General features: G+C 37.7%; 4 protein-coding genes and 1 non-coding gene across 5 annotated transcripts; 4 read left to right on the top strand and 1 right to left on the bottom strand.

The window, feature by feature from the left end:
* The first annotated feature begins 57 nt into the window (after nt 1-57).
* On the top strand, nt 58-131 carry TRNAI-AAU (transfer RNA isoleucine (anticodon AAU)). The gene has a single exon. It is a non-coding gene; the product is annotated as a tRNA-Ile (tRNA).
* Nucleotides 132-19,340: 19,209 nt separating this feature from the next.
* Nucleotides 19,341-19,889, top strand: LOC111996069 (uncharacterized). The gene has a single exon (XM_024027997.1). It carries the CDS (start codon nt 19,341-19,343, stop codon nt 19,887-19,889), a length of 549 nt encoding a protein of 182 aa, XP_023883765.1.
* A 9,998-nt stretch (nt 19,890-29,887) lies between these two features.
* LOC111996082 (uncharacterized) lies at nt 29,888-39,758 on the top strand. The gene is made up of 10 exons (XM_065764192.1): nt 29,888-30,028; nt 30,133-30,341; nt 32,513-32,623; nt 32,889-32,922; nt 34,730-34,865; nt 35,076-35,412; nt 37,692-37,696; nt 37,833-37,976; nt 38,187-38,243; nt 39,594-39,758. The coding sequence occupies exons 2-10, from the start codon at nt 30,215-30,217 to the stop codon at nt 39,756-39,758; spliced, it is 1,116 nt and encodes a 371-aa protein (XP_065620264.1). The 5' UTR covers nt 29,888-30,028; nt 30,133-30,214.
* On the top strand, nt 36,788-37,431 carry LOC136063579 (zinc finger CCCH domain-containing protein 13-like). Its single transcript, XM_065764194.1, is given in 3 exon segments — nt 36,788-36,987; nt 36,990-37,027; nt 37,222-37,431. Coding segments are annotated over 3 exon segments (276 nt in total). The 5' UTR covers nt 36,788-36,815; the 3' UTR covers nt 37,288-37,431.
* Nucleotides 39,759-49,848: 10,090 nt separating the features above from the next.
* On the bottom strand, nt 49,849-69,363 carry LOC111996077 (histone-lysine N-methyltransferase ATXR2). Its single transcript, XM_065764191.1, has 14 exons — nt 69,318-69,363; nt 68,488-69,075; nt 59,282-59,367; nt 58,822-59,189; nt 57,488-57,600; nt 57,361-57,392; nt 57,030-57,181; nt 56,143-56,230; nt 53,110-53,158; nt 52,959-53,013; nt 52,656-52,725; nt 52,471-52,540; nt 51,611-51,687; nt 49,849-50,402 (listed from the first exon to the last, which is right to left on the bottom strand). Exons 1-14 carry the CDS (start codon nt 69,361-69,363, stop codon nt 50,343-50,345), a joined length of 1,854 nt encoding a protein of 617 aa, XP_065620263.1. The 3' UTR covers nt 49,849-50,342.
* Between the last annotated feature and the right edge of the window lie 2,726 nt (nt 69,364-72,089).

The raw sequence follows: 72,089 nt of genomic DNA, 5'->3' as shown, positions 1-72,089 counted from the left end.
AGAAAATTTAAAAAGAATAATAGAATTAATTACACTATTCAATATACACATGCAACTGGCCTATTAGCTCAGTTGGTTAGAGCGTCGTGCTAATAACGCGAAGGTCGCAGGTTCGATACCTGCATGGGCCAATTATAGCATTTTATTTTTTGTTAAAAGATAAATATATATATTTTTATACTACTATTTAAAAGATTTTTTCTATTTGAGATCCTCATTTTCATGGTAACCTAATAAAAATGCACCTCTAACTTTCACATAAAAAATTGCCTACAAAATAGGACCATTACTTTGTTGGTTTTCAAACTCAACTTCAATTGTATTCAACACAATTGGATAAGATAATTAACTTCCACCCGAAATTTAATTGGCCAATCACATTCTCCACTTTTTCAATTACCAAATTCAAAAATTGTTCTTTTACAACAAATTACAAAACCAAATTCAAATTTTTTAAGAGAGAAACTTATACAATTATCTCTTCTTGTTTTAGGCAAAGAATTTATACAAGAATCACTACTACTAGCTTCTAAGCACGCACTCACGCATGGTCTTAGAGGCTTTTCTATTTTTTAGGACTTAGGAGAATCCTTGATACCACTGAAAAGATTACTTTCACAAAGGGAAAATAGAATGTAAAAACAATTAATTAAAAGAGATAATTCATCTTTAACTTTCACATTAAACGTTGCCTACAAAATAGGATTACTATCTAGTTGGTTTTCAAACTCAGCTTCAATATTCAACACAATTGTATAAGATAATTAAATTTCACTTGAAATTTAATGTACCAACCATGTTCTCCACTTTTTCAATTACCAAATTCAAAATTATTTTCTTTTATAATAGATTACAAAAACCAAATTCAATTTTTTTTAAGAGAGAAATTTATACAATATCTCTTTTTCTTAGGCAAAAAACTTATACAATAATCACCACTACTAGCCTCTAAGCAAGCCCTCATGTGTGTGCTTAGAGGCTCTTATATTTTTTAGGAAAATCCTTGATATCATTGGGAAGATTTCTTCCACAATGGGAAATAGAATGTAAAATAATTAATTAAATGAGAAGAAGACTTGTGCTAATTTTATTATTTTATTTTGTTAGAAGAATCAGAATCTGGTAACTAAAAGGGAAAAATGTTTCAAAACTAAAATAAAATATTTGTGACAAATTAACAATAAATATGCAAAAGTGCATCTTAATAATGCCATAAGAAATGCGTAGCTTTGAAGAAATTTAAGACAATTCTTATTGCAAACCAAAAAACTAAACTGTAGAGCTTTTCCACCAAATAAAAGCAGCAACAACAACAACAACAACACACACACACAAAAAAAAAAAAAAAGGCTAGTGGTGCTCACTAGTCTAAATCTTTTTTTTTTCTTTTTCTTTTTTTTGAGAAGAATTAGTCTATATCTACACTGCTATTTAAGGAGCTTTCCATTTAAGCCATGGTTTAATGAAATAGGAAAATTATTATGTACTCTCAGAGTACCATAAATGCGTACTCCCTTCTCTCATATGAATGATGGGTCCTACTAATTAAATTTATGGTGGGACCCACCATTCATGTGAGAGGGGAAGTACGCATTTATGATACTTCAGGAGTACCTAATAATTTTGAGAGATGTTACGTCTACAACAATTTTACAACAAATCACAGACGGTTAGTTGTTATTGGTTCAAATTTGAAACTAACACTAAAATTACTTTTTTGCCTTAACAATAACAACCAGTAATAATCTGCCACTTAGGATTTGTTGTAAAAATATTATGAAAATGTCGTAGACATATCATCTCTCAATAATTTTTCAATCAAATAGGTGGATATAAATTGTTAACACCAATTTTGATAAGAAAGGATATCGATCACTATTCTATTCCCAAACTCTATTCAATGTATTAAATATATAAATAAATGATTTTTCAATTACTTGATAAATGGGTTATTATTTGGTCTTCTTTCTTATTGTTTGTAAGGAAAGAAATAATAAATGTTTTAAATTTTGTTGTTGAGAGAGTTCAGACAAAATTTTCATAATATAAATCAAAGCTCCTATGCATGGACGGAGCCATGGTTGGACTTAGAGCATCCTCATCAAGAATGCTAAATATTTTAGCATTTACCATTTCAAAATCCTACTTTATCAATTTTAACATACCACTTTACAATCCACCAAACATCAAACATTCTATTTTTATTAATTATATGGGTATTAATTAGAGGGGCAATTCCCCTCCCCCCCCCCCAAAATTGTTTTTTTTTTTTTAAATATTATTATATATATGGGGACTAATTTTAACAATTTTTTTTTTATAAATTTATACTTTTGCCCCCATAACAATATTATTGATTCTTTTAAGAGTATTGTTATAGTCACAAATTTTTTTACAATATTTTTATAAACTGTTAAGGTAGCAAATTATTATTGGTTCGCATTTGGGCCCACCATTTATATTGTTTCTTTAACTTACCTATAACCACTCATCACATTTGCAAACAAAATATTTTTTTTTTCTTACGCAGCAGTGCACACATAAAAAAAAAAAAAAAAAAAAAAACCCCTCTAGTGCTAAGCAATAGCAAAGTCAAAGGCCGAAGTCACCTCACACAACTAGCAACAAATCCACCCCCTCGACTCTAAGTTCTGGCTTCGTCTCTGCTCTTATGCCCAAGTAAATTGGTCCTCATCAAGTCCCCTTTACACCCATTCTTGAGTATTTCATATAGTTTATTTCTCTCCTTTCAAACATTTGCCTAGCTATAGATAAACTCAACATGGTTTTTTCTTTGCAGTTCTACTCAAGAGAAAGAAAGGAAAAAAAAAAAAACTATGTTTGGTTAACTAGAAGAAAGTCACAATGCCTAAGGATATAAGGGATCTTGATGCATTCAATATGAAAACAAAAAACACTCTTGTACTTGTATCAAAGATTATCCACTAATTCTAATGCCCCCAAAGTCAATTGTTAATTTGGAAATATCTTACTAACTATTCTAATGCCCCCTAGAGCCAATTGTTAATTTAGAAATATCTTACTAACTCTTGGGTTTCTCCCAGGGGCAAGAAGCTCCCTTGCTCTCAATTATGAGTTGCCAGTAAAGTGGAAAGTGTTATTTTTAATAGAGTCCTTAAATGGACAATAAAGAATGGTCAATTAGTTCATCTTTGGAGAGATTTTTGGTTACTAATAGGAGTGAAATGTGATAACTTTATATATGTGGCTTGTCTCAATAATAGTGTTTTTATTTGTAAGCCATATAAGCAACTCATAATTAAGAGCAAGGTAGCTTCTTGCCCCTAGGAGAAACCCATTGAAAAACACTGTTTCTTGCCCCTAATAGTAAGCCATATAACTAATTAAGATAAAGTTATCACATTCTACTCTTACTATTAGGCACTTTATATGGCTTGTCTCCATAATAGTGTTTTTATTTGTAAAGTTTTAGGATCAAGGGGCTTTGGTCTGAATCTACTATTTGTGTCTTACGTAATTCTCAAGTAGATCCCGAACTTATCTATTCAATAAATGTTTATTTATGTTTTACCTTAGGGGTGTCCACAACTTGGATCGAGTCAAGTTTATTCTCAACCTATACTTGACTCGGTCACATTGGAAGAGGTAAACGAAACTTGTCGCCAACTGATTAGGAATGGTGGCTAGACCATGCAATTCTCCAAAGGTGACAGTTGTTAAAGGGCGTTTTTTCGTTACCAACATCATATTTGTGAAACCAAGATTGAGACTTCACTTTGGACTTAGAATAAGGTCCAAAGGCTATCATTGAAATGTGGAAGGCTCATTTTTGCTCAAGGTTCAAATTACATCCAACAAAAATATGATAATAAGGCCCCAAAAATACCTCTTACAAAGATAAGCTAGCAAAAAAGATGGTCTACCACAATAAGTTCTTAAATAATAGTCCAGCAATAAACAAGAGAAATGTCCAATGGTTAGATGTCTGACAAATTAATAAATGTATTCATATCATAAAAATCATGTATTTCCCATTGTTAACACTCAATTTTGCAACTTGCATTTAACCTCATATGGAGGACAAACAAGTAATTTCACATCGTTAGATCATTATTGTCATATCATCAAAGTGATCTTGATGTCGTAACAATCAAAATGACTGGTCACAAGCCTTAATCAGACCATCAAATTCAAAGTTATCGTCAAATTAAGGTTTAATGGCCAAGATGCACTCTCACAAATTATTTCTGACTATATGTAATTATAAACAATTAATTCCAATTGATTATAAACTTATAATTATAATAAATTTTAAATTATTGATGTATCATAATTTGATTGGTTAGGATTATAGCTTATGGTAAGGTTGCGCATACTTGATTAATTAGATGGTCAAACAATACTTATTTAATGAATAATTTGTGATAATCTTTTTAATTGGAACAATTAGGTCATGAATTGGGGCTGATTAATTTTGAAATGGAAGTAATTAGGGCTTATTAATGTTAATTATAAGTTAATTTAGGGCCTATTAATGTTAATAGTGCTGAAACTATTTTCCAATAAATGACCTCTGCTCACTATTTCGCAAATGAGGTTAATTTGCTAGAAACTAGAAATCTGGGGCTTCAATTGAGCACAAGAAAATTTTGATTAAAAAAAAAAAAAAAGAGTAAGATATGATATTTTGAAGTTGGCTCTAAGGTCTATTAAAAGAGCTACGAGAAAAATTGAAGTTTTAGTCATTTTGCCTTCTCACTATTCCCACTGACCTTCAAAATTAATGCATTAGCCTTCCCTAAACTTTGAAATTGGGTTTAGGTTCTTGATTTCCTCTCATCCTATGTCAACCCTCATTGAATGTCCTTCCATTCATATTTTCTCCACAATTACTATATAAACCACCCCCTTCTCTCTTCCATTCTAGAAGCACAAAAATATCTTCTCTTCTGTCTTTCTTGAGTCTTAGTGAAGTAGAGTTAGTCCTACCATATCTTAATCTTCTTGAGACTCAAGATATTAAGAGCATGTTTGGAAAGGGGCTAACTTAAAACTCAAAATTCATAACTCAAAACTCATTACTCAAACTCATTACTCATATCTCAAAACTCTATCTCACCAAGAACCTAAAACTCTTTACTTCTTGTTTGGTTCATTACTCAAAACTGTGTTGCTCTTCTCATAAGTTCACTTTATCCCTTTTTTAGCGGAGCCCACAGCCTGCCTAATAATCAGAACGGTTACTATTGTCTCCTCTCACCCAGTGTTGTTAAAAGCGTTGAGCGCACTTAAGCGCAAAGGCCTCCTGGAGCCTAGGCGCAAAGCGCAAGCACATGCCTGATCGATGTGAAGCGCACATTTAAAAAAATAATAATAAATTAAAAAAATTATTAATGATCAATACAACAATCAAGTGATTAATTAATCATATAAATTACAATAAAACATTTTATATAATTTATATAACATTTATATAATTCTATTATGTTTTACAAAATATATGCAACCAAGATATTTGATGGCCATGATTACAAAACATGGTTGAATCAAAATAGAAGTATATAACCCAAAAGGCAAAGGCTAAAAAGTACTAGAATATTAAGTAATGTTATCTTTGCCTAACAAAATCAATGCAAATATGCAATGAAATCCCAATCTACATAATCATCATCATCCTCATCAAGCAAAGGACCATCATCATTTTCATCACAAGATTTGTAGCCCTCATCATTTTCCTCATCATCTACATCTCCATCATGGGGAGTATGTTGTGAACTAGAACTTGAACCTGTAGCTTGTCCTAATGGTCCCATTCTTGATTTGAAGTTGAATCTTTCTTCTTCAACTCCAAAAGCTCTAGCAACACTGCCCCATGTCAAAATATCATTATTAAACACAAGATCATCTTTAGCAAATTCTTCTACTCTTCCAATCAATCATTCATTGCTATCATCTACATCTTTCAAGGAGATTGGATCAATTGTGTCATGCAAATTATATCTCTGCTTCAAGGCTCTATTGTACTTAATATATACCAAATCATTCATCTGGGATTGTGCTAACCTATTTCTTTTCTTGCTACGCACCTATACAATCCATATAGCCATATATTAATATGCATAGATGATGATATCATGATAATTAAATCATGAAATAAGTTTCACAATTAAGTCCCTAACTTTTTAGTTACTCACATGTTCAAACATACTCCAGTTCCGCTCACACCCTAATGAACTACAAGTTAGGCTAAGAACTTTTACAACAAATTGCTGTAAACTTGGAGTTGAAGCTCCATAAGTAGACCACCAATCAGCTGTTAAGGAAAATAAAAAATGGCCTTAACTCTTAAGTCTTAACCCTTAACTCAAACTTTATAAGAACTAAATAATTTTTCCATTTAATAAAATGGGCAAACTAATAAGTAACAACTAACAAAAGCTAACAAAGCAAATACCTGGTGCTTTTTTTTTCTCTGCCTCTTAGCCATTTCCAACCCAAAGAGGCTCTCTTCTCTCTCATATGATGTCAACTCTTCAAGAATCTTATCTTGTTGATTAATGTTTGGAACCAACCTTTGTATGCATTTGTATAGGCCAGCCATCACCTCTTCATCTTGCTCAATTTCAGAGCGATTATCATAAAAAATTCTGGATTCAAGAAATAGCCAGCCGCATTTCAAGGCCGATGGAGTTGACAATCCCACCTTCAATCTATTATTTCAAACATTTCTTTGTATCTTTCTTCCCTTCCATTAAAAGATTTTTTAATTGCTTCTTCAGCTCGATCCATAGCCTCATAAATGTATCCCATGGCAAACCTTTTCTCCCCATCAACCAATCAAAGCACATGAACAATAGGACCTGACACTTTAAGGCTATAGACAACGGTTTTGTAGGCATTAGAACTGTTTGAGCCACCTTTTTTCCTATTAGATCCTTTGCCCACTTGCTACGGGTCCAATCCTCTGAAGTAAACATCTTTCTCAAGTTTTCTTTTTGTTTATGTATACTTGATAATGTGAAAAAGGATGTAGCAAATTGAGTTTTAGTGGGCCTAAGCAAGTTCCTTTGCCCTATAAACTGTCTCACAATGTTTATGAGACCAGTACAATTATATATATACCCAGTAAACTCAATTGCCCTTTTTATTATTCTCATGATTGTAGGAAGTTTTGCAATGTCTTCCAACATCAAATCTAAACAATGGGCAGCATATGGGGTCCAATACAAATGAGGTCTTTTTGCCTCCAATAATCATCCTAATAATGTAAAAATATAAGTATGACAATTAGTAACAATTAAGAAAAAAATAAAAATAAAATATGAATACTATTTTCTAATTTCATGAGATTAAGATATATAGTTCTATATATAACTTCTTACCTGCCATCAAAGAACTTGAGTCATTATCAATTATAACTTGTACAACTTTGTATTCTCCAATTTTCTCCACCATGCTATCAAGTAGTTGAAAAATTCTTTCTCCAGTCTTCATATATGAAGACGCATCAATAGACTCGATAAACATGATTCCCTTAGAGCAATTCACCAAAAAATTTATCAAAGATCTATGGCTTCTATCTTTCCATCCATTAGACATAATGGAACATCCAATTCTTGCCCATTCTTCTTTATGGCTCTTCATTATATCATTGGTGTGGACCACTTCCTTTTTCAATAAAGGAACTCTCACTTCATGGTAACTTGGGGGCTTCATACCAATTCCATATCGTCCAATGGATTGAATTGCAACATTGAAACTATCATAATTAATAACATTGAATGGAATTGCTTCTTCATCCATCCACCATGCTATATCAACAAGCCTTTTCTCTTAACTTTCTTGTAAGCATCATTAATTGTTGTTTGGACCCTCTTTCCACTCTTTCCCATTTGTGCTGATTTAGGAGGAGAGACAAATGCATCCATAGGACCTACATGCCTTGGTTTCTTTTTACTAGTGCCACTGCCACCTACATTTTGCACTCGTTTGCCATGAGCATCAACTTCAGCAACCTCATCCTCCTCTTCTTCATCAAAAGCCACATCATCAAATTCAACCATCAAATTTACTTGCTCTTTTTTTGTTTTTTTTTTTTTTTTTTTGTCAGCATATATTGATTAACTTCTTCCTTCACGTGTTTAGGGCACTTTTGATAGCCAACAATAGCTTCATAACCTACAACCAAGTGTTGCTTAAGTCTATAAGCCCCTCCCTTTGCAACTTTCCCACGGAATTTGCAAGTTAAATCATTTTTATTGTTTTAATTAGCTAGATACACATACTTCTATGCAATATCTTTTCTTGAATTTGAATCTCCAGTAGCCATAATGCATTAGTGCCCTATAACTAATTAGTAACATTAGTTAATAATTTAATCACTTAATAAATTTAAGAAAAATTCAATACGAGTCTAAGTGCTATGTTGACATCTATTAAAGTAACTAAAGTTACTAAACAATTAACACATATAAATAATTTCATACATTCATACATGTTTTTTTTTTTTTCATGAATGACCCAACTTAGAAATAGAGGAGCTGTGGGTTTCATTAATGAGGGGAAAAAATGGAACAGGTTTAAGCAAAAAAAGAAAAAAAGAAACAGAGGAGCTGTGTGATTGGGTCGTAGGTTTCAAAATGAGGAGAGAGAGAGAGAGAGAGAGAGAGAGAGAGAGAGAGAGAGAGAGAATGGAATAGGTTTAAGAAAAAAAAAAAAAAACAAAACAAAACAAAAGAAGAAAGAGGAGCTATGTGACTGTGTCGTGGGTTTTAGAATGAAGGGGGAAAAAAGAGAGAAAGAGGAAGAGAAGAAGATTGAGGACTGGGTTTCAAAAAGAGTAAAAAAAAGAAAGGTTTAAAAAGGAAGAATAGAGAGAGAGAGAGAGAGAGAGAGAGAGAGAGAGAGAGAGGTACCTTTGAATCTTTGAGCTTGATACCGAGAGAGCATTGTGAATGGGAGAGAGCAATGGGGTTGGGAGTGTTTGATTTGTTTGTTTGTGTTTGTTTGTGTGGTTGTGGTTAAAAGTTTAAAAATATCTAAAGAGATAGGCTTAGGTGTATGGTAACACACCACACTATCAGTTTTTATATATTAAATAATGGATTATATCAAACATATATAGATCTAATGGCTAAAAATCAAATCAGGATTAAAAAAAAAAAAATATATATATATATATATACAAAAAAGCTCAAAAAAGTGCACTTTGAGCTTAATAAAAAAGCTCAAAAAAGTGTGCTTAAAACACGTTTTTGTGAGGGAGCTTCCCTTTAGAGGGAAAAAAGGCCCAAGAGCTCTGCGCTCTACGCTTTGCGCTTAAGTGCACTTTTAACAACACTGCTCTCACCCAATATAAAAAAACTATTTTATTTGTTTCCTTATCTCCTACACACTCCAAATTCCATCTTCAACACATTCCATCAAATACCCATCTCCAGCAAAAATCCAAGATTATTGGTATGTTTTTATTTCATTCTTAGTTGTAGTGCTCTGTTGCTCTTGCTCTGTTTTTCTTGATTTTATCTTCTTTCTTTGCCCCAAAAGGAACACAGAAATTCATGAATGGGTTCCGAAACATTCTAGTCTAGTTGCTTTATTATTTTCCTCACATCTTTTTTTTTTCTTGAATTTATGACTTCATGACTACTGAAAACTGTGTTTTAATTTCGTTTGTGCAGGGTTGAGTTTGTTTAGCTTTTGGTGAGTATGCTTTGAGGTCAGGAATGTGGGTATTTGGTTTCTTCTAACTCATGCTTTAGATTGTTCTTGGGTGATCTGCCTCTGTGGTTTTGTTTGTTTTTACTATAATTGTTATCTGGTAAAGTAGTACTTTCTATTGACATGGATTACTCTGGTGAATAATTTTCATAACATTTTGCATGAATGGAGTTAGTTTGGCCGAGATGCTTGTTGCAGTGACATTCGTTCCTTTGAAATTTGAAAGGAATCTGCAGTCTTATATTCTTGCATAATCTATTTTCTTCCATCTTTCACTTTCACCATATGAAAATTTTGAGCTGCACTAAGGAGCAAATTGGTTTACTTTTACAATATTCCTTGCAAGCATATGACAATAGGAAATTCAAATACTACTCATTTTGTGCTATGTGCAGAGGCGTGGGGTGTTTGAACAAATGTCGAAAGGAAGTAATTATTACTCTAGCTGTAATGGCCATCTATGCAACATGGATCGTTGTGTGGTTAAGACATCATTGTGGCTCCAAAACTTTGGTAGAAGGTTTTATGGTTGTAGAGAATGGATGCCGATGAGTTTACATTTGTGTTTAATTACACTGTTCTTTCTATGTCATAAATTCCTTTATTTAGCTTGTATCAATATTATCATGTACGTTGCAAGATGATGACCAACATTGTAAATGGTTAAACAACAACACTTGCAAGTGTGGCGAGGAAACATCACCTATCATGATAGAAAAGTTTAGGAGACTGGAGAATGAGGTAATGCTTGCTACTGAGAGCAAGAAGGAAGCACGTGCATCGCTTAAAGAAGCACGAGAGAGGAAAAGAGTTGTGATTCGAAAGATAGAAAAATCTAAGGTTGCACAAAGGATTGTTGAAAAGAAGATAAACATGTATAAACAGGTTCTAGTTCTCTCATAGGTGTTGTTTCTTGTATTCTACTTATTTAGTACTAGGTTTGGGGATGTTAGAAGGACTCAATTGTGTTTGCATTGACAGTTTGGTATATGTAATAGGCAATATGTAACCCTTTGAGTTTGGACACATGACTCCAACAATCTATTGTAACACTTGACATTTTAATTTAATATAATGACTCTTTCATGAATATCTTTCTCCCTGTTAATTTGAGCTTGGTTAATAAAGGTATCCTAGCTATCAAATGGACATTATGGAACCACAAAACCCAGGTTATACATGCAGGCAATTTGTCCTAATCAAATAGAGAATATACCAACTTCCAAAATCTCCTATAAATGTAGGCACCAAGATACTCTTATATAGTAGAGTTCAAGCCCCCAAACAAAAGCCTAAAACTACCTACAACCTCATAGCAACAAAAATAAAACTGGATAATAGGATATTATAATTAGAGTATCAAGATTTGCAGTCAAATATACAAAAATGCTAGAAAATTCATAAGTTCCATTGTCAAACTACAAGATTAGTTCATAAGTTACAAAAGACATTGTCAACAAGGATTTGACAATGAATATATAATAATACAACATGTCTAATGAGTTCTCATCTTTCGTAATACAACCTATATATATATATATATAAATATATATAAAAGGTGGCAAGAACATATACTGCCAGGTGACTACATAGTCCCAACAGCCCAACCAAATACTCTACCATGCAAAATAGCTGCCCATAACATATTTCCTAATTCAATATTGACGATGCACATAATCATCTCACATGTGGTTGGTGATGTCATCTCTAAACTGATTCATAGCTCGCTTGGCCTAGTCAGACATCTCCCTAACATGCCTTCAGGTCATTGTATAGTTTAATGCTCTTGCAAATCCACCATCACTGTTTCGGCTAGCACCTATACCAAGATCGGCAGTTTCCCATGTATGAAACAATTTGTCAGACCAGTTGTTGATGCAGATGAAATTGTGCATAGTACAACACGCAAAAATGATATACCACTAGCGCAAAGGCTTCAAGTTCAGCATCGAGTTCAATATAGGAAAACAAGCCTTCAAGATGCCAAAGCATCGCTCAATGACCATGCACAATGAGGAGTGCTTGTAGTTATATAACTCCTTCTTCGTTGTCCGTTACCTATTGCTTGATCTGAACTCTTGAGCATGGTAGCGGGTGGATTTGTGCAGTGGAAGAAATGACATACCAATGGGGTAACTTGAATCAACCAAGTAATATGAACCTACATGTTAAATGAAATATTAGTCTACCATTTATTACATCCACAGACATCTAAATGTGTTTTACTTAGTATTTAAATTTAAAACATGTATACCTTCTGGTGACCATAGAAATCCATGTTTCGGGTCCTTAATGGCTTCCTTCAATACCCTTGAGTCACTCGCACTACCTTCCCAACTCGAATGGACATACGTAAACTGCATGTCATGATCACATGCACATATCACATTAGTGGTGATAATACTTTTTCTACTCCTATAGGCATTGGTTCTACTAGTTAGAGGCTGAGCACTAACATGAGTTCCATCAATTGCTCCAATGCATCTCTACAACATAATAGAAATTAATTATAAGCAATATCACATTACTCCAAAGCACAAACTCAAACATTTATACAATCTGTTTTCCCATTCTTGTTTTCTCTTAGAGATAAGTCATAGTGCTAATTGGCCTAGTGAGTACTTTTACTATATTACTACTACATCTAGTGCATGTAAGACAAAAAATTATGAACTAAACCATTATAACAGCAAAGAAAAATTATAGAACCTTGCAAAATAAGTGGCATTGGGTGATATCTCAAACCATGGGTGATACTTGTTCACTTGGAGATGTCGTGGGAGGCCTATGACATTCAAATCAGGCTTAATCAAGTGTTGACCATAGGAGTGGACAGCCCATAAAACCCTTCAAAACTTACAACTCACTGTCTTTGTTGAATGCTGGAACCTATCTGCAACGCGCCGTATACGGGTGTTATGTCCGATAATGTATAGGAACATGGCGACTGATTCTTGCACATCAACGCGACCATTTCCTTCCTTTAGATACTCGTGCTGTTTCAACTCATCAACCAAATGATAGAATAATCGCAAAGACATGCGGAATATCTCAAAGCACTGTTACAGATTTCCATCTCTAACCTCATCCATGTAACCACTACTAGTCAAAGTGCTTGTACACATAGGACGTTTGTCATAGTGTCGTTGTACATAAGATGCCATCTCCCCCACCAAACCATTTACATAGTCAAACTCCTCCTCACTATCATAATCTGAATCTGTATCTAACAAATCGTAACTTGTATCATACCCACAGTGGAGGGTGTCATGGTCAGGGTTGAGGCAGTCGTGCCTAGTTTCGTTGCAAAACCCATGAATCTTAGCTTCGCAGTTGAAGAATGGGTCATCAAAATCATAGCTCCCATTGAACTGCTCCTCATCTAGGTCCGAGTACTCCTCATCAAAGTCATTGTCCCCATAATGCATCTCATCATCATTGTTGAAGTAGGCATTGTCAAAGTTATAAGTCCAAAATGAGTTAGCATCATTGGGGTCGGACATTATGACCTATACGCTGCAGTGAAAGAGGATTAGTACAAATAAGGCAAAAAATATATAGTTTTATGAAATAGACAAAGCAAATTTGCTAAGCATGATAGAACAAATTTTAGAAAATGTACAAAGCGTATAAAACAACAATTATGAATGTTCAAATATTTAAGATAACATAACACGATATAAACAGAGTTCAATAAACATGACCACAAACCAAGCCAAGTCTACAACAAACATTACAGAGTAACATAATAAGTTTTCAACCATCTAGGATAACATCTAGAAATAAACCAAAAGATGGCCCAACCAACAACACGTCTTAAACCTGTTTTAATAAGTACAACCACCTCCATGAAACCACCATACAATAGAACTCACATTACATAAATGAACTAATAACAAAAAAGATGAGTTGTGATTTTGCTTTGCAACTATGTCCATCCAATTCTTCCTCCTATGCTCTAGCATCCCTATGAACACCACCCTGCTCTCTTTGAGGTGTAGAGCCATGAAAACAATGAACTAGGCATCATCATCAAGGTCCTTATGTTGATTTAGAACTTTAATAGCCTTTTCCAGTGACCATGGATCACTTATAGCAGCCGATTGGCCAAAATGTTCAAAGCTACTAGCTGCCCGCCCCTTTCTTTGGGAATACCTCTCTTTTGCAGTATAACCTTGTAAAGCCATAGTCATCTCACTCGCTCTATCTACTTTCTTGGCAACCTTCTTCCCCTTGCCACTGGAATCTTGAAGTGAATGTTTATCAGCATATTGGGTTTGGGTATGATGAACATCGTGGCAAGTTCCTCCTTCAGGGCATGTTCTTCATCACTATTTGGGATTGAGGGTGTTAGAAGAGATTTGAAGGGCCACAGTTGCAATATTAAAGGCAAATAGTTGCCTCAGTTTTTCATAGTGGGGGCAGCCCTTCTTCCATAGTGAAAGCTCGAAATTATGTGAAAACACAAGACCTTGTTTAGACCCTCCAAACAAAAGTTACGGCTTGGTTGATTTTACTTTAACTTAAACTAAGTGCAGAATAAGAGTAAATGTGAGCGAACTAACAATAAAACTAGTCTAAACCATATTCATCAAATATCAACAATAAAATGAAAGCTAAAAGAGTAGGGAAGAAGAATGCAAACACAAGATAACACCGAGACGTGTTATCGAAGAGGAAACCAAAGAACTCGGCGAAAAACCTCTTCGCCGCCCTCCAAGTGGTAAATCAATCCACTAGAGAATAAGTTTGAGTACACGAATAACAAAAAAACCCTTCAAGCCTAGTCTACCTAATATACTTGAGCCCTCCAAGCTCTTGCTACCAACGGACTTCTCGGAGTCATGTATTCTTTAGCTTTTCGAATCCTGCAATACGCTCGATTGCATTCGCCAAGCCTCTCTGGCTTCTTTTGGTAAATCCCCAAAACTTTCAAAACCCCAAAACACTCTCTATACTTTAAAAATGTGTGGGTTGTGTTTATGTATAAATCTTCTCTCAAAGTATGAAAATAGGAAAGGGAAATAGAAGAGGCTAGAATGATTTCTCACTAAGAATGAGTAGCTCTCTCTTTAAAAGATGAGTGTGTGTGTTGTAGAAAACCTATCTAGGGTTTTTCTCTCTGAATGGCCTCTCATATTTTTGAGTTTTATGGGTAATGAGGGTATATATAGTATGGGTGAAGGGTAAGAAAATCACACTTAAAAAATCCTCCAGGTAGAATGTTTCGCAAGTATTTCACGGGAAGGCCTTACTCGCGAGACATTTGCAAAATCGACAGCTTGGCATGACTCTTTAGTTTCTAGTAAGTGCTTCTCACGTGGCTCTTTCACAGGTTAGCTTCTAGCGAGACACTTACGAAATCCACTTGTTCATCCAATACATGCTCGATTCTTCACCATCTTAATACTAAACCCAATACAATAAATCCCACAAAATACAGTGAAAAAAATTTAAGCAATTACAACACTTTTTGTCATGGAATAAAGCCAACATAAAATATAATTGTAAATCACAACTTTACACATAGTAACAGTGCTTTTGGATCTCCTTGAAAAGAAGTAAAATTGCCATTAAACAACAGGCCATATGAAACAGAACTGGGATGCACATATAGATATACAAACACAAATGGGGTAAACAACATACCGCAACCACATTTGCCCACACCTCTTCAGAACCAATCACAGTTTGTGTTATCTCGTCTCTCCTTAAGCTCGTATGATTCAAAAGTTATCCCTACTTTCATTGTTTTTGCTTTAACCTATTATGCTTTTGAATCACCTTCTTAGTGAGGAAATTCTTCCTAGTTTAGGTATTAAGTTGCTTGGTAATAGATTCCCAAACAGGCATATTAAACACATCATTTTCCATATTCCCTTTGAGTTGTTCATCCAACATAATCTCAATAAAAATTTGCTCAATGTAGGGAGGCCACATTTTGTCATCCACATTCTGTGATTCATAAGCCATTTAATACAAATATTCCAGCACATAAACAAGTTAATTTATAGAACATAGGTTGTAATAATGTGGCAATGTGGGTCCTTTTAGCCTTTTGAAAGACCAAACAAAATTTTTACTTCCAAAATTATTTACAGCAGACATCCCACAACACTAGATGTTGGTTCAAACTATCAGCACAAGACCCACATCAAGCATATTTGATTTTTTACAATATACCATAACATGTATGAAATATATACTTTCGGGTTTTCCACATCAACAATTGCCGAAGTAGAAATATTTCACAAAACCCATAGATGTTTGACAAAGTACATAGGAGAGACACAATTGTTCAAGTTGATGAAATTTTTCCACAAAATTTATATCAAATGAAACAGAGCATAGTGGGTTTATAGAGGGAGAGAGAGAAAATGTGTTTACTTAGGTAGTACAAGGATCGGATTAACAAACCATTGTTGACACCAATATTGGATGGTTGTCTTAGGGTGTGCTTGTTTCTGGTTGGGATGGTTTCTTCTTTCTCTCTGTTTGTGATGGGTTAAGAGTTGCTTGTGAACATATGGAACCAGTAAGAGGTATGAGTAGTAAAAGAAAAAGCAAAATGAAGAAATAATGGTATGTTGGAAGAGGTGGGTGAGAGGAGTAATTGGAGAAGTTGGAGTAGAAAAGAGAATAGAGGAAAACAGAGGCCAAAAACGAAGCTAGAGCATTTGGAACAAAGAAAGCTTCCAACGATGCTGAGATGATGTGACAATACACTGAAGGGGGTCCCACACAATTGCACTTATTTACGGAAACTGCCACAAAACTCATTTATCAAATTTTGAAAACAGCTTCTCATGAGTTCTCGATTTTCATTCTCATGACTCAAAAATTTGAGATATGAGTTATGGAAATAAAAATTGAAAACTCAATCAAACATTATTTCAATCAATGGGTCCAATGGATTTTGAGTTATATAATTGAAAACACCCTAATCCAAACACCCTCTAAGTGAGCCTTACACTTATTCTCCTAGTTCTTTTTCTCTATTCCACCCTTAGAACCTCCACCAAAAGCCTCCTCCTTCACAGTGTGGATCTTGCATGTAAGGACAAACCCTTTCCGTAACTTGTTTTTCATTTTGCTATAATGTTAATTTAAGATTAAAGCATGCAAGTTTATTTAAATTTCTTGAATGTGTTTGAATGTTCTTGATATGCTTGAATGTTGTTCATATGCATTCTTCACATGTTCTTGGTTGTAATCACATGTTTATGCATAACACTAATTTTGATCTTAAATCTATATCCAAAATATGAAAATATATGTTAATTTCACAATTTTTCAAATGCTTGAATTTAGGATATCACCATTCACACATATTCATTATAAGTTGTTTTTTCAATCTAAATGTAATGATTAATAAATGGAACTAGAGTTTATCACATGCACACACATTAAATTCAAGCAAAGCAATGAAGTGATATGGTGTAGAATAAATTGTAGCTATGGGTTTAAGAACTTAAAAAATTTTATTTGTCAAGAATTGTTCATCATTGAGCTTCAAGTGAAATACTTATAATATATTATTTGTCAAGCATTAATAACCTTAGGCTTTTAATAAAATAGTGTTACATAGTTAGCTTAGACTTTTGATGGTGCTATATAGCATTGGGCTTTTGATGGTGTCAAGTAATTAGCTTGGGCTTTTGACGGTGCCATGTAGTAATGGACTTTTGATAAATAATTTGCCATGGACTTGAACCATGGGTTTTTATTATGAGATTTGAAATTCATTGATAAAATAATTTTGCCATAGGTTTGAACCAAGAGTTTTGATTATGGGATTTGAATTCCATTGATAAAATAGTTTTGCCATGGTCTTTTGAAATATTGCTAAGCATAAGTTTTCTTAGGCTTTAATAGGTGATAAGTAAAATTATAGCATGCAAGGTGCTCTGAATTTAGCTCGTCGGATTTGATCATAGAGTAGGTCCTACGGCTTAAGCTGATGAGGTAAATTATGAGCGAAACTGAAGACCCACAAAACTAATGGAGAATGGCTTTACAGGAAGGAAGTTAGCTCACCCAGGAGGTAACACCATCAAGAAGCTGATGATCCTGAAGCTGGCGGTCTCAATGAAACCTTGGCTTGGTCACCACACATGAGTAAATAAGGAAATGACTTGTATCCCACGCTTAATGCTAGTATCCTACAAGAAAAGAATTCCGTAATATGGGCTCATTAGGATTTCTATAAGGAAAGGACTTCTAGCCCAAGGAAGAAAAGGTCAACCCTCTACTACTATAAAAGCCCCAATACCCTCACAAATCAAGGTACGCATTATTAAACCATCTCTAGCACTCTAGAGTTGTAAGAAGTTCTAACTTGACCTTCGGAGGGTATTTGGCCGGCACCACATCAGTACTCTTCGCTAGGTCTTCTCTTTTTCTTTGTGTAAGTGACATATTGAGTGTATGAGCATTACGTGGCTCATTGGTGACATTTTCAACATCATCAGTTAGCGCCGTCTGTGGGAAAGCGCGTTCATGCTATAGTTTTCCGAACAAGAGAGTTGCATGGTGCTCACCCGCTCGATGGCAACCACAAACAACGTTCAAGAAGAGGAACCACCCATGACCACCCTCGAGAGACAAGTCCAAACTCTCATTACTGCTGTGGAATGCCTCACTAAGAAAAACCACGACCTGGAGGAACGACTGCGACAGAAGAATGTAGCACTAAACAACCAAAGGGGTGATCAAGAGGGGACCAGCGCCAAGAGAAGGAACCAGGATGGACCCGAAGGCAGTAATGTTCCGAACCAACAAGAGCGGTAGGAGACCAGCTGTCCCTTCGGTTTTGACACGGCCCCCCTTACATGGTCGCGGATATACAATTGATGAAGGAAAGGATGGATTTTATGATGAATGCCTTTAAGGGACGGGTATCCAGCGACCTTGACGACTTGGTTCACTGAACCAATTCGCCGTTTACAACCTCTGTCAACTTATTTCCTCTACCACAGAAGTTTTGCATGTCGCAGATTGAGAGTTATGACGAAGCCAAGGACCTGCTTGATCACTTGGAGACCTTCAAGACCTTGATGCATCTTCAAGCCGTAGCGAACGAGATCATGTGTAGAGCCTTCCCTATGACGCTGAAGGGTCCTGTGAGAATTTGGTTTAGTCGGCTGACACCCAACTCTATCAGCACCTTTAAAAAGCTGAGTGCCCAATTCACTTCGCACTTTATTAGAGGGCATTGGTACAAGAAGTCTACCACATGCCTGATGAGTATCAAACAATGGGAGAATGAAAAGTTGAGATCTTACATAGCCCACTTTAACAAGGAAACACTCTCGATTGACGAGGCCAACGACAAAATACTCATGGCAGCTTTTACGAATGGTCTGAGGAAGGGTAAGTTCTTATTTTCACTATATAAGAATGACCCAAAAACTATGTCAGATGTACTTTACAGGGCCACCAAGTACATAAATGCCGAAGACACTCTACTAGCTCGCGAAGAAAAAGCCAAGAAAAGAGAAAGTTAGGAAGATACTCGACAAGAAAGAGGGCAAAAGATGGCAAGAACCGGAGAGTGAAGGGATGATAGGCGCTCTAAGCCCCCCACGAGGAGATTCACAACCTTCACCCCACTAACCACCCCAATCGACCAAGTCCTTATGCAAATCAAGGACGAGGGGGCATTGACTTTCCTTGGGAAGCTGAAGGGAGATCCCAACAAGCAGTCCCGAGATAAATACTGCCGCTTCCATCGCGACCACGGGTATGACATGGCCAACTATTATGACTTGAAACAGCAAATTGAAGCCCTCATTAGGCAAGGGATGTTGCAGAAGTTCATTAGTAAGGAAAGCACAGATCTGTTCCCTCAAGAGCAAGCCCTCCGACGAGACAACGAGCGCCCGGGACAACCCTTAGGAGACATAAGGATGATTGTAGGAGGCGCGGCCGCCAACGGCCTATCAAAAAGGGCTCAAAAGACTTATCTTAGAATGGTCCAAAACGTTCAGCTCACTGGCATCATTCTGAAGATGTCGCGAGTCTACAATCCCCTCATCGGCTTCTCGGAGGAAGATGCCCGACGCCTTTACCATCCGCATGATGATGCGCTCGTCGTTAGCATCCAGGTAGGGGACTATAACATGTACCGGGTCTTAATCGACAACGGGAGCTCCGCAAATATTCTCTACTACCCTGCATTCCAATAGATGCGGATCAGTAGAGAGCGACTAACCCCAGCCAATGCTTCAATCATCGGGTTTGGTGGAACTAAAGTATACCCCTTAGGCATAGTCACATTGCTGGTTACCATTGGAGATTACCCCCAGCAAATCACTAGGGACATTACATTCCTAGTGGTTGATTGCTCCTTTGCCTACAATGCCATAATAGGACGACCTACCCTTAACTCCTAGAACGTCGTAGCTTCGACCTATCACCTGATGATTAAATTCCCCACTAAGTACGGAGTAGGAGAATTGCGAGGGGACGAGATAGTCGCGCGCGAGTGCTACATTGCAATGCTGGAGATGGACGACTAAGTGCAAACCATGAGCAAAGAAGAACAATGAACGGGGGCAGAGTCGTAGAGAGGCTCGAGGAGATATCCTTCGACAGCTTCAGGACAGACAGGACTACCAGGCTTGGTACTCTCACCAGCCCGGCAATTTGCTCAGCACTCATAACTTTCCTCAAGGAAAATCAAGACGTGTTCGCCTAGAGCCATGAGAACATGCCAGGAATCAACCTTTTAGTCATGGTGCATAGGCTAAATGTGTCGCCATCTTGTCCACCCGTCCAACAGAAGAAGCGTGTCTTCGCCTAAGAGCGAGATTGAACGATAGCAGAAGAAGTCAGTAAGCTACAAGAGGCGGGCTTCATTAGGGAGGTGTACTATCCCGACTAGTTAGCAAACATTGTAATGGTCAAGAAAGCCAATGGGAAGTGAAGGATGTGCGTGGACTTCACCGACCTGAACAAAGCCTACCCCAAAGACAGCTATCCCCTCCTACAGGTCGACTTTCTAGTGGACTTCACCGCCCAGCACAAGCTGTTAAGCTTTATGGACGCTTTCTCTGCTTACAATTAAATTCGAATGCATGAAGCTGATCAGGAGAAAACTTCATTCGTAACTAGTCAATGACTCTTTTGTTATAAGGTGATGCCGTTCGACTTAAAAAATGCAAGCGCAACGTATCAGAGGCTTATGGACAAGATGTTAGCACAGCAGATTGGGAGAAATGTCCAAGTCTACGTTGATGATATGCTGGTCAAAAGCTGAAGGGAGGAGGATCAACTAGCAGACCTCAAGGAAACGTTCAACACTTTACGCTCTTACAACATAAAGCTTAATCCAACAAGGTGCACATTCGGAGTGACGACAGGAAAATTCCTAGGATTTATGGTGTCGTAGAGAGGCATCTAGGCCAACCCAAACAAAATCCGGGCCATAATGGAGATGGCACCGCCAAAGAATGTGAAGGAAGTACAAAGCCTCAACGGCAAAATAGTTGCACTGAATAGATTTGTATCAAGGGCAACGGACAAATGCTTACCCTTCTTTCGCACACTGAAGAAATATTTCGAATGGACTGTTGAGTGTTAATAAGCATTTGAGGAGTTAAAAGTCTATCTTTCTTCCCCTCCATTGCTAAGTCCCTCGCAGCCCGGTGAGGAGCTTTTTCTCTATCTGGCCTTCTCCCCTGCTGCTGTCAGCGCCACCTTAGTCAGGGAAGAAGAAAGAGTACAGAAGCCTGTGTACTATGCTAGCCAGGCACTTCGCGGTGCCGAAGAAAGATACCCGCCCATGGAGAAACTCGCATTCGCACTAGTTATAATGGCACGTAAACTCAAGCCATATTTTCAAGCCCACAAGGTTATTGTCCTAATCGACAAGCCCTTGCAGTAGGCAATGAGCAACCCTGAAGCTGCTAGCAGATTGGCACTATGGGCCATAGAGTTGAGCGAGTTCAACATCCAGTATCACCCATAAATCACCGTTAAAGGACAGATCATCATAAATTTCATAGCAGAGTTCATGAATGGCGAGACAAGGGGGCAGAAGAGTCTCCTCAATGGAGCATACATGTAAACGAATCGTCTAACAGACAGGCAGGGGGAGCCGGCATCATGTTGCTATCACCCGAGGGGGACACAGTTGAGTGTATGGTCTACCTCGATTTTCCCACTACCAATAATGAAGCGGAGTACGAGGCTTTAATAGTAGGGCTTGATCTCGCCAAAGCGGCAGGAGCCTTAAACGAGGTCATTTACTGTGATTCTCAAGTCATTACCAACCAGATGAATGGGGACTACGAGTGTAGGGGTAAAAGAATGAAGAGGTATCTGGACCAAGCAAAGAAGAGGGTAGACGAGCTGAAGGCCAAAATCATACAAATCCCTTGAGGGGAAAACGAGCAAGCCGACCGCTTGGCCAAAGCTGCCTCAGCCGAACATATGACCACCATGTATAATGCATTCTCCTTTGTTCAGCTCTCTCCACTAATAGATTCAATCGATATGCAGGAAATAGGCTCCGAAAATAATTGGACTACGCTGTTAGTCTTTTACTTAAAAAACGGCATACTAGGAAGCTGCAAGAAAGCTGAAGGTCCAAGCGGCAAGATTCGTCCTGATAAGAGACATCTTATGCAAAAGAGGTTTCTCCCGCCCGTACCTAAGATGCTTGGGTCCTGAAGAAGCAGACTACTTCATAAGAGAGGTACATGAGAGAATCTGTGGAAACCACTCATGGTTGAGATCATTAATGCACAAGCTAGTGTAAGCGGGGTACTTTTGGCCCACCATGCAGAAAGATGCCGAGGCTTATATCAAGACTTGCGATAAGTGCCAGATGTTCAGCAATATCATTAGGCAACCAACCGAGGAGTTAACCCCAATAATAGCCTCGTGGCCATTTGCTCAGTGAGGACTAGACATTATGGGACCATTCCCTACCATGGTACGATAGCTGAAGTTCTTGGTAGTTGGCATCGACTACTTTACAAAATGGGTGGAAGTTGAAGCCTTAGCAACCATTATGGAGAAAAACGTTTGGAGTTTCGTTTGGAGATGCATCATATGCAGGTTTGACATCCCTAAGGTTTTGGTCTCAGGCAACGGGAAGCAATCGACAATGACTCCTTCTGAGACTTTTGTTCGCAGTTGGGGATACAAAACCACTACTCCTCCCCTGCCCACCCTCAAGCTAACAGACAGGTCGAAGTCACGAACCAATCCTTGCTCAAGATTCTCAAGACTTGACTTGAGGGGGCAAAGGGTATATGGCCTGAAGAGCTGCCAAGCATACTTTAGGCGTACAGAACGACGGCGAGGACGCCCACAAGAGAGACACCATTCTGACTAACATACAGGAACGAAGCGGTCATCCTAGCCGAAGTTGGACTCACAAGCTACAGGGTGTACAACCATGAAAAGAGCAGAAACGAAGGAGCTTTACGTCTACAGCTGGATCTAATAGACGAAATAAGGGCTACAGTGGAACAAAGGCTTGCACAGTACCTAGGACCGCATGGCAAAGCACTACAATTCCCGGATCAGACGCAGAAGCTTCCAGGTTGGAGATCTCGTTCTAAAGAAAGTCATGGGCACAGCAAAAGACCCAACCCAAGGGAAGCTCAGCCCAAATTGGGAAGGGCCTTACCAAGTCACGACATGGCAAAGAAAAGGCACCTACCACCTAGAGACTCTAGACGGACGGAAGCTGCCACATCCTTGGAATGCGAAGCATTTACGAAAGTACTACCATTAGAGATGACAACACCTCCTTTCATTTATAGTCTACCGCAGCAAATTTTAGTTATACTCCTCAAACTTATCGGTTACTTTAGTTTTTACAATAAGCCTAAAGGGCAAGTTTCTTTACTTTAGTTTTTGCTACAATAAGCCTAAAGGGCAGGTTTTTTTTAGAATTACTTTTTTTGAATGTATGGCAATAAGAAGAGTTTATTCAGAAAAGCTGACGTCTTCTATTTACGAGTTTGCAAAAAACGGACAACCTTAAGTCCATAAAAGGTAAAAAATTCTAAGTACTTAAAGAGTGGACGACCTTAAGTCTACAAAAATTGGCGACCATAAGCCCTCAAGATAGACGAATCAATCCCAGGAGGATGAAGCATGGTTGAAGCCCTTGAATGGGCCAGAAACCAGGTCTAGATATGGACAAGCATCAATTTATCCCAATGGGATGAAAAAATATCAACCACCTAGGCTGACGATCTCATCAAAGTGACGAGATTGCAAAAAGAGGAGCTCACCAAGTCCATAATATGGACAAGGCTATAAAATTAACGGTCCATGTGAGAGACTCCTCAAAAGTGACGGGCTCATGAAGTTGACGGTCTCAACAAAGTGTCGAGATTATAAAATTAACAGTCCATGTGACGGACTCATCAAAAATGACGTGTTCATTAAGTTGACGGTCTCAACAAAGTGGAGGCTATAAAATTAACGGTCCATGTAACGGACTCATTAAAAGTGACGGGCTTATAAAGCTAACAGTCTCAACAAAGTGGAGATTATAAAGTTAACGGTCCATGTGACAGACTCATAAAAGTGGCTGTCTCATCAGAAAGAAATAAGATTTTAATAAGGGTAAGTCTAGTGCAAGAAGCCAACGGACATAACATACCCTTAAAACAAAATTAACATGGAAAACATCAAGAATGAAGGAATGATTAGAAATCCCTTAAAGGAAAAACAGCTTTATTAAGCCGACGGCATCATTAAAACAGATGGGTTCGTAATCATTAAATAATCCACGACCAGGCTAACGACCTCAGCCTACAACTAGAAAGGCATTTAAAAAATATTGTTCACAAATGGCATGAAATGTAAACTACAAAAAACAAAATTATGGTTGGGCAGAAAGAGCGTCACTCGAGGTCTTTTTACTTTTTTGAGTAGAAGGGTCTTCTACGTTTAGGTCCTCAACAAAAGGAGGGTTCGCAGCAGGCTGGGCTAAAATAAAGCCACTATCTTCATGTAAGGGGGCATTATTAGGGTCGTCACCTTCAATAATGACGGCGTCATTAGCAAGCGTCATCGGCGGGGCATCATCCAAGGTGATCCCAGATAAATCCAATTCAGGAAAGGCTGACACAACTTGCTTAAGGCAGTCATTGAATCCAGTACCGTAGTATCCACCACAGGAATCAATAAAGGAATCTGACGCCTTGAATTTCTTGATTGCGTTAGCCCCAGCCGTCTCTACCTGCGCACGAAGGGTTGTCAGCTCTTGCTCCAACCCCTCCTTCTAATGACCTGCCTCCTCCAACTTCTGCTTCGTCTCTTTCAACTTGACGTTCAAAAGACGGACGACCTCCTTGTACTGACCCTGTTCATTCATCAAGTTGACGTTGTGCTTCCTGACGCGAGTGACGACGCCCTCCTCCTTAGCCACACACCGGTCCTGGAGCGCTTTCACACGTACCAAGGCCTAAGAAGACCAAAGTTGTCAATCAATAAACATGAAAAAGATAAAGAAGAAAGGTAGCTAGGAGAGATAGTATACTTGTGTTAGGTCAAAAATGGCTAACGCTCCTAAGTTCTCCGTCCCCAACTGAGCGCAAGGATCTATATCCGTCAGTTTTATAAATGATTCCACATTTTCAACAGCATAATCCTTGTGTGTCAGTAGGCAACGGGCCCTTTAAGTACCAAACCAGAAGGAGTCATTACCCCCTTTCTAGCCCCATGGCCTGACTTGGGGGGTGATTTCTCTAGGGACTCATCCCCAGAGTGACGGCCACCTTCTTAAGAGGACGAACATCCTTCCCATCAGTTTTCCTCTTCAACAAACCCTTAGTGTCGGCCTTGGGGGCTGAGGAAGATGTCAATTCCCCCTTGGCCCTCTTCTCCTCCTTCTGACGGGCGGCAGCAGCCCTTATCCGTTGCTTAGTGGCCTCCATTTTTGTGAACATAACAGATATGCATGAGAAAGATTGACGATAAGAACCAAAGTGGTGGAGTGGCAGAAAACTACTCACGACGGCGAAAAAATTCCTATAGCTTACGAGCTTCAGGCGTCGATTCCGGACCCCCGCAGTATGCGTAAAGAGTGTCAAGAGTAATTAAATCTTGACATTTACGCTCCTCTAAGGGAATCTCTAGAACCTGACGGATAAAATCCCTTTGTTCTTTAATTATAAGAGGGCGAGTGTTGGCTGAAAAGAAAAACAGACTAATGTCATTAAAACACCAAAAATAAATAAATAAATATATGTAAAAGCTGATGGGGCTAAAGCTGTCGGTTAAAACCTGAATCCTTGACAAATGCCCAAGTATTATCAAAATAATCACGGGTATCGTCTCCCATTCTTCTTGACGGCACACCCAGTCCATCCTTTTAACAAAAAAGTACATACTTTTTCAATCTCTATTTGAATCTGGCATCTTAGACACCAATCTCAAATCCTTTTCCCTGACGCAAAATGGTGCATCTCCTTAGAAGAAGAAAGATGTTGGGGTCTATAATAGTAGAAGAATTCATCTAAAGAAAGCTGACGGTGTCCTCCACTCAGATGACCCCATAAGATCTCAGCACCTATGAAAATCCTCCATGAGTTGGGGGCAATCTGGCTAATGGATAACCCAAGAAAGTCAGCCAGCTGACAGTGCAAGGCTGTCAAGGGTAGTCTGAGCCTTGCAGCAAACATTGCATCATACATACCAACGTCTGCAGTTCTCTCCGTATAGCACTTTTCATTTTCCCAGGGCAGACGGATAGGGATATGGTCTGGGATTTGGAAACGGACGCGTAACTCTTTGAAAACCTTATCACTCATCTTTGGTAAAAATTTATTAACAGCCCATTCCTTGGGAAGGATGAAGGGACGACTACCTCTAGGACTTCCTGAAGTTCCCTCATAAGACTCTTCGTCGCCTTCATCTCTGTCACTATCCCTCTCTCCTTTCACCTCAACTTCATTCTCCTCATCTACTACCTCCTCTTGACCTTCGTCTCCATGAATCCTACCTCCTCGACAGGAGATTGAGCTGACGTCTCTCTCTTTGACGACCAAGAAAAGCTCTCGGACTCATGACCTGAACCAAATACCTCGTCGTAGCCCACTCCATCGCGGATCGACGACTGATCACTCAACGCATCACTTGACATCTGACTACCTACAAGTGACGGATTTATTCTAAGCACCTAAGATGACGACCTCACTATAAGAGAAATCAATCGAAATAAAAGCATATATATATATATATATAAACTTACAAGCTTCTTAAAACGGGCGACGGTTCTAAAAGCGACGGCAGCAGCACAGGTGACGATGTGGGTGAATCGATGGAACAAAAGTGATGGATCTTCTCTCCAGGAATCAATAAAAATGAAATAGGAGAAATGAGGAAAAAAGGTAGGTTATATATAAAGGGGAAATGCACAAAAGTCGAAGCGATGCCCTCGTCCAGAAGAGGAGCCAACCAGAATGTGTCACGTGTCCGAGCATTTAATACTAACTGCTTGAGGAATCACCCTTAAATTATTTCCTCTCTCCTGGCCAAAGTGAATGTTAGCAACAAAAAATATAACTCCATAACCCGTCAGTTTAAACTGACCGAGATATGTAAGGCTGTACACGGTGCGGTGCGGCCGGTTTTTGTGGCCATTTCTGCACCGCAGTAGAATCTTCAGTTTCCTAAAAACCCAAGCCGTCGCCGCACTTGAGGAACGGTTCTCCAGCAACATCGGTGGCAGTTCTAGTCGGCGCGGTGGTCAGTGTCCACCTGTCTATCACACACACACACACACACACAGAGGAAGAGATATCTGAAACCAAATCAAACCTAGAAAACTCAAGGATTCAAACCACAAATCAAAACTAAGATCAAATCTAAATATCAAAAGATTCAAAACCCATTACAAATCCAAATATTAAAACCCATTACAAACCACCTGTCAGACTGAGCTGAGTGATGACTAACTTATGAGTCTGAGAGGTGAGAGTGTGAGACTTGAGAGGAGCAAAAGTCTAAAGAGTAAAGAGGACAATTGAGAGCAGCTGAGCAGGAGACTTAAGAAAAAAGACGTGTGGCTGAGATCAATAGAGAAAAAAAATATCTTGCACTCACTGTGACAGGCATTCTTTTTTTATTTTATTTTTATTTTTTCAAAAAACACAAGTGGCATGATTGATTGATTGTAACACACTAACTCATACGGCCACAACATTTTTTTTAATATATTTTTTTCAAAAATTGCAAGTGGAAAACACTAGAGTTACTTATAGACATGACCACTCAAAGTCTCATACTATTCCTCCTGACACACACACACATTTCTTGACTTAAAAAAGGAGCTCACACACGTTAACTCTTTTTTTATTCAAATTTTTTTTTGATAAGGACGACCCTGTTTAGTGTTCAAGGATGAACGTTGCCTGCGTCTTCTTACTTCTTAGTTCTTAGAAGTTAGAACGTTAGACTCTTCACCGAGGCCTCTTTAGCTCTTCTTATACATATATTAACATATATACATAAAACATGTCGGGTTGGTTCGGTCTTCGTCAGTATGCAACTCTTAACGCCAATGGCTGCACCGGTCCGACGTCGGTACTAAAGATCCATCACCGACCACCGTGCCGAAAACCTTCGGTGGAGCTCTGAGCGGGGCAGGGCGGTGCAGTTAGACCGGTTTTGTCGGTGCCGGTATATTCTTGAACAGGCCTAGAGATATGGAGTACGGGGCAACTGATAAGTAAAATTATAGCATGCAAGACGCTTTGGATTTAGCCTGTCGGATTTGATCATAGAGTAGGTCCTACGGCTTAAGCTGACGGGGTAAATTATGAGGGACACTGAAGACCCAAAAAACTGACGGATAGTGGCTTGACAGGAAGGAAGTTAGCTCACCTAGGAGGTAACACCATCAAGAAGTTGACGCCATAAAGGCTGAAGGGAATAAGGAAAGCTGACGATCTTGAAGCTGATGGTCTTAATGAAATCTTGGCTTGGTCACCACACATGAGTAAATAAGGAAATGTCTTGTATCCCACGCTTAATGCTAGTATCCTACAAGGAAAAAATTCCGTAATATACGCTCATTAGGATTCCTATAAGGAAAGGACTTCTAGCCCAAGGAAGAGATGGTTAACCCTCTACTACTATAAAAACTCCAATACTCTCACAAATCAAGGTACGTATTATTAAACCCTCTCTAGCACTCTAGAGTTGTAAGAAGTTCTAACTTGACCTTCGGAGGGTATTTGCCCGGCACCACATTGGTGCTCTTCATTAGGTCTTCTCTTTTTCTTTGTGCAAATAACATATCGAGTGTACGAGCATTGTGTGACTCACTGGTGACATTTTCAGCATCATCAATAGGAATGGAATATGCTAACCGGTTTTGGGCTTTGCCATAAGCAATGCTAAAACATGATAAGATATGTTATTTTTACGGTAATGGTTTAATTTGTGACCCAATTTAGTAATAGGATATGAAATATATTGTGAACTAATTTGGTGATGGGATAAGAAATATTTATGGACCAATTTGGTAATAGGATGAGAAATATTTATGGAGGCGCAATATGATTTATGGGTGATATTTGGATTTTTATTTTTTGGCGAGTGGATAAATAAGATAGAATAGGATTAGGGCATATGGCATGTGTGAAAAAAATTATACCTCAATAGCGATCAAATTCATTTAAAACTTGCTTATGGTGTCTATGAAGTGCAAAAACAGTTGGGTTTTGTTGGAAATCTCAAGATCTCCACCAAATATGGGTGGAGAAATTGTTGGAAAACATAGGAGCTTGGATGAGTTGGTTTTGTCGGATTCCCAAGTGGGGGTAATCGACACTCAATTCAAGGCAAGTTTTGAAACATTGGAACCTTCGCCAATTGTCATTTGTGGTTGAAACCACTTGAATCCAAACATGTCAGTTTGGGTCGAGCGAGTTCATTAGGTTGAGGGTTCTACTGGGCAACCCTATTTTAACAGGAAAATAAAATTTACAGCTATTGGAAGAAAATAAATACACACACACACACACATATATATATATATAGAGGATTCAAATAAATTAAAGAAATAAAAACACATATATCTCTTGGGGTAGGAATGTAAGATTAGAAATGAATGTTGGGTTGGGCCGAGAATGTAAACCTTGAAAGAACACCTCTTAAACCATCCCAAAAAAATAAGAAAAGAAAGCCCCAACATTCACACAAATAATTTAATTTGAAAAAAAAAAAAAAAAGTCAAAAACAAGTAAACCGCACCCCTGTTTACTTTTTATCTTCTCTCATCGCCTAATAATCATTCCCTCACTCGCTCACTCACCGAAGTTCAAACAACACAATCAAAGATTCGAAGGTACGTCCTCTTCATCTTCATCATCTTTCGCATACCTAACCCTAGACGGTTCGTTTTCGGTTTAACATTTGCAGAACTTGATATCATTTCACATTCTCACACAGTCGGCGTTTTCATTCTCGCTTCGACGACCCGCGGTTTTGAGATTTCGGAATTATATATACAAATTACTATTTATATAGCGCCATGGTTGAGAGGAAGCTATTCAAGACGAAGCTGTGCGTTTTGTATCAGAAGGGCAGGTGTTCGCGCCAAAGTTGCTCCTTCGCGCATGGTGACTCGGAGCTCCGAGGTTTCTCTGCCTCTTATAGTGGTACTATATTCTTGCTTGCTTCTTCATTACTTTTCAATTTTATTTGTTTTGAATTGGTATTAATGTCAATAAGCTTCAAAATCTATAGCTATGGCTTAGGCTTGAGCTGTCACCTGCTCAGTAATAAAGAATAAAAAAATGACACCTTTAACCACTTGCAGAGATTATAATTGTTGATTGCAGAGTGATGTTTAAGCAAAAAGTATTAGTGGGGAGTTAATTGAAGTGAGCCTCAAGTGGGTTAAATGTTACTTTCCCAAAAAAAACAGGTTGGCAAATCAAACATATCTCCCACCAAAGGTGGATAAACTGTTATTTTTCATATATTTTTAATTAGATTTTTTTTGGGGTCATGTTTTTTAATATGTGAGTCACATATGTAGAGGATTTTGACTAGTTTGAATTTTACAAATTGGTGTTTGTTTATGTATAGTAGTTGCTTAGCGGGTAAGACATGAGCAATTTCTGAAAAAATATAACATGACACAGCCAGTATGACACAGGCATGGCACCCCCAAATGAAGCGTCCGTGCTTTTTAGGTTGTAATATATATATATATATATATATATACAGTACACGTATCAAAAAATAACAAGAAAGAAAATGGGCTTATTGGTTGGCTAATGCTATGATGTGTTATTACATAAGAAATACGTACCGTGTAATGAATACTATTAAATATTGGACTAATGCTCAGCTGAGTAATGCAATCCCTTTGTGGCTTTGCTATTGATATTATACAGTTCTTTATGTATGTATGTAAACATTTGATTAAGTATGCATGTCATTTTTGTGGTGCTGTGTGTCAAGGGATGTTTGTATCCTGTTGGCTTGTTGTGGAAGGAAAATAGAAACATAGTGAAAAATGTGTACAGTACTTTAAACCAGTGTATAAAAAGTAATCACATGCATTAAATTTTTGTATGTATTATATGCTTATATTCATAATCTGTGTATATGTACAGATGTAGGTATAGAGATGTATAAAGTTTGGCTTTTTATTCCAAAACCATATACTTGTATGTTGACATTTCTATTTATCAATGGAATCTGCATAAGCCAGACAAGAGGGCTTGCTTACATCTAATATGGCAGTATGTGAGAAGAGCATTATTAAATTATTGATTGGAAGTATCATCAAAATGTCTGATTGAGAGACATGTTGTACTAACAGCAGTTTGGGGTGTTTCATTGAAGATAGAAAATTTATAGCATCTGACAAGGTTAGTTGCTTTTTTTTCTTCAGAATGGATTGTGCTGGTTGGTTGGTTGGTTTATCCTAATGCTGATTATTGTATTTACATGGCGAGCTTTATCATGGTTGTGATGATCTATGGACCACCAGAGTATTTCTTGAAGGATCATGATATATTTTCCTTCATGTTATCTACAAAAGAGGATTTGGTTAATGTTCAAAAGATTGTTACAACAAGTTCTGCAGTTACTTATTTGAGAAGCTTATTTTACTGAGTTCATTTGTTACCTCTGCTTGAATCACATCACGATGGGATTTCATGAGTTGATCAGGAATGCCATTTTTTTGGAGATAGTATCAGAAACTAAACCCTCTATTGCTTGTGGATGGATTATTACTATATCGTCATATGGCAATTTGAAGAAATATCTACCATGCAGATCTTGTTATGTATCTTTATTCTGAACAAGAAGACAGGGATATCAGGTCATCTTTATTGAATGCTACTTGATGTTGAAGGTTATCCCAATGATGTATCTTCTTGTTGGGTTTTATCTTATTGCTCCACATGGGTTTCTATGGGCCTTTTTGGGACTGCAAGGAGGCACTAATAGTGTTCATTAGTGTTTCTCATGTTAGTCCTTGTAATGGTAACCTTAGCGTCATTATCTGCTTGCATTATATATCTTATTTCTCAACAAGAAGATGGGAATTTCAACTCTCCTTTATTCCAATGCTATTCAAACATGGGTTTTGTTACATCTATTCATTATATGAGGGGGTAGTTTTGTGACCCTTTTGAAACTGGCACGAAGGCACTAAGAATGTTCATTATTATATATCTCATATTGTTCCATGTAATGGTAAGCTTAGCCTCATTAATGAAAGTGTCTTCTACTTTTTTTTTTCCTCGGAAAGATTAATTGATATTGACTTGGTCTGCCGTACATGAAATTCTTCTATTTCTTATTGCAGGCAGGCGGGACTATCAAGGTAGTGACTTGAGGGATAAGCTTGCTAGAAGGCATTCTCCATCACGGAGGTATCCACCTGTGAGAGATGCAGGAGGCCGACAAATGCTTCGTGGTCAGATATAATGTCCTTCAAGCTCCTCACTTTCCTCATTTTCTATATTTCTTCCTTTTCTTTATTTGTGCTTAGTCCACATGTCGGTGGCTTTTGGAATATCATTATATAAATGGTTGAGCTCTTCAGTCTTTGTTATATATCCATATTCCCTTCTTCCTATCTCCTTTGGCTATAATTTTCCCATTAAGTTGTCAATAGAGTTTTATTTTCATCTTTTACTTCCAACTGATTGAATTTACTCTGGTGGAACTTGAATTTGCAGAGTTTAGCTCTTCCAGATCCCTTGAGAGGAAGAGGTATGTTTGCATGTTTTCTTTACACTACATATCTCTCTCTCTCTCTCTCTCTCTCTCTCTCTCTCTCTCTCTCTCTCTCTCTCTCTCTATATATATATATATATATTTCTCTCTCTCTCTCTCTCTCTCTCTCTCTCTCTCTCTCTCTCTCTCTCTCTCTCTCTATATATATATATATATATATTTGGTTGGTTAGCATTAGTTCATTTTAGATGAAGTCTTTATTATTGCCTTACTAGGTTAATTTTACTCCTAACTACTTTTGCATTTGTGAATAATATGTGATTTTTAAGATTATAAAATATAATTACTTTTGTTTCCATGCCGTATTGGGTTAATTTTAGTTCTAACTACTTTTGCATTTGTGAATAATAGGTAACTTTTTTAGATTATAAATGCAATTACAAAAAAATGAGATTATTGGGGTGGTGTTTTAAGGTTTCTGTTTGAGTAGTTGTCGTCTGCTAGTATCTTGTCTTTTATTTCATTCTTGGAGTTCTTAGACCCTTGTAATCTTAGGTTATAATCTTTTCCCCCCATCTCGTATGCCTTCCATGTGATAGGCTATATTTTATTTTAATAAAGTTGATCACTTGTAAAAAAAATGAATGCAATATAAAATTATTGATTGGCAATGGGGTAAATGGCTCTTACATGTATATATCAGATGGATGAAGCTTTACGTGTTGATAATCTTATTGTTTTGGAAAAAGAAAGAACTATCCATGCTAAGAGGGACACTTCTCTTTCATCACTTTTGTGATCTTAGAAAACACACAGTAACATTTTGTGGAAAAAACGTGTGGCTTGTTTATCTACACAATTTGACGAGGATGGGTTTTGTGATCTCATAAATTTGCCCCCTTAGTAATCTTCAAACGGCACATTGGTACCAAAATATTTCGCATTCATGTCCAAATCGAAATGGCCTCCAGTACCGTATTAACACCTTTGGTTTAAAATACATTCAAGAATGATTTAAAGGTTTTGTGTGCTATTATGTACATTATGAAGTTATGTACAATAATAGTGATGCTGGAGTCTAATGTATTACATGGATGATGATGATGTGGCATGGTGACGTAACATGGCACAAGTCCAGCCAAGTCTAGGGGCTGATTTTTCACATTTTCTATGTGATTATTGTAGCTAAATCCACGAGTGCCAAGCTTCTTGTAGTATTTCAAAATTGGAGGGAAAATTAATTAGTGGGACATGCAAATGCTAGATTTTAGGAAGTTGTTAGAAGTAGAAGTCATGTGCTTTATTAAATCTAGCATGTGATAAATGTGAGTTAGTTATGGATGATGTCATCACTAATAACAAATTCTTAGGCTATAAATATCCATGTACATGCATTGTATAGATAGGTTGATAGTGAATTTCAGACTTTTAGAGTTGAGTTTAGATTGAGGATTGAATTCCCTCTCTCTCTCTCTCTCTCTCTCTCTCTAAATCTCTCTCTCTCTAGAAAATGAAAGTATTAGTCTTATTTTTTGATAAGTAATAAAGATTTATTGATATCAAAGAAAGAGACACCCAAGTACAGCAAGTATTAATCTTCTTGCATCAAATTGGATGGATGTGGAAGATAGAATTGGGGATTCTGCCAATTCTATATGGTTATGCCCTTTGTTATTTAACTAATAACAAAACAGATAATGTGGGTATCTGTTGGAGTGAATAATTCACACTGATTGTTCATAATATACTACCGAGTTTTCATTTTGCTACCCATCTTTCATCTTCATATTAATGCACATATGTTTGAGTTCAAAATATTTGCATATTTATTTTAGAATGATAGAAAACGTAGGAAAAAGCAAGACTTTGATGGCCAAGGTGATTTCTCTGGAAGCTTGAGAATGTTGGAGGGAAATGAAGATCAAGTTAAAGAAGGAAAAATTGTGTCCACTGATTCCAAGGATGTTCTTGAGGAACAGGTTTGAAGTTAATTTCCTTGTATTTTAATTCTTTTTGGCTCTTCCTTTGTATGCTTCCTGTGAAATAAGGCTGTGCCAATTTTTTGCACTTTATAATATTATTTATTTTCTTATCAAAAAAATTTTGGTCTATTAATTTCAATATGAATTTGTTTAGAATCTTTCTCTCTGCAACAAATTTCTGTTTTGATTTGTGGGAACCATGTGCAGTTAAAGAAAGTGCAGTCAGATGTGAACATTCTTGATCGCCACAAATTTCAATTAGGGGTCAGTCTCATCTCTTGTTGCATTTGCTTATTAGTCAACAACACATACACGCAGAACAGACACATAAATATGAATGCTTGTATTTACACCATGTATGGGATATTTGTTATTTCATTTCTGTTTATAAATTTAACCTGCAAGTTTAACTCCAAGGAGTATTTGGCAACATATTGTTTTTTTGCATTTGTGGAAATAAATATATCTCATGGTAGAACACAATGGTTATATTTTGTATCCATGTCTTCTGCTGGACTTCGATTGTTATATTTTGTAGTTTCTGGTGGCTGAAATAATTTGTGTTCAGCCATACACATTTGATTGAAGATATGCCAATGCATTGCCGATAAAAAAAAAAAAAAATTGTATTGTTGGGTTGAAGCAAAAATCATGAGAAATGAATGCACAGGTCATATATGTGTTTTTTTTTATGAGTATGATGAAATTATGCCCATGTTCCCAAGATTTTTTATTCTTATGATATAAGGAAGTGTGTCCCAGTTTGGATCACATGATTTTTTATTATACTAATTACTAGTGATCTATTTTAATTAGTTTGCATTGTAATATATTTCATTTATAATAGTATTAATTCTTTGTGCATGGGTTTTTGTGGAGTTGAGTGCTAGGGATGAAAGCATGCATGAAAGTCAGACTTCCTCCCCTGAGCAATAACTTGTCTTCATAGATGTGTAGCCTTATTTCTCCTGAGTTTTACTTAATTTTGTTTTGGAAATTCCAAGTATATTCTTGTAGCTAAAATATTGTCTTTAAAACATCTGTGGGTATTGGTAATTATGTCCTTGTTCCTTAAGTGTTTGCATATTGTAGGAGACTTAATAACTGGGCTGTTGAGCTCACCCTATTTTATTATATTACAGATTAAATACGCAGGTCTGAAGATAGAGTGTTTTCCTTTTATGTCTAAAGATTTGGTCTATTTCCTTTGAATGTATATTTCATAAAAATGTTATTTTAGAGAACTTGCAAATTTAAGTTTATGGAGTTTTGTGGTCATTGGTTTGGATTTTCATAACCTCGTATTATTGGAGTCATTACATTTATTATAATTTAGATTTTGGAAGTTACTGTTTCACAAATTTAATTATTATAACCTATTACAATTTATGATGGTTTTTACTGGACCATATGGCAGTTGACCGTGAGGAAAGGCCATGATTATATATGTGATTAAGGATATAGTTGATCAGTTATATCAGCAGCCTTTAAACAAACATTATGATTGCCCCCACTCCCCACTCCCCCCTCCCCCCCAAGAAGCCACCACCAATAAGTACTTTTGAGCGGGGTTTCATTTTTACACTTTTACCTTTGTATATGGCAGAGGTGCCAATGCCAAGTTTTATCAGTCTTTGACAAGTTGACTTTTATAAATGAAAGGGGCTGTTTCAATTGTTTGCACATTTTTTTAAAAATCCTAGTTCATTTTGCTAGATGCTGATTTCAATATAAGCTGCAGTGGATGAGTCCTAACCTTTTTTTCCACCAGCTAAAAAAAAAAGAAAAAAAAAGGATTCTAAATTCAATATTGTTCTGCTATGGGCCAAAGTGTATACAGCTTTATATTTTCCACACCCAACTTGTGGGGCTAATCCTCTTCTTGTTTGTGCATGTTAATGCACTCTCATTATTATCCTTACATCGTAATCCTTGGCACAATCAACTATGCAGATGAAGGGCTTGGAGTCTGCACTTGTAGTACCGTCAACCAGCATGGCTGGACACGTATTAGAGGAAGAAGTTGAAATTGAATTGGACAAAATTGAGGTGGTCAAAACTGCTGATACAGGAATTGAGAAGGAACCTGCATGTGAGATCATTGGTGTGCCGTTACCACTTCCCCACCACCACCAATCCATCAAAACAATTATTCACTGGTTTGTTCTTTCCATTCAGCATTACCCTTTTTCTGGTCATTGGATTATCTCCACTTGCTTATTTTAGTATAGTATTTGGTTCCCTAGTTCTTGTATTACCTTGTCAGCATCAAATTTAAGCTTCAGTATTTTACTCTTAATTTTTCTTTTTTGCTTTACTTAGGCGCCTGATATGAGTGTGATTTGGCTTGCAGCATGAGGGTGATGATGAGAATGTAGATGTAGATGGGCTTGAGATGGTGCATGTGGACATTGTTTAATAGTGGAAGTAAGAGTTTTGATGTATATCTTGGAATAGCTGTTATTCTTGGTCCCGAGTTACTGGAAGCTAAGAGTGGTGGGCATTATGTGTAACTGTATAAGGTTGGACCCAATGGATGAAATGTTTCACTTTTAGATGTGTTTGCACTTGAATTTTATTTTGTTCTAATGNCTCTCTCTCTCTCTCTCTCTCTCTCTAAATCTCTCTCTCTCTAGAAAATGAAAGTATTAGTCTTATTTTTTGATAAGTAATAAAGATTTATTGATATCAAAGAAAGAGACACCCAAGTACAGCAAGTATTAATCTTCTTGCATCAAATTGGATGGATGTGGAAGATAGAATTGGGGATTCTGCCAATTCTATATGGTTATGCCCTTTGTTATTTAACTAATAACAAAACAGATAATGTGGGTATCTGTTGGAGTGAATAATTCACACTGATTGTTCATAATATACTACCGAGTTTTCATTTTGCTACCCATCTTTCATCTTCATATTAATGCACATATGTTTGAGTTCAAAATATTTGCATATTTATTTTAGAATGATAGAAAACGTAGGAAAAAGCAAGACTTTGATGGCCAAGGTGATTTCTCTGGAAGCTTGAGAATGTTGGAGGGAAATGAAGATCAAGTTAAAGAAGGAAAAATTGTGTCCACTGATTCCAAGGATGTTCTTGAGGAACAGGTTTGAAGTTAATTTCCTTGTATTTTAATTCTTTTTGGCTCTTCCTTTGTATGCTTCCTGTGAAATAAGGCTGTGCCAATTTTTTGCACTTTATAATATTATTTATTTTCTTATCAAAAAAATTTTGGTCTATTAATTTCAATATGAATTTGTTTAGAATCTTTCTCTCTGCAACAAATTTCTGTTTTGATTTGTGGGAACCATGTGCAGTTAAAGAAAGTGCAGTCAGATGTGAACATTCTTGATCGCCACAAATTTCAATTAGGGGTCAGTCTCATCTCTTGTTGCATTTGCTTATTAGTCAACAACACATACACGCAGAACAGACACATAAATATGAATGCTTGTATTTACACCATGTATGGGATATTTGTTATTTCATTTCTGTTTATAAATTTAACCTGCAAGTTTAACTCCAAGGAGTATTTGGCAACATATTGTTTTTTTGCATTTGTGGAAATAAATATATCTCATGGTAGAACACAATGGTTATATTTTGTATCCATGTCTTCTGCTGGACTTCGATTGTTATATTTTGTAGTTTCTGGTGGCTGAAATAATTTGTGTTCAGCCATACACATTTGATTGAAGATATGCCAATGCATTGCCGATAAAAAAAAAAAAAAATTGTATTGTTGGGTTGAAGCAAAAATCATGAGAAATGAATGCACAGGTCATATATGTGTTTTTTTTTATGAGTATGATGAAATTATGCCCATGTTCCCAAGATTTTTTATTCTTATGATATAAGGAAGTGTGTCCCAGTTTGGATCACATGATTTTTTATTATACTAATTACTAGTGATCTATTTTAATTAGTTTGCATTGTAATATATTTCATTTATAATAGTATTAATTCTTTGTGCATGGGTTTTTGTGGAGTTGAGTGCTAGGGATGAAAGCATGCATGAAAGTCAGACTTCCTCCCCTGAGCAATAACTTGTCTTCATAGATGTGTAGCCTTATTTCTCCTGAGTTTTACTTAATTTTGTTTTGGAAATTCCAAGTATATTCTTGTAGCTAAAATATTGTCTTTAAAACATCTGTGGGTATTGGTAATTATGTCCTTGTTCCTTAAGTGTTTGCATATTGTAGGAGACTTAATAACTGGGCTGTTGAGCTCACCCTATTTTATTATATTACAGATTAAATACGCAGGTCTGAAGATAGAGTGTTTTCCTTTTATGTCTAAAGATTTGGTCTATTTCCTTTGAATGTATATTTCATAAAAATGTTATTTTAGAGAACTTGCAAATTTAAGTTTATGGAGTTTTGTGGTCATTGGTTTGGATTTTCATAACCTCGTATTATTGGAGTCATTACATTTATTATAATTTAGATTTTGGAAGTTACTGTTTCACAAATTTAATTATTATAACCTATTACAATTTATGATGGTTTTTACTGGACCATATGGCAGTTGACCGTGAGGAAAGGCCATGATTATATATGTGATTAAGGATATAGTTGATCAGTTATATCAGCAGCCTTTAAACAAACATTATGATTGCCCCCACTCCCCACTCCCCCCTCCCCCCCAACCCCCAACCCCCTCCCTGTTTTTATTTTATTTTATTTTATTTTAATTTTTGACATCTGATTCGGTGTTGTTAAAAGGTCGACCTGGAAGAGAGCACCCAAGAAGCGGATAGTCTTACTTCTAGAATTCAGGAGCTTGAGGCTCAGTTGCTCAAAGAGAAAGAGGAACATAAAAGGTATGCACAGATGTTTATTCTTGGTCCCGAGTTACTGGAAGCTAAGAGTGGTGGGCATTATGTGTAACTGTATAAGGTTGGACCCAATGGATGAAATGTTTCACTTTTAGATGTGTTTGCACTTGAATTTTATTTTGTTCTAATGATAATGATGAAGGTTGAGCTTACAGTGATGGCAAAATCTTGAGAGGTTGGTCAAACATGAGCAAATGCAGTCCACAATTGTTTTAAAATTAGAAGGGGATGAATTTGGCCTCTAAATGCATGTGTGGGTGCCTTCGTTTGTGGCAATTAACTTCTTCGTGGAGTATTATATGCTAAGCTTCAACTGAAATATGAACACTGAATTACTTTTTGTTATTGATGATACATCTATTTATACAAAGTATGTAGTAAAAATAAAATTGTAATCTTCTTTTTAGGCTTGAGTGGTAAACTTGTAACTATGCCAGTAAAATGGTAGAGCATCTGGCATCACTCTGGAAAAGTTAATTTTTCACGCAAAGAAAAAATTGCCTCTCAAACTTTTTTTTTTATATTTAATTTTTTAAAATTTTAAAATTTTTATTTTTATAGTTGACAGTGGTTTTTTACTAGTGAAGCCTGCATTTAGAACTTCTCACCGACGTTGCACACACTTTAACATTGAGAAATTTACAATAAAAGCTAATTTGAAAACCAAGGGGTACACCTAATAAATTAGAGTTCTATTTGTACTATTTCTTTGGTGTTTTCAAATTAGAATCACCTATAAATAACCCAAAAATGTTAATAATATCATATTTTTCTTTTTTAATTATGAAATCTAATTAAATTAATGAAATATATCATATAAATATACTAGTACACATTGAGTTATAATGTACTTAATTCACATATTCATTTGTGTTTATAATACTATTTAAATTACCATATATATATATATATATAAAATCTTAAAAAAAAAAAAATATTAATCGTCTCTTTTTTCATTCGGCCCATTCAATAACAAACTCTTGGCTCTGCCATTTGCCATAAATGTGGACTTAGTATCCAAAATGGTATGAATGTATGATGCATTTTAGAACGGAGAGGGAAAATAGACAATATCATATCATCGTGGAAAACAATATTTAATCATCTCATTTTTTATTTGGCCGCTTCAATGATGAACTCTTGGCTCCGCCACTAGCCATTTGTGTGGAATTAGTATCCAAAATAATATGATGCAATTTAGAACTGAGAGGGGCAAGCCCCAAAATGGACAAATCATATTATCGTGGATATCATACAATATCACAATATTAATATGAATGGTAGAAATGTTCTCACTTAATGCCGCAACCACTTATGGCAAGATTGTCTGTTGGAAATTTCCATCTTTAGTTTGTTATTATATATCCATGTGAACCATAAAATAACTAGTGTATTGCTTCGTTACAATTTTTTTTCTTTTTAGCAAAAAGCAGCTATAAACAGTTATGGTCCTGAAAATTTTTTACTTGCCTTAAAAAAAAAGAAAAAAGAAAAAAAAAACCTATTCTCCTATGGTGCTCAAGTTAAACCATTGGGAGATTTATTAGGGTGAAACACGGAGACTTTTCCTAACTAGAAAAACTCGACAATTTATTAACTTTCTTTGATGCTTTATTTAAAACGGATTACATAATAAGTATATTTAAACCAAAAAAAAGTTAGCCTTGATGCCCTTGACAGACATGTAATCGCCTTTAAAACACCTTTTTCATTAATTGAGATAAATTTAATCCTTTTGGGGTCATTACTTTTTCTAAAAGAAATTTCTATATGCCTACAAAGCACAAATTTGATCAGAGTATGTCTTTTCTCCTTAACTATATAGATACCATCATTTACAACTCAAAGTTATTAATATTACTATTATTTATTTTCATGAAGATAGAGGAAAAATATATATTTTTAAATTTTTTTAAAAACAAAAACTCTTAAAAACCGTAAACCTTAAATCCTAAAATCATAAAACCCTATATCACAATCCTTAAAGTTAGATAAATACTTCTAATAAAAAAAAGCTTTTTTTTTGGAAGGAAAAAAAAAATGCTATTCCTTCAATAAATACGAAACAATTGTGTTAGACATTTTTTTTTTCGATACTTCCATTAACAATTTAACATTAAGAACAACATAGAATACAAAGCATAGAGTATAGAGTTAAGTATTACAAAAATCTAGATGAACCCATGTGTGGTGAATAGGCATTTTTGTGGCTGTTAGGACTTAGGGCCATATCAGGTACATTAGTCAAAATTACTTCATGAACTGTTATTATTCTGAGCTTTAGTCCTTGCTACCTCAGAGTTTGCAGATCCGCTAGCATTGCTAGGTCTTGCCAATGAGGTTTTCTCCTGTTGCTTCAGACTTGCTCTAGATATTTACTTCATGCAAGTGTGATGATATGGTGAAATCCTAGCTTCTTAGCTTGCATAAGAGGCACTAACAGAGCTTCCTTGGCTGCCATGACAATGCTATTGCATTCCATGAAGATCTTGTTTCCTTCCTTGTTAATGGCTTCAAATGCATATCCACTTCTTCTAGTCTTCTTGTCTCTTTTGCTGCCAATCTTGATAAGAAGCTGCCATTCTCTAAAGTCAAGTTGCTCAAAGTTGTTGTAGCACGGTCCAATACCTGGAACTTGATCACAATTAAAGGCATTCTGGTACCTGCACAAGAGATTTTGGGAGGTAAGTATAATTTCAATTGGATTAGGACATTTGCCCTCGTGTACCACTTGGTTTCTGTGGTTCCAAATTGTCCATAAGGTGGTAAACATAGTTTGGAGAATTTTCATTTTCTCTGGATCCAGCTTCCTATTCGTCAAAATACACCTTGCTAACCATTGCTTCACCACAACTTGGTTTAGTTCAGTGGCTTTAATAGAAAGCTTTGAAAGATGCCAAACAAGCTCTAGCCAAATCAGTGTAAGAACAAGTGTGAAGGAGATTCAGATTCACCATTACACATATGACAAACATCCACAACTGGGATACCTCTATTAGCTAACTTTAGCTTGACTGGAAGACAATCATGGAGAAATTTCCACACAAAAGTAAGTACTTTAAGAGGTAGCTTCACCTTCCATAATACAGTCCAGACATCATTGTGTGTGTCCAGGTGTCTTACAAGATTTTGATTGTTTTCCATGTAACATTTATTGAGCAGATTATAGGCTTTGTTGACTTGGTAATCTCCTGAACTTGAGTGTTTCCACAATAGTTTATCTTTCCTCCAATTTTAGGAATGGGAATGTGTAAGATTTCATGACTAGCAGATTGATGATTAAGCTTCTGACAATGTTAATGTTTCTTTTTTCTCTCCGATAGTGAAAGCTCTTCAATCCTTTGGGCACTATTAACTTGCCACTGCCGCCATTTCTCAACCTTTCCCTTGCCAATCCCTCCCCCAATCACACCCTTTCTCCATTATGATCTCTTTACCATAGCCATCACTTCAGTTTGAATTTTGATTATACTTTCATCATTTCATCTCCTAACTTGTTATTTCCGTGCATGCTTGTTGCGTGTCCACACACTTATCAGTCAACCTTTACTTCTCACCTTACACCCCACAGTTGAACCTAAAAACAAATATGCTCCTTTATTCCTTTTGTCCTTTCACTCTCTTAACTATAGTTCTTCTATTCCCAAAATCTTTTCCCTGTCCTTTTCTGTTGACTCTTTTAGACTCTTCCTTTTCTTGTTTTCTTCCTTTCTTTTCTTTCTTTAGTCTCTAGATCTGTCCTTTTGTTCACTGCATGCCAAAAATTCTTAATCTAAACACTCTCGCCTGACCAATGCTAGACAACATACAAGTTATAGAGAGTACAGATGAACTGATAGCAGTGACTCAGGTGCTAGTGCTGAGCTATTTGCTGATGAGCTGGAATTTGATTACCAATCCAGTGATGAAGAGATCCCTTTTGCTTGGCATGGTCCAATTGTGGTACCACCCATTTCTGAGGTTGAAACACAATGCGATTTTTTGCACATGAGTGCTATTGGTTTTATTCTTGACAATTGAAAATTCTCGGTTAACCATTTACTACACTTGATCACTGCTGCATGGCGCCTTTGTGGATTGGTAATAGTTGTGGGACACGATTCATACTTTTATCTCATCCGTTTTGAAATTCTGGAGGACTTATTGCACATTTGCCATGAAGGTCCGTGGGTAGTTGATGGAACTCTGTTTGTCTTGGAAAGGTGGAGACCCATCTTGGTGATCAATAGACTCCAACTAAACTTTATATCTCTGTGGGTACTACTCCACGGTCTACCTCTCGAGTATCAATACCCAAAGCTTGCTGAGAGAATTCGATTTTTGAGTACGTGTGGATCCCTGGCTAACCGTTATAGTTGGGTTCATGCTTCGGATGGATGATGGAATGATGGATCACGAGTCTAGATTCAATGCCGATATGAACAAGTTCATAAGCTATGCAACAAATGCGGCCTTATTGGCCACACTAAGAGCCAATGCACTTACAACATGGATGATATTGAGACTCCCTACACAATGTCCAATTTGGTTTTGATGCCTTGGAACCTCAATTTGCCAATCATCTCCCTGGTTTTTATAATCTACGAAGACGTTGGACCACCCATATCTGTTTTGGTCATATCCACGACCACCACCACCATACCACACTGTTAGAGATATATATTAAACATATATTAGCCCAATGTAATAGGCCCAAGCCCATTCCTGCTTGTACTAGTAGTCTAGGATTTAGTCGCCTATATATACTCATGTTAGGGTTCATTGTAACACAGGTTATTGTACTACACTCCTACACAATAAAGATGTAACCCTTAAGGGATTCCTTCGTGGATGTAGGCCGTCAAGGCTGAACCACGTAACCCTCGTGTTCTTGATGTTCCTATTCTATGCTTCCTCTTCCGCATCCACTCTAGCATACACAACATGGTATAACACATTGCGTTTGATAATATTCTCCATTTAACATGGTATCAGAGCTAATATTCAACACACATAACAAAACCCTAACATACCCAACCCCTCTGATCCCACCCCAGGCCAACATGCAACAGGTTCCCACACCCCAGATCGCAACCCCACTCCAAATTAATGTAGTTACCCTCTACCCTTAGGCCAGCCAACCAACCCCCTCTACTCTTAGGACTAACAACCAACCACTTTCTACAACCTAAACAGCCAGCCACTTTTTCTGACTTTTTAGGATAGCCAGTCAGCCCCTTATTTTGACTTCTTAGATCATAATTCTCATTAATTTTTTATTTGACTTATGTTGTGATAGCTTGCCTAGATTAACTATTAGCTAGCTTATTTCCTAGTAGTTTAATAATATAAATAAGCTTGTTATGTAAGAGTATAATTAGTTTTTTCATGTAAACTAACTTAGTTTCAGACCTAGAGAGAAACTTAGTTTCTCTAGTTATTTTCTCTGTAATTACAACTTTGATACTTAATCCTAAGGCAATTCTAGTTCAAGTTCTCAGTTATTTGATCTTGATTTCCATCATTTCGTATCAGAGCACATATCTAGTCATCTTTTTCCCTACTAATAAATCATTTGAGTCCTAGATTTCCTTGTTTTTTTTTTTTTTTTTTTTTCCTTTTCTCCCTCCATTCAAGATCCTAGAATTTAGATCTAGGTTCTTTGTGCCAATCAAATCTATGTAGTTGCTACAAAACATCACAAATTTAATCACTTGTTTTGTTGCTGCTATCTACAATTTTTCAAAGATTGTGAAGCTTCTAATGTCCCAAAGAAGGAGAGGAAGGAGAGGTGGAATAAGGAGGAATCAAATGGATGTTGGGGAAGGAGTTGAAGCCAACCTTCCGGGGGGGAGGAATGGTGGATGAAATCAAAATATAGAGAAAGGAGATGAGATTGCTGAATTAAGGAGACAAGTTGCGTCACTTATAGAGGTGGTGCAGCATATGCAGCCTCCTCATGAGGCTACCGATGAGTCTGATGACTCTCATTCTCATTTTGAGAACTCTTTTGGAGTTCCTCCAAAGGGTAGGCCTTTCGTGGAAAGAAATAAACCAAGGCTTGACTACAACTTCAAGGTTGAAATTCTAGAATTTCAAGGGAGTGCCAAATCAGAAGACTTTGTAGATTGGCTTAACACCGTTGAGAGGATGTCTGATTGTTATGAAGTTATGGATGAAAAGAAAGTGAAGCCAGTCTCTATTCGCCTTAAAGGGAGAGCTTTCTCTTTATGGGAACAATTGCAAATTTCCAGCCAAAGAAGTGGTTAAGTCAAGATCAAGAGTTGGGAGAAGATGAAGAAAAAGCTCCATGAGGAATTTCTTCCTTTCAAATACACCTAATCGCTCTACAGAGACCTACACAACCTTAAGCAAGAAGGAAGTGTAGAGGAGTATATGGAGGCATTTCACCAACATGTAGTAAGGGCATTTTTGAATGAAAGTGAAGAACAAATGCTTGCAAGGTACTTGAGTGGATTGAAGCCATCCATCCAAGATGTCTTTAGCCTTCAATCATTGTGGAACATGTCAAAAGCCTACAAACGGGCTTTACTGGTGGAGAAACAACAAACTAGGCCAGCTGTAAGGTTTGGACAGTGGGGTTCCTAACTTGGGAAGCACGGGTACGGCTCCAGGGCCGCCGCACCCGCACTTGACACGCACAGACGCACCGTGCGGCCATTGATGTGGCTGCACACGTGTTCATGGTGAGTCTTTTTTTTCCCCCGTTTTTCGATTCGTGTAGAATCAGGCCGAAATACGTGTTAAGAAAAAGTAAAAAATTTTGCAAAACTCACTGTTTTGAAGCAACTTTAAAAAAAAAAAAAAAAAAAAAAAAAAAAAAAAAAAAAAACCTAATCCCTATCTCAAACTCTCTGCTTCTTTTGTTCTCTCACTCTTCGTCTCCCCTCTCTCTCTCTAACCCACGACTCTTGCACTCACTCACTCACTCAAATTCCCTCCATCTCTCCTTTGCCTCACTGCCCAGGCTCACTTTCCATCTCTTGGTTTCAATCTTGGTCTCAAGCTCACTAACCTGAGTCCCAAGCTCACTCAGGTATTTTGCTTTCATTCTCACCCTCCATTATACTCTCACATGCTCTATTGCTCATTCTATATCTGTCCCTCAATTTGTATCTATTATCTTTTTCTTTTTTTTTAAATTTATATAAGCTATTAAGTTGTAATGTTGAGACTTGAGTTGATTTCTTATTTAGTTATTATATATTTGTCAAATTATTTGTAGGTTAAACAACTTAAATTAAAATCATTGAATTTTCAATGGATGAGGCTACTCGCACAAGACCTTCATCAGATGAAGGTCCTCTTTGGAAATATGTAACTAAATTGGAAAACCTGTTGCTTCTCCTTCTAAATTAGGTGGAAACACATGTTTTAAGTGCACCTATTGTGATAGAAATTTTGTGGGATCCTATTCTAAGGTTAAGGCTCATTTATTAAAAATTAGTGGTCAAGGTATTAGAGCCTATATAAAAGTGACACCGGGCCATAGATTGAAAATGCAAAGAGTGCATGATCAGGTTGAGACTGATAAGTTAGAGCGAGAATGCAAAAATTGAATTCCCTTACTCCCGCTTCGCCATGGGCCTATTCCCTTATTTCGTGGACAGGAAGAGAGTGGTAATATAGATGCAATGGGTGATAGTAAGAGGAGGGAGGTGATTGCGAATTCTTCTTTGGAAAGAGCATTCCTGAATACTGCTAGAGCTGAATTGGATAGTAGAATTGTTAGGATGTTTTATACTGAAGGACTTCCATTTCACTTTGCAAGGAACCCAAATTATCGTAATTCCTATGCATACGTTGCTACCTATAACATTCCAGGTTATGTTCCTCCTGGATACAATGCGTTGAGAACAACAATTTTGCAAAAAGAAAGAGCTAACGTTGAAACACTTTTGAAACCAATTAAGGACTCTTGGCATGCAAATGTTGTAAGTATAGTTTCTGATGGATGGTCAGATTCACAAAGGAGGGCTCTTATTAATATTATGGCTGCATCAAATGGGGGTCCAGTGTTTATAAAGGCAATTGATGCATCAAGTGAGTATAAAGACAAACATTTTATTGCTGGGTTGTTGAAGGATGCTATAAAAGAGATTGGACATGAAAAAGTTGTCCAAGTCATCATTGATAATTTTAATGTGATGAAGGCTGCTAGAGCTCTTATTGAAGGTGAGTATCCCAAAATATTTTGGACACCGTGTGTTGTCCACACTCTCAATCTAGTTTTGAAGAATATTTGTGTAGTAAAAAACACTGAAAAGAATGAAATTACATATGAGGAATGTAGTTGGATTACACGTATTGCTTATGATACATTATTCATACATGTTTTTATCATGAACCATTCAATGAGGTTGGCAATGTTTAATGAATTTTGTCCTTTAAAATTGCTCCAAGTTGCTGATACTAGATTTGCTCCGGTTATTGTTATGGTAAGAAGGTTGAAGTTGATAAAAAGATGCCTTCAAGTCATAGCTATTAGTGACCAATGAGCTTCTTAGAGGGAGGATGATGTTGGAAAAGCTCAAAAAGTGAAAGATTTGATTCTAAGTGATCATTGGTAAGGGGCTGAGGGGGGCCATGGCTCCCTCCCCACACGCCTACCAGAATTTTTAACAAATAGTAATAGTATCCACATTTAGTGAATAGTTTAACAATTGAGCCCAAAATAATTATTTTTGGCCCCCCTCCTCCCAATAAGTTACAAATTGGCCCATGAAAATGATAAAACCAACTGGCAAACAACTATACTACAACATTTGTGTTACTGTGTTGGTTGTTTCTTACTCTTTTTTCTTAGATCCAAGTTATTTTTTTATGAGTATTAAGATTTGACTATTTGAATTTTTGTGAATAAGATATGACTATTTTTGTTGAAAAGAAAAAAAAAATGCGCAAAGCAAAAAAGAAGAAAGATAGATGAATACAAATTACAAACCAAGTTAATATACTTGTAGTGAGTGAGAATGGGGTGTGTGGGTGGTCATTAATTAGTGTGTGGGGTGGGATGGCAGGTGTGTTGGCTATTAATTTTTAACTTAAAATATTTAATTTTTTTTTTTTTAACTTACTACTTACTAGTTGTTGTTGGTTGTTTATTAGTAAATTAGTTTAATTTTATGTGGGGTATTATGGAATTGAATAATTGAGTTAATAAATTGGTGCTAATGTGTAGTGTATAGCCATTAGTATTACAAATTTTACTAATGAAAAGAAAATTAGGATTTAAAGGGAGATTGTTGCAAAGTTTAGTACAAAATCAACTATAGATGATTTTTGTTATTTAAAAGAATGTTAAATTCTATTTTTAAATGATTAAGTTAAAATGTATTACTAAATGGTTATTTTGTTTCTCCTCTCTTTTGTTGATATTTTTTCAACATTAAATTATGCTAATTTGTATTTTAAAGAATTTTTTTATCAAAGCTTTGGCCCTCCAATTTAGATCCTGGTTCCGTCCCTTGGCCGGGCACATACTAGAATACCCGGACTCTTTCATTGAGCCTCTAGTTCAAGGAGTTGATAGAGGTCGTTTTCGGTTTGAGCTAGGGATCTCCAGCAATGGGCCTCAATTAGTTTCAGCCCATACATAAAATCCACAAGCCCACTTAGTGATTAAAAGGGAAAATGTTCTTAAGGCTAGGTACTTTAGTGACGTACTACATGCAAGCCCAAGGTCAAGTCCAACAAGACAACCCAACACTACCCATAGAAAGGTATCAGATACTCTATGAGCCCATTTGAACTCTTAACCCTAGGCCTAGGTCCCCCTCCTAACTCCTCCATTTACGCCCAAAATCAGTCATCCATACTTCTGACCACAAATTTGAGAATAGATTCCACTGTAAAGAAAAATTATGGCCTCCATTTGTTCAGCCGAAGAAGATGAAGTCACTGGGAATCGAAGCTCAAGAAAGCGTTTAAGAAAAGAAATTGAGAAACTGGGTAGGAATATCGGATAGAGACTATTATGTGGAATTTTCATTCAAGAAACTACTGTAGAATTGAATTCCTTATTAGACAAGCATTTAGATGGCCTACCTGAACCATTTCCATCATGACCACATTCCTCGATTAAATATGCTACCCAAAAAAAAAAAAAAAGAGAAGAGAGAGAGAATTGGCTAACCATGAAAAGAGTAAGTATTCAATTTTCACATATCAACATTATCGTCAATTCTGATTCTCTGAATAAGGACTGTCTAAAACACAACTATCAGAAACCGAAATTCTGAAAAAAAAAAAAAAAAAAAAAAAAAAAAAAAAAAAAAAAATTTCGGAGGCTTGATGTGGTGCCATTAATGTTCTTTCAAAGGTAATATTGTACAGGTATCATGGCTTCTCTAAGTGTAGGCAATTTGTTGGTTATTGCTCTTCTCCTAAGCACTTGGGACACTTGCATTTGAAACCATAATCAGCAAGTAATGCCTGCCTCTCCTCGAATGGAAGGTCCTCATCTACATATGAAATTGTAACCTGAAAATGCTTGAAAATGTTAAATGGTGCTTAATCAAAAATCTACAAATTGGATTAGAAAACCTTTCCACATAAAAGCTCACGTGGAGTTTCCATTTTGGGTAATTTTTGATCAGTTGAAGTGAACTATAATGGCAAAAGTTGTGTAAATGAATTACCTCTTCCCCTTGCAAATGGGTTTGAGTGCAATAATTATTGCTTGGCCATCTTTGTCCTGGAATGGAGAACAAATATGAATGAAAAGGGGAAACCAAGCCTCCTTGCACAAACAAACTACCATGGGCATTGCTGAATCATGTTTGATGTATTCATATGCCTATCAATATAGGTTTGTACATGAATTCAATTTCTAACCCAGGGTATACTTAAGGAAACACTTTGTTTTACATGTCTTAGTCAACAAACCAACTCATGAGATATATGTAATTACTATATACATGCTATAATAATCACGTACTCCACATCTATAATTACAGCACACGTGCTGTGTGTATGTGTATATATATGTAATGTAAGGAACCTCTCTAAAATGAAGTCCTATGGACTCATCTCTAGCCAGTAAAATCTATGGGCAACTGATCCCACCTGCCAGAACTAGTTGCCAGATAATCTGAGGGCATTCACTGTCATGGGCCATGGCTCAGCAGTTTATGCTCATGCCAGGAGCTGGTTTCTAAATTCTACACATCCCAATGTCCAGCCTACTCTTGTCACATAAAATGTGATGGGATAGCATGATTTAACCAGGTGTTGTCTGTTCAACAGACAGCCCACTGGTAATGGGAAAAACAATATGTGCTGTATTTCAAGATGTTGCTCAATCAACTCTAAAATTTGTTGTTCAAGTAATTATAGCCGACTAGGTCTCAACTAAATTAAAGATGATTTCCACTAATCTGACTTGCCAGAAAACAGCGTAATTCAAATAAATTTATATTTATAAAAAAGTTAAATTAACAGAACATGTTGCTATATTTCTTTGGCCAGTCTTAAATATTCAGGAGAATATATTGTTTTTATTTGTTCAGCATATGGTCCTGTCATAGACTTATCAAACCACAAATCCTGGTGCTAATCCCAGGAATTTAACCTAAATCCATCCTGATAATAAAATTTTCAAGTTCCAAACCTAAATGAAAGCCAGTAATGGAAACAAGCAAACTAGACCTAGAAAAATTCAGGTGGGTTTGTGGATTCAGAGTGCACTACAATATTGTATGCTGGATAAAATTCACCAATTCTATGAGTGAAAACAAGATAGATAGAACTTGGACATCAATAGTCAATAAATCAAATAATTTTTTACGACAGCATATTAGCTGGACATTTAAAGACAAAACCAAGTTTCATTTACTGTGTAAATTTTCAACTTCAAGCAGATAATCTCAAAAGCTACAAAAATGTAACTTCTGGTTCACATACCTCTTCTCTTTTAAATGCTTTCGCATTAGGACAACAGGAGTGGTTTATACAACTTTGCAAAGGAAAAAATGCAGTACCTAAAACAAAATTAAATTATGTTAGTCATCATATTAACACCACCCATCACCCCACACAACCCCCCCCCCCCCCCACCCAAAAAAAAAAAGAAGAAGAAGAAGAAAAAGAAAAAACAAATGCAGATAGTTCCAATTTGAAATTACCATAACCTGCTAAAAAGGCAACCACAATCACAACAGACAGGTTGCATGAGAGAGAAACTCTCTTAAGACATATGAGTAGCTTTTGCTCATCTTATTTGATTCAGATACAAAAAATTACTATAGACTGACAACTGACATATTAGAAGAATCATAAAACTAAAAACTCTGAGCTTATTAAGACTGCAGAAAACCATATCTGACATGTTGCAATGTATTATAGAACTCGATACAGGTTGCATGCAATGCTAGCAGGGTTTTCAATTCGACAAAGAATACAGTAAAATGCTTTGCAGTTCTCCCATTTCTGCACATTTTGAACAGGACCCATTGAAACCTACTTTTTCCTAATTGCTGAATGTTGAAGGAAAACATGTTACCACTCCCATAAAAACCAATGACTTGTCAAAAACCAATATTCAAGCCACCAGCTGAACAACATTTAGAAAACAGATCAGTTTTAGTTCAACACCTTTTACAAAAGCATATATCATGAACAGCTATTAAAGAATACACATCTAAACCACCCCCATAAGAGAGCTCAACATTAAATGGCAAAAAAAAAAAAAAAAAAAAATACAAGCAAGAGAAAATACTTGTTTATACATGTGGACAAAGATTCTGTATTAAAGTTCATCTTACCCTGGCAACAAACTGAATAGTCATCTCCAAGAGCATCAAGAAATGGTCGTGTAACTTTCTCAGCTTCTTGCTGCCATTGGTTTTAAGGTGAATAACATTAAAACTTTCTATTTGTTCAACAAACCCCCCCCCCCCCAAAAAAAAAAACAAAAAAGAAAGAAAGATATAAGGCCATAAATTCTAACCTTTTCAGGATATGGAAGATCATCAATATATAAAAAGTAATCTTCCACTGGGGATGCTACAACCAAATCACTGAAACATACAAGAATTTGATGTAAAGTTACTTATCAAAAAAAAGAATTTGAAGTAAAGTTACACTGGCACGCCACATGATTCCAATTTAAGCATATATGCTGTAAAAGGAAATAGTGCAATTTTGCTTCAATTAATCATGCCATTGCAATCATCAATTTTATTGCAAATACTCTACATGTTATAAGGGTGGCATTATAAAGAGCAAAAGCGCAACAGAGCATGACTCTTACAGATTATTCAGTTCAAACATGCCAATAATTTGCCCATAGATCTCTAGGGAAAACACTTGGTAGGAGTTAAGGCCTCACACATAAATAGGAACTTTAAGCATAATTACAGTGAAATAACAAATTTCAATAGATTCAGCATTTGGAAGGATACGTGGTTCACATTCCTTGCTAAAGATGGCTGCCTTGAGAAGCTGCAGTGACTGAAAGTATTCAAAGAGAACAGTTAAAAAAGAATAGAGCAGAATAGTGGTGCAATATATATTATCATCATCATTAATTTGGAACACAGCAGGAAGAGCAGAGGCTCCCTATCATTCTCAACGATGCTTGTTGCATTAATGAAATAAAGATTGATATGTTAAGCTTGTGTTGTGAATAGAATTTATCTTTTGGTTCATGTGACAGGCATAAACCCTGACGATTCCATTGTATAAGGCTATGCAAGCCACTTTGATCAAAGATACATACATGACTACAGACAATTTAAGATTATAATTGCTCTATGTAAGTATGTCCTACAGATCAGTACAGCTGATTCCAAACTTTTAACAGATCTGAACAACTCTGGACAAAAAAAAACATGGAAGAAATAACACTTCCTCTACCAAACTCAAATTCAAATGGTCCAAGAGGCTGGGGAAACATGGTAGTGTCTCAGGTAAGACCTAGAAACACAAATATCTTAAAATGGAAGAGGAAAGGTATTGAACTAAGGCAATATATATGATGCAGGGAGCATTAAGATCATCCAAGATTTTATTTTTAAAGAAAAATTAGTTTCGTTTTTAAATTTTGAATTTTGTTTTAATGTTGAGGGTTTTAAGGGATTTGATTAGATGTTTTTCATATTAGTATAATCCCTAAAACCTATTTAACTGGTACTCTTGTAATGGTGAAAGGTAGCACAATTTGAATATGATGAGTTGAGAATATGCCTCCTCCCTTGTTCTCTTTTTTTGGTGGTGATATCAAACACCCTTCAGTGGTGATGCCTAGCATTTGTTCTTGATACCAAGTTGATGCAAAAAAAAAGGAAAATAGAGAAAAAAGAGGAAAAAAAGGAAAAAAAGGGGCAACAGAAAAAATCCTATGCTTCACCACCTAGAATCTGCCTGCAAACCCTAGGCATCACCACCTAAAGGCATTTAGGCCTTTGGCATCACCACCAAAAAAAGAGAACAAAGGAGGAGACATATTCTCAACTCATCATAAAATTATTCTTATTCAAATTGTAATACCTTTCACCATTACAAGAGTGCCAGTTAAATCGGTTTTAGGGATTATACTAAAATGCAAAGCATCTAATCAAATCCCTTAAAACCCTCAGCATTACCAAATTCAAAATTTAAAAACAAAATTATTTTACATTAAAATAATAAAATCTTAGATGATATTAATTCTCCCTGCATCAATATATATCCTGGATAGGCCAGAGATTTCCTTGGAAAATTTGCAAGATAATTGTAAAAAGACCAGGACCATCGATGGCAGAGTTGGTTGTTCTGACTTCTGACCCCAAGGTTATATGATGAAAAGCTTTACAATAACAACCAGGCATGATCAACATATTGGGTTCTCGCATCAAGTTATGTATGGATTGGTGCAGCTAAGGGTACCTTGAAGATCACTTTTCTAAGGAAAACTGATTAAACAGTGAGTGCAGGACTCGGATAGCATGCGGCGGGTTTCAAGGTGGAGAAAATCGGTTTGCTGCGTGCTATTTCAAATTACACTCAATGGTACAATCTCTGTAAAGGGAAGCCCTTCTCTCATAGCAGAGTGTTGAATCCCCTAACGCCTGCCAATACTTTTTCACCTGAGAAGCCATCAGCATGATATACACCTAAGAAGGGGGACAGGGGGCTAGCTGACGGAGGAACACAGATATTTTGCATTAGTCACAATCACACCCATAATTGTGATCATTGGTACATTCATTTCCCTCAAAGAATCCACTTACAAAGGGTTTGGCTTTGGCACCTTAGGAGTAAGGTATATAATGCGAGTCACACCCAAACATGACTACCACTCACTGGACAGTTTCATCTTCATTTCACTATCATTTTAGTATAATGAGGAAAACCTGGAACAAGATTTGCATCCATACCTTTAGTGGCTGCTTATAACTTTTAGAATTTAACAAAAAAAGGATACAAGAATGCCAACATAGAAATTTGGAAAAAAACGATTTATATATAGGGGAAGATTGAAGCCTACATCAGCAAAGATCATCTTTAAGAAATAACAATCTAAGTCAATAGCACAAAGACTAACATTTCTGAGTTAGAGAGGACCCCCAGAAAAGAAATAACGTTAAAAAAAAAAACCATGGAAAAGGCACAAAATTTTCTATCTAGTAGCCAAACTTAAAGTGATATGTCATATGTACTGAAAATAAAATCTCAAAAGTTAGAAATTTTGAGCATGGTGAAGAAAAATGAATGTAATTAGAAGCAAGAGCAATTGCATAAGAGGTAGGCCAAGAAAGGAGGAGACTGAATAAAAAGAAATTAAGAATTCCATGTTTCCCATTTTTTTTTTTTAATAGGAAATTCCATGTTTCCCAATTTAATTATTAGTTCTTTCTTTTTCCTCTTAACAATTTTATGAAGAGGTGTTGAAACTGATGCAACATCAATTGGAAAAGTGATTCTTAACTAGAGCATTGATTATGAGCTTTATACATTGTTAGAAAAATGGTTAAATAATTACATTCACCTTTTTCTAGCACCTTAAGCTTTTGGGACAATTGGTAATATTTCATGATATTAGAGCAAGGTGGGAGTCTAGGCATACATGTGAAAGGGGTGTTAGAACAATAGTTAAATGATTAAATTCACCATTTCTTAATAGCTTAAGCTTTATGGACTATTAATAATTTATCAGAACTAATGTGTTGAACATGCCAAAAAGGAACAAGAAAAATTTTAAGCTGCCAAAAATAAATTTCAAAAGACAGCTGGAAATTGGAAAATAATCACCCCTTGCCCCTTCTCCCTAGACCGAGGTGAAGGGGGTTCATAATGTAAAAAGAAAATGTCTACTGCCCAAAATAGTTAGAATACTGAGGTACAGATACATAAAGAGCAAGGTTAGTTATTGTATTTGGAAGCAACTGAATCACTCAACATAAATTGAGTATGTTTATGTCAACACATGCAACATCTATACGAGGAAGTCTTACTTTGAATGCTAGCTCTTTTAACTGCATCCTGAAAGCAGCTTCATCGGAAGAATCAACATCATCTGGCAATGCAACGCAATCCCACCACCTATATATAGACCCGAGTGAGTGTTTCTTCTAACTACTTCAAATAGTAAAAGTGTCTTCCTATACAGTCTTAACAATACCAAAAAAGTGAAAAGATAAAGAACTATATCAAAGGAAAGAAAAGTTTTTTTTTTCGATAATCAAGGAAAGAATAGTTTAGAACAATATGGTGGCCTATTTCACAATCCACACGTCAGGCTATGCTATCAACAAATGAAATGTAATATTCAAAAGAACATAAAAAAATATTTCCAAAAACTTTCCAAGATATTAAATATTACCATTACAAGCATGTAAACGATGTTACAGAAGTTAGTTATACAGACAAGAATGATTATAGAAGAGAATTCAAGAAATGTTAACTCGATGAAATTCAAACTTAAGTCAATACAAGTTGGCAAGTCCAAATCCTTGACAATTAATAAGTTCAGGATTTTTCTGTTCAATGGAAGATCTCTATATACAATCAGATTATATGTGAGTAATTTGAAAATAGACCAATAATTCTCTAAGGATTTACTGGCATCCTGAAGCCGGTTAAGTCTATGTGAAGAAAAGGTAAAATTGAACTACCATGCATTGGAAGCTGTCATGACATACTACACTATAGAAAGTGAAAATTCCTTGGGCCAACATCATGTATCTCCCAAGAAAGAATATGATACTACAATATATTTTTTTTTATAGGTGATGAAGACATGAAGTACTCCAATAGTTGAAGTATTGTTCACAAATGCAATGGTAGTACAGATTTTCCTTTCAAATTACAATATAGCAAGTCAGCATTGGATCACAACTACCTTTTCTTGTGTCCCATTGATAATGGTTTCCATGCCTCCAAGAGTAAAGATATATCAGAATGGTCTGAAACATTAGGTGTAGCACACTTCTCCCTTTCTTCGAGATGAGTCACTTTCAACTTCCTATACCTTAATATAGTGGAAGAGATAACCTGAAATTAGAATCTGAAGTATTAGGCTGTGATTCGGACCTCCCTCTGTTACTATTACTCTTAGAAACAGTGGCATACATCAAGAAATTGGGGTAACCTCATGCTACACGGGTATGAAAACCATGAGATATAAGAAATAGGAAGATCAAAAGCAATACTTGCAATAATTACAAACGTACCTTTGCAGCAAGAAGGAAAATATCATTTGTATCTAAAGAACAAGAAGAAAAAACTTTTAGAGAGAGAGAGAGAGAGAGAAAATAATTTTATTAGTGGTGGCCATAACCTACAAGTTTAGAACCTTACCATTAGCGTGCTGTATAAATTTTAGAAGTGCCTCCCGACATAATGATTTTGAACTCTCCCCAGCGCAAAGTAGGCAATGAGACAATTCCCAATCAGCCTCTGCACATGATTTGCTACAAATATTGGCAACATTATCACAATTGATTAATTCATACTTGATGCCTAAAAAGAAGAATTATCAACAGCACATGTTCCAAGAAAACTCAAAGATGAAACTTACTCAGAACAGTTTCATATGGTGAAAATTAGGTCTACTCAATTTTATTTTATTTTTGCATAATTAAAAATCAGGTTTATTTGCAGTTTGGCTTTAAACCAGTAGCTTTCCCGCCAGTTATGGAACAAGAATGTGCCTCCAAGTTGTAGACCTCAACAAGCATGAAAGTTGTGCATGTAATAGCGTGGCAACTATTACAAACCACCCAAATTGAAATAGATTCTTTATAAAAAAAAAAAATAAATAAATAAATAAAAAGGCATGGCAACTATTAGGTAACAGATTTTCCATTTTTCTTTGTTTCTGGTCTTTTTAGGCTATGTCAAAGACTTGATGCCTGTGCTAGAGAAAACACCACCTCATGTCTTTCTTATATGGCCTTGTTGATTTCATAACAACAATTTTAAAAGGGAAAAAAATATGTAGAGATATTAACTACTGTAAAAGCAAATGCTAGACATTAAGGAATCACTAAAACTAAAAAGTGGTGTTTAAGAAAAAAAATTCATCAAATTCTTAAGAGCCTTTCAAGCATTCATTTTGGATTGCTTACATTTCAGGTAGTTATTGCTAAAATGCAACCCCTTTTACAGCCAGTGGTAAAATAAATGACACAGGACAAAACTGGAACAGATGCAACAACAAATTTGAATAATAGAAAAATAAGAAATAATCGACAAATCAGCACCTATGCTTGCTTTTAATCAACACCGAGCAAGAAAGCCCTATTTTTAATCAACAAAAATAAACACCAAACCATTGGGAAAATTTCCATGGAAATTTTATTAATCAAGCAAACTTCTATTATCTCCATTGGAGTACAACAGTGTGCTTATATTGACTACTATGACTTAACCCAATATTTAATTGACTTAAGAAAGCCCAATTATTGTATCACAAAAATAACCTCGATTCTAGAAAATTGAATATAAAAAAATACTAATAACCTAATTAACTAATAAGACCTATAATAAAATCAAGTGGAACAATAAAAAATATACAATTAACTTCTTAAACTATATAGTATAAATTAAAATAAAATTGGCTTTGCACTTTCTGGTTCAATAAAACATGAATTAGCAAGAAAAGATTTTTCATCATGCAAAGATAGTGTTACCTGCAGTAGTAAGCTTCTCCACAGCCACCGGCACATCGAACAAGTGGAGGCAAGGAGAACTCTTTGGAGTAAGGCAACACCAATTCCTCATTCATTAATGATTCCACAACCTCTCTAGGGAGAGGAAATCTCTCTTTGGAACTGCTAGAAGCACAATTTCCCAAGTTGTCATGGTTGTTCATAAGGGAATTGTCTTCTCCATCAGAGGAATCAGTTCGGCAGCAATCTTCCGTTATGTGTTTAAAGGTCTCCAGATCAGATTCATGATTCACAGAAACTCCTAAATCTTGCAAATAAAGTCTCCTTCCAATTTGAAGTTCTATGGAGCCAATAAAACGAAAACAGAAGCTACACACTAAACAGTCGATCTGCAATGTGAAAAGGAAAATAGGAAATGTGTTAACTTTCAGGGGGAAAAAAGTAAACAAAAATTAGTAAATCAGAATAATATGTAAAAAACCTTGTTTGAACAATGTTGTATTCCCACAAGCATTTGGTCTTTCAAAACAAGCTCTCCTTCCTTAAAGTCCAAGTCAGCATATAAACCTGCAGTTCGTCAAATGTGTCATAATAACCATTGCAATGCAAATCAGAAATAGAAAATCTTCATTAGAACAAAAATTATTAGAATTAGAAACAAGATTTTCAAAGTTTGCTAAAGCTGACCTAAAATATTTTTATTGTTGCATATTGTTAACCATTCCATTAACATACACTTATTTAAAAATAATAAATAAAAAACCTATTCCATTAAAATACAACCATAAACAAAAAGGTTACACCCAAAATTCCAAAAAAATAAAAATCACTGTAACTGCATACATGAAGCTCACTGCTTTCAAGTTGTAAGTCCTTTTTGAGAGAAAAACTCAATTAACTTTTGTAATGTTCTATGTCGATCACTGTAAGTGAGAGGGTAATTTATGTTTTGTTATAAAGAGGCGATGGCCATTTTTTGCGTTGATTGTACTTACAAGCTTTATAGTTTGTGTGTGTGTCTCATTTAACACATTTCAATATTCATAATAATTATAAAAAAAAAAAAAAAAAAAAAATTATTGCTACTTTTTACCATATTTGGATTCAAAGAAACAAAATTGTTCCCAGAACTGATCAAATCTGAAGAAAGTATATTGTTCATAGCATCAGATCATGGGAAGCTAAAACTTGAGTAGCTGATTTAAGGGAGATTACTCCCTTAAATATAGCTTGGAGTTACTCCTTTGTCTGCACTGTATAACAATTAACAAGGCCTTTTTGTGGGGTCTGTTTATTGTTTTTTAGTGGCTAATGTGTAGTTTCTTTTCACGGCTTAAGCCTTTGGGCTTTAGGCTTGGGGTCCTGCAACTGAGATTGTGGTGTTCTAATAAAATTTCCTGCTTGCTTATATTTATCCCACGTTTAACACTCTGTTAACTGGACCGAAGCTAGTGAATCCGCAATGGGAATGTACCCTATTCTGCTTCAATGTCCAAGTCCATGGAGCTAAATTTTGAACTAATCACACTAGTAACAATTGAATTATTTCAACGAAACATTCCAAAATATAATAAATAACGAGCAACACCTCTTTTTTTTTTCTTTTTTTTTGGGCATCTCCTTGTAAAATGATGTGGCGTCTGATCTACATTGAAGTCAGAAAGTGAATGATTGCATTGTCAAAAAAGTTTATATCCAATGATAACATTTTATAATATTTTTACTAGTTTTCATTTGAGCAAATGATTGACATTATTTTTTTCTTACTTGCTCGTCATATTAATAAATCGTAAAAAATTTTGTAATTCTAATATTTTTCATCTATAAATATTTTATTAAATTACTAATATGTGTAAAGTCAAAAATATTTCACAATCTATTTCACAACCATTCCAATTATTCTGCCACCTCAGCTCACTTAGCCACCTTACACACACATAACGAGACAAAAAAAATGAATTCTTAAAATCCAAAAATGAAAAAAGAACAGTGAATTGGGTTAAAAACTATTTTAAACTTTAAAGGGAATGAATCTGCATTTTCTATGGGTAGAAGTTGAAATTAAATATTACTCCACTATGTGGTTTTAAATTTAATTGTCAATAATGTCGGCTACATTTTTTTTTTTTTTTTTTTCAAGATAGAAATTTTACTATAGCTTAATCAATGTATATGTGTGTGAAACTCCTTCTTAAAAACTTGAATTTTGGCCCTTATCCTTCACAATTTACAAGCACTTATACTGGTGGAGTGACCATCGCACACTAAGCGTGTGCGGTGGTGTCAACTACCTTGTTAATGCAAACAAAAATTGGCAAAAATATGTATGAATTGGACTAGTAAACTTTGTTTGAAAACGTTGAACATTAAAAAAAACAAATAAATGCTATCTATTTGCATGCATGAATGTGATCACAAACAATCACATTACACATATAATTGAATGAAAATGCTAATCCCTAAATTCAAATATATTAATTGGTGCTGAGAGATTAAGTGTAGAAACTAAGAATCTTATATGACCCACAGAGAGAAGAGAAAATTTTCTAGCAAGAATTTATTTGAAAAGAGAAAAGGATTCTAGTGGTCCCCATAATAATAGTGTGAATGTGATGATCTTGTGGAGTTGTTATATATATATATATATATATCTAGAAAGAGAAATATATGTTAGTCAATAACTAAAGGAATCACAAGATGAAGATGTTAAACCTTTTTTTTTTAACCTAGTGATTAGAGTTAGAGATATTGTAATTTAATAAGGTCACTAAACAAAAACTAATGTTTTAATTTGTGGTTCCAATACAATTGGTATCTTATTGGTTAATACTTATATGAATCATTATATGTAGTTATTACCACTCGTTTTAAGTATCTAATTTGTGACTAATAAAAAAACTGATATCGACTCTTTTAAAGGTACTTTAATAAGCTATGAAGTAATCCTTTTTACACTATTTGTTGCACTATCCCCATAATTGCCTTGTGAATAATGTTAAATTTTCACAATTTCTCATATTAGCAAGTTGTGATTATTGTAATTGAAATTGTGGGGCCAGAAAATCAGGTAGCCTTGGCCCACTCCAAGCCAGGCCCAGGGACCCGCGCTGAGGATGCATGAGGGGTCCGATGATGAAAGCGTGAGGACCAGCCTCCGAGAAACATATCCGAGGATGGCCTCGTCCTCGGGCATCCGAGACCTCGGAAGAACACGAGCACCACCCCACCAAAAAGGGGTCTTCTTTAATATCTGAAAAGGAGAGGGTCCAGTGCCACGCGTCGGCGATGGGAGCAAGGCGAAGGAGCAAGCCTTAGGCGAGCTGTCACCTCTGCATTGAATGCCCTCAACTAACGTCCTGGCCGCATTAATGAGGACAGGACTCCTGAACAGTGCTGCCTTGGGTGCTGCAACCCACTGGAGGAATGGGAATGCGGCTGATGGGACAGGCTCTCAAGTGGTGACCTGCCTGATCAACAAATGGAGGGTTAGGATCAGTTTAGAGAGGTATATAACGTAAGGAGTCTCTCCTGAAAGGGGGATGGGAGATCGGCATTAAGAAGTTCCGTAGTGACCTGTGCCCTCTGAACCTTTGTAATCGATCTTAAAAGAAGTAATAAGAACATCAAGCCTCGGAAGACCAGTCTGAGGAGCATCATTATGCATCTCAATCCATGTTTAAGTTGATAAATCCACATGCAACCATGCAGGGCAGTTGTACCCCTTACTAGGGCCTAGTTCTTAAGGCCACTCTCTATAAATTCATTGAAGGGCAAGCTAAACTTGGGTCCACTCTCTCAACCTGAAGAAGTGTCCGAAATCTGGTCCCTACAATTGGCGCCGTCTGTGGGAAGAACTCGTGCGTCAGTAAGGACAACAGCCAGGCATGGTAGGGTCAGACCCTCACCAAGGGAGTTCCCATCGACACAAACCAGCAAGACCCCAACGTCCGAACGACTATGGCGACACGGGGCACGGCCAGAACGAGGAGAACGGACAATTCCGAGAAGGAAGCGCGCACACCTCACAAACTAGCGAAAGCCATACGCATAAAAGCGGCCACGTGTCCCAGGGAAGCGATAACAACCCAGCCGCAAGACCGCGGGAGGACAAGAGTCACGCCTCTTAGAGGCAGGAAGATAAGGCGGCCATGTAGCAAGAGATAGATGATCTCAAGAGAAAGTTGCGCCATGCACAGTGAAAGCGACTCGAACCCAGCCTTGACTTACCCTCTGACGACGAAAGTGATGACGACTACAGGCAAAGGTCGACGACACCCCCGAGTGAAGTTTTCCCCCACACCCTTGTCTCGAATAATGGGCTCTAATTCGATAGTAAGGCCTTCAGGAGGTACTGTCATGAGCTTGGTATCACAAATAAATACTCAACGCCTGCCTACCCTCAGGGAAACGGGCAAGCCGAGGCCGTCAACAAGGTCATCGTCAGCGGGCTTAAGAAGAGACTGGACGACGCTAAAGGGAGATGGGTACAGGAGCTGCCCCACATTCTCTGGACATACCGGACCACGCCCCGGCAGTCAATGAGGGAAACACCCTTCGCCTTAACTTATGGTGCCGAGGCGGTGATCCCTCTGGAAACAAGCTTCCCGACGCTAAGGACGAGCTCTTTCACCCCAGGCAGCAATGATGAACGGCTGGGGAGGAGCCTGGACCTGGTAGAAGAACGAAGGGAACGAGCGATGATCCAGCTGGCCTATTACCAACAAAAGCTCAAGCAGGGATACGATACTAATGTGAGACTCAGACCACTAACACCAGGGGACCTGGTGCTGAGAAAAGTCGTAGGGGCTGCTAAGAACCCTTCTTGGGGAAAGCTGGGACCCAACTAAAAGGGGCCCTACCGAGTTACGTTAGTAACAGGGATAGGTGCATACTACTTAGAAGATCTAGACGAAAAACCTATACCTCGTCCGTGGAATGTAAATAACCTGAAAAGGTATTATTATTAATGAAGAAGCCTTTTTGGATTCAAATGCTTACGCTATTATAACTATATATCTCACATTCTGACGACTAGACTAAGTGTTAGACAGAACCAAGGCATTGCATGGTCCTCGGACTCAAGCCTATGGGGAAACTAATTACTTCAAAATATCCTAAGTGTTAGACAGAACTAAGACATTGCATGGTCCTCGGACTCAAGCCTATGGGGAAACTAACTACTTCGAAATATCTTTAGTGTTAGATAGAACCAAGGCATTGCATGGTCCTTGGACTCAAGCCTATGGGGAAACTAACTACTTCGAAATATCTTAACTGTTAGACAGAACCAAGGCATTGCATGGTCCTCGGACTCAAGCCTATGGGGAAACTAACTACTTCAAAATATCCTAAGTGTTAGACAGAACCAAGGCATTGCATGGTCCTCGGACTCAAGCCTATGGGAAAACTAACTACTTCGAAATATCTTAAGTGTTAGACAGAACCAAGGCATTGCATGGTCCTCGGACTCAAGCCTATGGGAAAACTAACTACTTTAAAATATCCTAAGTGTTAGACAGAACCAAGGCATTGCATGGTCCTCGGACTCAAGCCTATGGGGAAACTAACTACTTCGAAATATCTTAAGTGTTAGACAGAACCAAGGCATTGCATGGTCCTCGGACTCAAGTCTATGGGGAAACTAACTACTTCGAAATATCCTAAGTGTTAGACAGAATCAAGGCATTGCATGGTCCTCGGACTTAAGCCTATGGGGAAACTAACTACTTCAAAATATCCTAAGTGTTAGACAGAACCAAGGCATTGCATGGTCCTCGGACTTAAGCCTATGGGGAAACTAACTACTTCAAAATATCCTAAGTGTTAGACAGAACCAAGGCATTGCATGGTCCTCGGACTCAAGCCTATGAGAAAACTAACTACTTCGAAATATCTTAAGTGTTAGACAGAACCAAGACATTGCATGGTCCTCGAACTCAAGCCTATGGGGAAACTAACTACTTCAAAATATCCTAAGTGTTAGACAGAATCAAGGCATTGCATGGTCCTCGAACTCAAGCCTATGGGAAACTAACTACTTCGAAATATCTTAAGTGTTAGACAGAACCAAGGCATTGCATGGTCCTCGGACTTAAGCCTATGGGGAAACCAACTATTTCAAAATATCCTAAGTGTTAGACAGAACCAAGGCATTGCATGATCCTCGGACTCAAGCCTATGGGGAAACTAACTACTTCAAAATATTCTAAGTGTTAGACAGAACCAAGGCATTGCATGGTCCTAGGACTCAAGCCTATGGGGAAACTAACTACTTCAAAATATCCTAAGTGTTAGACAGAACCAAGGCATTGCATGGTCCTCGACCTCAAGCCTATGGGGAAACTAACTACTTCAAAATATCTTAAGTGTTAGACAGAACCAAGCATTGCATGGTCCTCAGACTCAAGACTATGGGGAAACTAACTACTTCAAAATATCCTAAGTGTTAGACAGAACCAAGGCATTGCATGGTCCTCGGATAAGCCTATGGGGAAACTAACTACTTCGAAATATCTTAAGTGTTAGACAGAACCAAGGCATTGCATGGTCCTCGGACTCAAGCCTATGGGGAAACTAACTACTTCGAAATATCCTAAGTGTTAGACAGAACCAAGGCATTGCATGGTCCTTGGACTCAAGCCTATGGGGAAACTAACTACTTCGAAATATCCTAAGTGTTAGACAGAACCAAGGCATTGCATGGTCCTCGAACTCAAGCTTACGGGGAAACTAACTACTTCGAAATATCCTAAGTGTTAGACAGAACTAAGGCACTGCATGGTCCTCGGACTCAAGCCTATGGGAAAACTAACTACTTCAAAATATCTTAAGTGTTAAACAGAACCAAGGCATTGCATGGTCCTCGGACTCAAACCTATGGGGAAACTAACTACTTCAAAATATCCTAAGTGTTAGACAGAACCAAGGCATTGCTGGGCCTCAGACTCAAGTCTATGGGGAAACTAACTACTTCGAAATATCTTAAGTGTTAGACAGAACCAAGGCATTGCATGGTCCTCGGACTCAAGCCTATGAGGAAACTAACTACTTCGAAATATCTTAAGTGTTAGACAGAACCAAGGCATTGCTTGGTCCTCGGACTCAAGCCTATGGGGAAACTAACTACTTCGAAATATCTTAGTGTTAACAGAACCAAGGCATTGCATGGCCCTCAGACTCAAGCATATGGGGAAACTAACTACTTCGAGATATCTTAAGTGTTAGACAGAACAAGGCATTGCATGGTCCTCGGACTCAAGCCTATGGGGAAATAACTACTTCGAAATATCTTAAGTGTTAGACAGAACCAAGGCATTGCATGGTCCTCGGATCAAGCCTATGGGGAAACTAACTACTTCGAAATATCTTAAGTGTTAGACAGAACCAAGGCATTCATGGTCCTCAGACTCAAGCCTATGAGGAAACTAACTACTTCAAAATATCCTAAGTGTTAGACAGAACCAAGGATTGCATGGTCCTCGAACTCAAGCCTATGGGGAAACTAACTATTCAAAATATCCTAAGTGTTAGAAGAATCAAGGCATTGCATGGTCCTTGGACTCAAGCCTATAGGGAAACTAACTACTTCAAAATATCTTAAGTGTTAGACAGAACCAAGGCATTGCTGGTCCTCGGACTCCAGCCTATGGGGAAACTAACTACTTCAAAATATCCTAAGTGTTAGACAGAACCAAGGCATTGCATGGTCCTCGGACTCAAGCCTATAGGGAAACTAGTTACTTCAAAATATCCTAAGTTAGGAAATGATCAAAACCCTACCTAACCCTTGGGACATAAGGGGACTCCCACGCATACATTCTTTCCCCTTATCATTGTTATTGATGCAATTGGCCGACATTAAATTCAGGCAAATAAAAAGAAAAGAGAGGAAGCAGATACATGTAAACGAATAAGCAACCAAAATAAATAAGAAGGGGAATTAAACTCCCATTACAACAATGTGTCTATAGAAGTTGCGTGGCAAGAGCCACCTTACATAAAAATAAAAAAGGAAGAACAACAAAATAAAATAAAATAACATAAGATGAAAAAGCATAGAAAAAGATCAAGCAAGCAGCAAGGGTAAGTTGGACTGATACGCCGGGGGATCTACTCTTCTGCTCAGGCTGGACAGGGCAATCTCTGAGTCCTCCGAGCCCTGGCCTAAGGGACGGCCTGCAGGGGTACGGCGAGAATGGCTCTTCCTCGGTGGTGGGGATTTGAGCATCGGAAGGGACCTCTGCTACCTCTTGGGGCACCTCCTCGCTGAAGTTTTCCTTAGTTCAGCAGCCCCACCTCCTCAACAATCTCCCAGCCTCGGGCCATCAGGGGGGCCTCGCGGATAGCAGGGGTAGTACACGCTCTCCGCCTTCCACAGGTCGGACGAGGCCTCCACCCCAGCTTGTTTGAGGGCCTCAGCCCAGACCTAGGAGCAGTAGCGCCTACATACTCCCGGAACTTGAGCTTTATAAAGGGTCTCTATCTCAGCCACCCCTTAGCGTAGCTGTCTCGGCCTCCTCCTTGGCAGCCAAGGCCTCCTCCCTGCCAAAATCGCCTCGACCTTAGCCTGTGAGCCTCATCTCTGGCCCACTCTGCCTCCCTCTGGGCCCCCTCGGCCGTAGCCACCTTAGCTTAAAATCGGCGATCAGCTCCCTCGCGATCCTCAACTGCTGCTCCTCCCCTCGCCCAAGCGCCTCGTCTGCTCCCTAGCTGTTCTGGGCACCCTCAAGACCAGACTCTGGCTTCCCGAGCCTTGTCATCGCCTTCAAGTCCTCTCAGGCCTTGGCGAGGTCAGCCTTGGAGTTCTTCAGAGTCGGTAGCCTGAAAGCGCCTATCACGCTCCTGGTCGAGGGCCTTCCCTAGTCGTTGGCCGCCTCCTCCAACCTATAGGTGGCCTGATAGCCTGCCAGAGTAGCCAATGCACTATAAGCCCAACTCAAAAAAAAAAAAAAAAAAAAGAAAAAAAGAGAGGAAAGGGAAGGAGTCGAAATTATAGTTCTTACCATCCCCAGATCACCACTTAAGGCTGAGGAAGACCTGCTTACTCCTCAAAGATCAGCTCGGCCATGTCCGCTGGGAGTAGCAGGCACCTCTCCACGCGTCGGCCACGTGCGCGCCTTCGCCTCGTTGAAGTCCTGAGGGAGGCGTCATCCCTCAGGGGCTCCCCATGGAGCTATGGGGCTGGGAGCTAGGCCTGAGCCTCGGACGAGGTGGTGTCGACCTGCCTGTCCTGACTCTTGCCGCCTATCTTAATCTGCTTGGACTGGTCGCAGAGTGTTGTCCTCCTCCTGCGAGGACACTGGCTTATCCTCCATAAGCTTTTGACCTTATCCTTCTTCTTTCTTGGGTCGCAGGCACGAACCCAGAAGGCAAGCTCGTCTAAAAAAAAAAAAAAAAAAAAAGAAAAAAAAAATGAGAGGAAAGGGAAAGGAGTCGAAATTATAGTTCTTACCATCCCCAGACACCACTTAAGGCTGAGGAAGACCTGCTTACTCCTCAAAAAATCAAGCTCGGCCATGTCCGCTGGGAGTAGCAGGCACCTCTCCAGCGCGTCGGCCACGTGCGCGCCTTCGCCCTCGTTGAAGTCCCTGAGGGAGGCGTCATCCCTCAGGGGCTCCCCATGGAGTATCGGGGCTGGGAGCTAGGCCTGAGCCTCGGACGAGGTGGTGTCGACCTGCCTGTCCTAACTCTTGCCGCCTATCTTAATCTGCTTGGATGGTCGCAGAGTGTTGTCCTCCTCCTGCGAGGACACTGGCTTATCCTCCATAAGTCTTTTGACCTTATCCTTCTTTTTCTTGGGATCAGCAGGCACGAACCCAGAAGGCAAGCTCGTCTGGGAAGGAGGAGGAGGAAGAGGGGGAAGTTTCTGCTGGGCGGAAGTCGACCTAGTCTTCAAAGGAGGAGGAGGAAGCTTCTGCTGGGACTTCCCCGGTTGGCCTTCGATCAGGTCCAACAAGCTGGTGGGGGGCTTCCTCTTGTAACCCATTATTGGCAGAGGAGGGGATTCTGAAGCGAGGAGGTCTGCTTCGGTCAAACAAGGGTCGCCCAAGTCCCTGGGAGGGTCCTCAGACTGATCAAGCCGGGCGAAAACGTCAAACGCGTCCTTTTCCCTCTTTGGATCCCCCTCGGCAGCCTTGGCGAATACTTGGGAAAAAGAGGGGACGGCTAGGTTAACAACTTCTGGATCGGAGGGCTTCTCGGGGAACAGAAATCTGTCCTCGGTCACAGTAATTCTCTGAAGCCGAGGGTCGTTGGCTCGGATCACGTGCTTCGGAACTGGGAATGATTTCTGGACAGGAGTATACCCCAAGATTTTGTGGGCGGCTCTAACTTGATGGTCATCCTCGTTTATAAAATTGATACCCTCAGCACCTTCTGCAAATCCTCCCGGTTGACCAGGTGGAAGTGGCGCTCAAAAGCGTGTGGGTCTGCAAGGAGAAAACGCCGCCACATTAGTATAAAAAAAAAAAAAAAAAGGAGAAGGAAAAAGATGAGAACTTGAAACCCCTTCTACTCACACTGCCCCACCTGGTATTCCCTCCGTTGTTGGGCAGTGAAGGCCATCGTGCCACTCCCCGGACACGATGAGAAAATCCTCGTTCAGCCCCTTGCTGGATTCAGGGAGGCACTGGATGAGCCATACCCTGTCATCCCTCGTCTTCAGGTAATAGGAATTGCCCTTAAGGAGCTGAAGGTTGTAGCACCAGTTTACATCATGGTAGGTCAACCTTAGCCCATCTTCTCATTCAGGGCGTCCACATAGCCCAAAATCCTAAAGACATTTATTGCACACTGGGTGGAGGCCAACCGGAAGTGCGTGAGGTAGTCCCTCATCACTGGCCCCATGGGGATCCTCATCCCCCCTTCGAGGAAGGCGACAATGGGAATTACCACTTCGCCCTCCTGTCTTTGTAAGAGCCAATCCCCATCTTCACAGTATCTCAGACCTACATTGCTAGGAATCTCATAGTCGGCGATGAATTTCTCCATCGCCTCCTCGTTGTAGACGTATTTCTTAAACCTACCCATCCCAATTGACGCCTAAAGGAACTAAGAAAGAACAGGTGAAGGAGAAGAAGGGGTAAAGAGGAAGAGAGCTCAGAGAGGGATAGAGCGACTTACTGGAAAGAGAATGAGCTCCTCGGACAGGCTTTTAGTGCTGGAGATGTAAGTGAGAGTGTGGCTGAACTCAGGAAGGACGTACGAGAATTCTTGATTGCAAATAAGAAACAGGAAGAAGCAGTTCGAATGGGTATTTATACCCCAAATCGAAGAGCCATGCGGGTTTTCCCGCCTATAAATGCGAGACAAACCTCCACCGTTGGATTGGTAACGTCTCGTTAGACGTGGGGAGCACAGAGCCGCCTGAATTTAATGATGGACACGTTATGCTCTCCGAAACGTCAGCAACGCGCCTTGGGCATATGAATAGACCCCAGTGCTGATGGGGAGTAAGGCTCGACTTGGCACGGAGCACGCCCGAGGATGTCAAAATCCTTCTCCCCGCCTGAGGATGCGTGCAGCAAGATTTTGAGGGGCTATTGTGGGGCCAGGAAATCAGGCAGCCTTAGCCCACTCCAAGCAAGGCCCAGGGGCCCACGCTGAGGATGCATGAGGGGTCCGAGGATGAAAGCGCGAGGACCGGCCCCCGAGGAACATATCCGAGGATGGCCCCGTCTTCGGGCATCCGAGACCTCAGAAGAACACGAGCACCACCCCACCAAAGAGGAGTCTTCTTTAATATCCGAGGAGGAGAGGGTCCAGTGCCACGCGTCGGCGACGGGAGCACGGCGAAGGAGCAAGCCTTAGGCGAGCTATCATCTCTGCATTGAATGCCCTCAACTAACGTCCTGGCCGCATTAATGAGGACAGGACTCCTGAACAGTGCTGCCTTAGGTGCTGCAACCCACTGGAGGAATGGGGATGCGGCTGATGGGACAGGCTTTCAAATGGTGGCCTGACTAATCAACAAATGGAGGGTTAGGATCAGTTTAGAGAGGTATATAATGTAAGGAGTCTCTCCTGAAAGGGGGACAGGAGATCAGCATTAAGAAGTTCTGTAGTGACCTGTGCCCTCTGAACCTTTGTAATCGATCTTAAAAGAAGTAATAAGAACATCAAGCCTCGGAAGACCAGTTCGAGGAGCATCATTGTGCATCCCAATCCATGTTTAAGTTGATAAATCCACATGCAACCATGCAGGACAGTTGTACCCCTTACTAGAGTCTAGTTCTTGAACTCACTCTCTATAAATTTATTGAAGGCAAGCTGAGCTTGGGTCCACTCTCTTAATCTGAAGAAGTGTCCCAAATCTGGTCCCTACAGTAATGTTTCATTCACATTAGCCGATCAGTAACACCGTTTTGATTATATGTTAATCCCAATAAGTTGCATCAACAGTTACGAAAATTTTTTGTTGCCCTTAAACCGTGAAAGTCATGACAAACCAATACTAACACTAGCCTTGTCATGGATAAGCAAGAACATTCACCTAACCTAAATATTTGTCATCTAATTCAGAATTGATTAGCATGATCCCCATCATAATTCTCAAGTGTTGGCCACATTCTTCTTTCTATTTTTTTATTATATATTTTCTCAAACACCCAACTTAATCCACTTTCAAACTTACGTATGAGACTCCCTAAGAGCAAAATTTCCAAAATTTTAATTGATTTGAAATGCATTCATAATGTTACTACTGAAAATAATGGATTCCTTTGCTTCCTTTGTCAACTAAAAAAAATAAATGACAGGAGGAAATGTGCCTAATGCTAATCCAATTAGCTTAAGCACACATGGAAACACAAATTATCAAATGTGCTAGAGGGGAAAGAGAGAAAAAATAGTCTTGAATTTCTGACAACACATTGTTCTTTGTTCTTCAAGCCCGCGTGAGTTTTAGATAGAGATCAATTGGGATTGGTAATAGCACAGAAAACTATATAGTCCCTCACCAGTCACCACACAAAGTCACAAAATAATAGAAACGTGAACAACAGACATACTCGTTCTCGTACCAAGAGTTTTGTTTTAGTTTTGTTTTTATAGAGTTTGGTTTATTTAATATGGGAAATACTAATGAGTAGCCTTAGAGTATTGATTAATAATTCATTTTAAGAAAGTTTTGATGTTATTTTTATGAGAAATGAAAAAAATATCAAAATATTAATTTTTTTTTTTTTTTTTTCATAAAAACTTTCTTTAACTAGATTGTTAACCAATGCCCTTAGAACACTCCTTAGCATGGCCCATTTAATATTTATCCCTCATCAAATCTGCTTTTGATG

Source organism: Quercus suber, unplaced genomic scaffold (genome assembly GCF_002906115.3).
Source record: "Quercus suber isolate HL8 unplaced genomic scaffold, Cork oak 2.0 scaffold_544, whole genome shotgun sequence".
In the NCBI taxonomy this organism is placed as follows: domain Eukaryota; kingdom Viridiplantae; phylum Streptophyta; class Magnoliopsida; order Fagales; family Fagaceae; genus Quercus; species Quercus suber.
Note: the sequence above shows the minus strand (reverse complement) of the source record. Positions and strands in the feature narration are given on the sequence as shown.

Coding starts and splice junctions, on each gene's coding strand:
- LOC111996069 (XM_024027997.1), top strand. CDS start 19,341: ATGCAAATCAAGGACGAGGGGGCATTGACTTTCCTTGGGAAGCTGAAG.
- LOC111996082 (XM_065764192.1), top strand. CDS start 30,215: ATGGTTGAGAGGAAGCTATTCAAGACGAAGCTGTGCGTTTTGTATCAG. Junction 30,342..32,512: donor TTTCTCTGCCTCTTATAGTG/GTACTATATTCT, acceptor TTCTTATTGCAG/GCAGGCGGGACTATCAAGGT. Junction 32,923..34,729: donor AGATCCCTTGAGAGGAAGAG/GTATGTTTGCAT, acceptor TTAGAATGATAG/AAAACGTAGGAAAAAGCAAG.
- LOC111996077 (XM_065764191.1), bottom strand. CDS start 69,363: ATGGCCTTCACTGCCCAACAACGGAGGGAATACCAGGTGGGGCAGT. Junction 53,014..53,109: donor TAGCAAGGAATGTGAACCAC/GTATCCTTCCAA, acceptor ACTCCTACCAAG/TGTTTTCCCTAGAGATCTAT. Junction 50,403..51,610: donor AAGCATTTAAAAGAGAAGAG/GTATGTGAACCA, acceptor TCTCCATTCCAG/GACAAAGATGGCCAAGCAAT.